Consider the following 68,535-nt stretch of genomic DNA (forward strand, 5'->3'; position numbering starts at 1 on the left):
TCTGAGGGGGTCCCTCCAGGAGAGGCTGCTGCAGGCACCTGCTGGGCCACCCCTGTCCTCTGTGCACTGGCCCCCCGGGCCAGAGGGCCATCAGGGCAGCTCCATTCTCCCCTCCTACCAATACGTCTTTTCTCTTATCATCAGTCTGAGAGCCACACCCATCACCTCATTCATCATTTATAGAGCCCCTACTGCACGCCAGGCCCCGTGTGAGTTCTGAGAATACAGAGAATCTGGTGGTGGAGACAGACGTGCACCACCATGTAGTGAGTACTGTGATGGAGGCGTGAACAAGAGGTGCCAGAGCACAGAAGACTTCCTGGAAGAGGCAATGCTGGAACCAGGTCTTCAGTGATAAGGAGAAGATTGCTAGGCACACGGGGGGAAAGGCCACACTAGACAGAGGGAACGGGACGTGCGAAGACAGAGGCAAGGAGGAGCAGGATGAGTTTGGTGAAGGGCTAGTGGTTTGTGTCACTGACGCCCAGATGTGCAGGGGTGGTGGCAGAGAGGGGCGGGGAGGTGGGGAGGGGGGTTGAGGGGCCTCTCAAGGTGTCGGGACTTGACCCTGGCAATGATATGGAAGTAGGGAAGGTTCTAGAAGGAGAGCTGCACTTTATAAAAGTCACTCGGACCCAGAGGCGGGTGGAGTGGAGCAAAACACGGGAGGCAAGGAGAAGAGGTAGCAGGCAGGTGGGAGGCTCTTGCAATAGACCAGGCATGCATCGAAGACAGTATGATCAAGGCAGCGGCAGCAGTAGGGGAAGAGAAAGAAAAGACACATTTGAGAGATTTTAAGGGGTAAAAATGAGAAGGTTTAGTCATCATTTGGACATGAGGTGAAGGGAGAGGGAGAAATCCAGACTGGCTCCCAGGTTTCTGCTTAGGTAACTGGGAGGAAGGTGAAAGGGACAGGTTACAGAAGAGAGCGGAATCCAGGACAAGGCTGCGTTTAGGCACAGGATGTCCTAAGGGAACTCCAGTAGTAGTTGGGGGGGAGGTCTGGGTGGGAGATTAAGTATGGACATCAATACATGGCTGGTGGCTGAAGCCAGGGGCAAGAATGGGCGCCTGGCAGAAGTAAGACCAGGCACAGGTGGTACACGCAGCGGGCCAGTAAGCTCCACTTCCACCCCACTGTGTCCGTGAGAACCACAGAGAAGCAGAGGAAACATTACTGATACTCAAACCCCCTCATTGCACAGAAAGGAATTAAGACCTGATCCCTAGTCTTTCCTGGGGCCGGGACAGCAGAGGAAGGATGCTTCCCCCACAGCGCACTTTCTGAAATAACCCCATCTGGTTCCCGCCCCTTACAGCCTGGGGGACGTGTCTCAGAGCCCGTTCTCTCTTATTACAAACAGCAGGGTTGGGCTTCCCTGGTGGCGCAGTGGTTAAGAAACCACCTGCCAATGCAGGGGACACAGGTTCAAGCCCTAGTCCGGGAAAATCCCACATGCCGTGGAGCAACGAAGCCCGTGGGCCACAACTACTGAGCCCACGCACCACAACTACTGAGCCGGCGTGCCACAACTACTGAAGCCCACGCGCCTAGAGCCCGTGCTCTGCAACAAAAGAAGCCACCGCAGTGAGAAGCCTGCGCACCGCAACGAAGAGTAGCCCGCGCTCGCCGCAACTAGAGAAAGCCCACGTGCAGCAACGAAGACCCAACGCAGCCAAAAATAAATAAATAAATTTATATATTAAAAAAAAACAAATAGCAGGGCTGCCTGCACTCTCTCCCTAGACTCCCCGGGTAGGGTGCCCTGGTACCCCAGGCGGAAACCTCCAAGAGATGGGGAGGGGCTGCCAATGTCCCCCACAAAGCCCCAGCGTCTGCGGCATTCCCTCAGTTGTCTGTACTCTTCCCACAGGTGCTGAGGGAAGGAGACAGTGGGAAACAACCAGCCCTGCCCCTTACTTCAGCGCAGAGACCCAAGGGGCCCGAGACCCCGGAGCTGCCACCCACACAGCGCCCACCGGGGATCAGCCAGGCCAGAGGCAGCTCACCGAGCTTTTTTCTGGTTGTTTTATTTGAAAACCCTAGGGTGTGTCCCCTTCCTCAGCACACCCATCCCTACCCTAACCCCAAGACGTGACGATGCCACACGCACACGAGGCTGTGAGCTGCACACGGAACACAGGGGCTGCGCTCACGACGACATGAAAAAATATACATTATATATAATACACCCGGGGCCCCTACAACCCAGCCACAGCCGGGTCCTGTAGGAAGGGCAGGGGCTGGAGGACCTCAGGCAAGGAGAGGAGGGAAGGGGGCAGGGAGGAGAAGCAGTGATCCCCAGAAGGAAATGGAGAGAGGCGGGCTCATAAGAGAAGCAGGGAAGGCCCAGCTGGGGGTCTGGTGGGGGGCTCCGTGGACAGGGTACAGGGTTTCCTTCAGTCCCCCCTACAACCCATACAGCGCGTGGCCGGCATGGGGAGAGACGGACAGGGGTGAGCGAAGGGGCCGGCCGCCAGCCAAAGTCTCCCACCCCGGGGGAGGAGGAGCCCAGAGGCTCGGAGCGGGGTGGGCTGGGGGACAGGGGGAGGGGGCGGGCTCGTAGGGCCACGGGGTTCTGAGATTAAAGGATGACTCTTCCAAGAGCTGCTCCCTCTGGGTGTCTCTTCTCTCAGCATGTCCTCCTCTCTCTTTGGGGGGGTGTCAGTCTCACCAGGGAGGAATCCTCTCTCTGCCTGGGGAGGGGTGGAGGCCTTAGTAGCGGTGAGGGGGGGTCTCGATGATGCGTCTCTCGTCGCTGCTGGGCGAGTCGGCTGCCTCGGAGTCGCTGCTGTCCTCGTCCTCCTGCTGGCTGCCCGCAGCGCCCGCCATGGAGGCCTGCCGGCTCTGGTAGGACTGGGGAAGGCAGGGAGAGGCGGAGCTCAGCGGGAGTCCGCATGCTGGGAGTGCGCCCCAGCTGCGCCCCGACTCTGCCGACACCCCCCCCCCGCCTGCTCACCTCCATGGGGTTCACGATAATGGTGAGAGCTGAGTCATCCCAGAAGAGGTCGGGATCCTTGGGGTCACTGGAGGCCCCCGGGGGCCCGCCGGCCCCCGAGACGCGGCGGTGCAGCGAGTGGATGCGCACGAGGCCCAGGACGACCATGAGCACCAGGAAGCCCACGCACACCACGATGATGAGGGTCGCCGCGCTCGGGACCACTGCGGGGAGAGCCAGGCGCACCTGAGCCGACTCCGCTCGGGGGGAGAGTCGGGGGCCTGGGCAGAGGGGGTCCCCGAGCAGAAGGCAGGGTCCGTGATGGCCCAGAAGAGGGGTCTGCCCCGCAGAAGCCGGAGGAAAAGTAGAGCTCCGCCCGGGGAAGGGCAGAGACGGGAGGGACAGAGAGCCCGAGGGAGGGAGATCTGCAAAGGAGACAAGGGCGGCGGAGGAGAAGGGCTCCCAGCCCAACGCTGCCCCAGGCAGCCCTGTTCTCAGCGCACAGAGGGCAAGGCCTGGACCCTGCCGGGTCCTTCTGCCTGTGCCTTCCCCAGGGACCACGCAGTCCAGGAAGGAGGTGCCCAGAGCCCAGCGGGGAAAGGAGAGAGGCGGCCACACAGGCTTGACAGTGCAAGAGGAGAGAATGGTCTCCTGCATCGTAAGAGGAGGAGCGGGCACCCAAGCTGCGGACAGGTCCAGGGCACAGCGAGCAGCCCCTTCACGCACCCACCTGGACAGAGCTCACCCCGCTCAGTGACGCCTCCCATCTCCCTGTGGGCTCGAGCCTCCTGGACCCCTGGGGCCTCTGCTCCCCTCGGGGTACACCCACCTCCCCCTCGGCCCTGTCAAGCCTCTGGGCCCGCAGCCTCACTTGGAAGCCCGGGCTCAGGGGGGCGTGGACTCTGAAGGGCAGTGAGACGCAGAAGGGCGCGTGGACCCTCACTCGGACCTTAGAGCTGATGGCAGCAAAGCAGACGTGCAGGCGCAGGTAGGCGCCCGGGAAGAGCGTGTGGGTGCCCAGCTGGACCGGGCTCCCCGTGCCCCGCACCTGCGCCGGGCCTCTGCCGGCCTGCACAACTGCCCACACCAGCCATCTGGAGACCTGCTCGCACGGCAGCATCGAAGGGACGCGCCTGAGGGTCTCCACCAAGGCACAGGAGAGCCACACGTGCAGGGCCACCCAGCTCCCCGCCAGCTGGGCAGACCAGGAGACCCCCTGCAGGAAGGTGTAAACGCCACAGACCTGGGCCCTGAGGGCCACAGAGCCAACAGCCTTGAGCACTGCCTTGCCCACCTCCTGTACACACACACACACACGCACGGCCGCCAGGGGCAGCTGGGCCACTGCACGGCACGTGGGTGCGCACCCCTGCCTGCCGTGTAGGCACAGCAGCTCACTGACCGCAGAGGCTGCGTGAGGCCCACAGCCTCACGGGACCCTGGGCAGTCTTGTTACTGAGGGACTATTAATGCATGCGTCTCACACACACACACATGCACACACGCACACGAATTTACCCCCAGCCTCTGAGACTCACATGTTGCAAGACAGAGCAGAGCGCAGGGAAGCACACAGCACAGGAGCTGCCCACCCCGGTGGCACACCCATCCTCCGGCAGCACACACACGCTGCCACGCGCTCCAGAGCTGCCAGGTGTGGGAGCAGCCCCTGAGCAGCCATACTAGCCTCACACCTCCCTGAGGCCGCCCTGACGGCGCTCTGCCAAGCCGGGCCCCAGCCTGACCCGACCCATAGCCCACCTGGGCCCAACGAGAGCTGACTCTGCTGAGCAGGCCAGGTGGGCTCCCGGGCACCGGCTCTGGGCAGAGACAGGCCTGGCTGGGTGAGGATTTCTCAACTGCCTGGGGATGGGGGAGGAGACGGGGGAGGCAGAGTTGCCCTTTCTGCTCCTCTGCAGGCAACAGCCCCTCCCGGGTCTCCGTGTCGGTGGGCAAGATCCGAGGGCAGTGACCCCACCAGCAGAATGCCCCTGTGGCTAAGCCCAGGCTCTAGAAGGAGTAGAAACCCCTCCCCAGAGTGGAGGCCATAGCAGGTGAACTTGCTCTAGGGGCACGATGAAGACAAGCCAAAGCTTCTGTTTTGTGCCTTAATCAAAAGCATTTGTTCCTCTGAGCCCCTGGCCTGGTGAAGGAAGTGACAAGTTGACTGCCAGGAATAAGAAATGACCACAAGAAAGACAAAATGCAGACCCTCTATCTGCAGGCAGACAAGTATGGTTAATTAGTTTCTAATCAGCCAGGAGGCCAGGGAGATGGGAGAATCTTTAAATTAGCTACAGACAAAAATCAAGAGTTTAGGAAGTACCATCAACCTTTCTTTCTACATTAGACCCAAGCAGTTGATTCTGGCCTTGAATGACCTCCAAGGACAACACGAAGGGGTGTTTTAGTTTTAGCCAGTGGCCCGTGTGAAACTCCTGGTTCCGTGTGATTGTGAGACCGGGTCGAAGCCCTGTCCACACCCCCACATCGAGCCCCCTTTCTGAAGAGCCTAGAGAGAAACGTCCATCTGCTCTGGGTCCCCGGGCTTCTCCTGAAGCACTGGTTGCTCCCATCATAGGACTTTCCTAACCGCTCAGCTTTCCTTCTGCTTCAGCTACAAGGAAGCTCAGAGTCCAAATTCTGGCCATTCTAGCAACGTCGCAGCATCTCACGGCAGGTATTTTATGAACTGACTTATTCCTTGGCTTCATCGTCTTCTTTCCTCATTGTCCTTTCCTCCTCACTTCCAATTTCATTTTCCATTTGTATCCTATTGCACTGCAGGTCTTTCCGCAAAGTCTCAGATACATGTAGGTAACAAACCAGGAAATGGTTCCAAACTTGGCTGCACGTTGGAATCACTTGCGGATCTTTAAAAACCCCTGATGCCTGGCTCCCGACCCCAGACCTTCTGATTGAACTGGTTTGGGTATGGCCTAGGCACCAAGCGTTTTTACTGCTCCCCAGGCGATTGTGACATGCATCAACGTTTGGGAAGACTGGATAAATGTTGTCTTCATCGCTCATCTTACCCTTGTCAGACAGCCTCATTCTCCCTAAACACAACTCCCCCATACCACCCACCCACCCTCAGTTCTCAAACTCTCATTCTCCCTCACGTCCATCTACACTTCTACCATTCAAGGTCCAAGCTCAAGGTCTGAATGCGCCACCAGACCTTCCCTGGCTGACTGTCCTGGTTCACACTGATCTCTCTTTCCTCGTGCACTTAGGAGCTTCAGAGAAATGAAGCCCCTGTCTCGTTGGAGGGAATTCTATCTCTTACTCTTTTGCATGGTCAGAGTAATTTGAAATTGCAAAACCACAATCCTGTAACTCCACTCTTGGGGCTGGGAGGGAGGGGAAAGGGAGAGAACACCTTGAAGAGTCAGGAAGGGCACAAAGAACAGGTTTGATGAAATGGCTCTCCTGATAAGCTCAGGAGATGTCAATCACCAAGGCCCTCAGGTGAACTATGAACTCCGTATCCTACTCAGGCCAAAATCAGGGAAAAAGGCAAAAGCAGGCTGCCCCTCTCAGCTGGGATCTCAGAGCAAGCAGAGAAAACAAGGATGAGAGTCTTACCGAGCCCAGCAGCAATGCCAACCTGGATGCGCCTTGAGCCTAATCTGAGTGGCAGAACCTAGTATCCAACCCCGAAGAGGCTGAGTGGGATGATTCCCAAGGAAAGAACTGGAGGAAGAGTTAGGGAGTTATGGCCCCCAAAGTTTATTTAACAAAAACAGGTTTAGTTCACTCACACATCTCTAAAGATTGTGTGAAACTTCCTAGAACCTTCGCAACTTGGTTACGCCTTATACTCCCTCCTCACACCGATTTCCATCTGCTTTGCTGTAGGAATCACAGGAAGAACACTTAAAAAGGCATCTGCAGTTGTTTTCAGAGAGAGCAAGAATGAAGGGAGCCAGTCCCAGGGAAAAGGAAACAAAAGAGACAGTGCAGTGGTGGCCACTGACCAAGGAGAGGAAAACAGACTGAATTCCGGGGGTACCAGGGAGCTAGCCTCGGTCAAAGACATACTGGGAAGCCCTAAGGAGCTCCCCCAAATTAGGTGCAACTATAAAGTAACGAGACTTTTTTTTTAAAGCATCAAACATAAATGGACAGGGTATAGAGAGTGATGGTTAGAGCACGGGCTCTGGAATCCTGCTGCCTGGATTCGAATCCTGGCTCCACGATATTTTAGCTGTGTGACCTTGGATAAGGTACTTAACCTCTCTGGGCCTCCATTTCCTTGCCTTTAGAGGGGATAATTCTAGTACCTATTCCATCTGTTGTCTGTAATGATTCACTGGGTTAATAGGTATAAAGCCCACAGGCAGGGTGCCTGGAACACCGATGTGTTCATTATTCTTCCAATTACATGGTTGATGTGCGAGCTGTCCTTTCAGGGTAGGGTTCAGTGACCATGACCTTCCAAGAAAGCATTTTTGGAACTCTTTAGGGAACTGCCTTCGGAACCTGCGATACGTCTTTTGACTTTTTTAAAAAGTGACAAATCTCTGCCCTTTGAGAGTTGGTTTTATGTTTACAAACACAGAATGCTATTCAGAGCCAACTCTGACAAAAGTGGATGCTGAAGTTGGGTAATACTGAACTGGGCCAAAAACAAGGTGTGTCCCAAAAGGAACAAAAATAAATGCATCTCATAAATTGACTTTGAAAGCAATTCTAAAAAGGGATTCCAAAAATCACTTCCAGCAACATCAGAATCATTGCAGTTTTTAACAATGTGGGAGAAGACTCATTTTATAATATTAGGTGTAAATATTAGGTTACAAAATAGTTTGATCCCAAGTTTGTTAAAAGAAGAAAAAAAACAGGCACAGACAAAAGCTGGCACATAATAACACCATATTAACAATGGTCAATTGTGGTGGAATTATGGCTGACTTTTCTTCTTTATACTTATAGTTTCTACTTTTTCTATAATTAAGTAACTCTTAAATTGTGAATTAAAAATTGCATCACTAGTAAACAATCATGGCCAGGGAATGAGATTGCTTTGAAGGGCAGCACTCCAGCTGGATGTAATACGTGGAGTGTTTGCATATTTTGTTTTAGAAACAGTCTTATGACTTTATAGATAGCACATAATTACACATGCAATAGCACCAACTTTCTCCTTGAGGATAGGAACAGTATCTATCCTATAAATTTTGTATTCTTAATTGTATTGTGAACAGTGCTAGTACACAGTGGGTGCTTAATACATACTTGATAGCTTCACTATTGAGGATCCCTAGGTCCAGGGCTAACTTGATATTGTTGGGGGAGGGCAGCAGGAACAACAAAGGCTAAACCCACACTGACCATGATCCCAGGCATGAGTACCCCTGTGATGACCCAAGGCTCGTACTCTCCACTAGGCAAAGTGAATGATCTGGGGGATAAAGGGATTGGATCACAGCTGTCAACTAAGTCAAATTCCACAGGGAACAGAATCCATGGCTCCACCCCCTTCCTCCCCCCACCCCGCCCCCAAGGCCCAGTGGTGGAGGGAAGGATGCTCGTGCCCACCCACTCCCTCCACCCACCGGCCGGCTGGACCCACGCAGCCTTACGTACTGGAGTTCCGGTGGGAGCTGGCCAGACTGTGTCCAGCCATCTCAGGCGGGGGCTGGTGACCTCGGTGCAGGAACTGCTGAGAGCTGAGCATGTGGCTGGGGTGAGTGACCCGGTTCACGCTGTGCAGGACGCTGACCTGGGGCGAGGGCGGGCTCAGTGGGCACGCTCGCTTCTCCCCGCCCCTCCTCCACCCCACCCCCCGAGGTCCCAGCTCTTCCCCCCCTGCCCCCCAGCTTCCCGTTCTTCTCCACCCACCGCCGGGGCCAGGCGTCCCCCGGGCTGCAATTTCCATCCCCACGCACCAGCGGGTTCAGTCCACCCCACCCCTGTTCCTTGCCAGCGGGGTTGGCTGTGGAAGGAAGGGGACTCTGGGTACCTCCACGACGAATTCATTGCTGGAGTAACGCCCATTCATTTCTGAGCAGGAAAGCCGGAACTTCCTGGCATAGAGGGCAGCCCCGCGTCGCAGCCGGTAACGAGCCAGCCTCAGGATCTCTTCATACACAGTGATGCCCTCCACCCCTGGCGACCAGGAGGCAGCTCAGGGCAGGAGCCAGCGAAGAGGGCTGGAGTCTCTCTCCCAGACTCCCACCAGCTGCCACCCCTCAGCAGGGGTGCGACCCGAGTTCTCAGACGGAGAGACGCTCCCCTGCCTCCCCACCAGCTCCGACTGACTGGGATAGAGTAACCGAGGCTCCATCTCTGCCTCCGCCCTCCTCTGAGAGCCGGGAGGAGGGATGGAGAGAAGGAAATAGGAACACCCTGCAGGACAGGGGGAGGTGGCAGCAGGGGGGAAACGCAGAGAGGATAACACAGAAGTTCTCAGTGAGGCTCTGGAAGGGAACGGAAACAGGAAGGAACTGACCGCCTCATCTTCTCCTATTCTCCCTGATGGAGGGTGCTTCAGAGAGGAGGACGCTTCCCTGGGAAGCTACCCAAAAATCATTACCACCAGACGTTAAGAGATGAACACTTGACTTAAAGCTATGCTGTGTCCATGAGATTAGTGAGACGCAAGACAGAGAAGAGGGCGAGTACCAAATGGCTAGAGGATTAGAAAGCTACTCAGAGGACTTCCCTGGTGGCATAGTGGTTAAGAATCCGCCTGCCAATGCAAGGGACACGGGTTCGAGCCCTGGTCCGGGAAGATCCCATGTGCCGCGGAGCAACTAAGCCAGTGAGCCACAACTACTGAGCCTGTGTGCCACAACTACTGAAGCCCGCGCGCCTAGAGCCCGTGCTCCACAACAAGAGAAGCCACCACAATGAGAAGCCCGTGCACCGCAACGAAGAGTAGCCCCCGCTCACCACAACTAGAGAAAGCCTGCACACAGCAACAACGAAGACCCAATGCAGCCAAAAATAATTAAATAAATTAAAAAAAAAAAGAAAGCTACGCAGAGACTGAGCCAAAGAAGAGTGGAGACCAAAGTGGAGGTGAGCTGGGCTGGAGAGAGAAGCTGGGAAAGAACCACCAGGAGCCTAAACCCCAGCCACCTCTAGGGACAATCTGGAAGCCAGAGGACATTCCAGGCAGGGAAGGTGCAAGGGGGCACTTGGCCACATCCCTGAGCCTGGAAGGAGGACCCTCTGAGTTTCCCAGAGACTTGACCATGGGGAGGGGCGCACCCAAGGAAAGAGGACAGGTTCTCGGGCCCCACTGACCGGCAATGGTGAGGTAGGCAGACGTGTTGGTGAGCTCCAAGCCTCGCTGCTGCAAGGACGCCATGTCCAAGAGCAGGCTTTCCCGCTCGGGGTCCAGGTCATCCCCCACCAGAGAAATCTCACAGCCATCCAGGTTGTGCACGATCTCATCCGACATGCGTGTGTCTGTCACTGGACAGGAGGCAGTCAGGATCTGGGTCAGAGCTGAAGGGCCCACCTCATGGCCACGCTTCCTCCCCTTCCGGGGTCACCCCCTGAGAGCTGCCAGCATCATCATCAAAAACGCCACTACCGGGCTTCCCTGGTGGCGCAGTGGTTGAGAATCTGCCTGCCAATGCAGGGGACACGGGTTCGAGCCCTGGTCTGGGAAGATCCCACATGCCGCGGAGCAACTAGGCCCGTGAGCCACAATTGCTGAGCCTGCGCGTCTGGAGCCTGTGCTCCGCAACAAGAGAGGCCGCGACAGTGAGAGGCCCGCGCACCGCGATGAAGAGTGGCCTCCGCTCGCCGCAACTAGAGAAAGCCCTCGCACAGAAACGAAGACCCAACACAGTCAAAAATAAATAAAATAAAATTTAAAAAAAAAAAAAAACGCCACTACCCACCAACCTTCTGCCACCCGGGGGTCTCCCGCTGGCTCTCGTTCCTAACAGTCAGGGGTTCTAGAAAAGTGAATGAGGGATGACGTCGCTCTCATGTCCAGCCCCAGATTTTTTCCTTCACTCTGGTTCCAGACACGGACCCCTTCTCTGGACACTATCACTCCTTGAGGTCATCCTTACCTGTGCCCTGCCAACTCTCATCCTTTTTGGCCTCCACCTGGTGAGAAATGGAGCAAGTGATTTGAAGATCAGGGAACAAAGGGACCCCCTCGGGTCCCTCGAAGTCCACAGCTGGGAGGGCAAAATGAGCAGTGCCACTCAGCAGGATCTGAGGGGCGTCAGGCTGGAGCACCACCACGTAGCCCTCCACTTCGGGGATGGAGACACAGGATTCTTCGCTGAAGCACCTATATGAGAAGAGGGAGAGAGGCAGCCTGTGACCCCATCACCCCCTCCCTTATAATCTATATTCTGACCACCACTCTGGGCCTTCACCTCTACAGAGAGCACCCCGTGTCAGGGAGGGAAAGGGGAGGAAAGGGGGATAGTGTCTCTGCACGACCATCACCCCCATAGCAAAGCTGCAGGGGGAGATACCCTTTCCAAGGAGGATACCACTGCAGGGAAGGGCCAGGGGCAGAAGGTCAGGCAACCCTGACCTATGGGGATGATGACATCACCAATGCCCTACCCCAAGACCATGGGACATCTATCAAACAGTATTTTACAAACTGAACTTACAGAAATATATATACATACATAGTTCTTCACCCAAGATGTTAAAAAAAAAAAAGTGTGTTCAGTACAATATCTGGTAGATACGTGTCAAAAAATATTCAACAACAAAAGTGGGGTGGGCATGGGGAGCATATCAAAGGATGCCCTCAAAACTATAATTCAAATATAATTCTCAGCCAAGAACGAAATAATGCCATTTGCAGCAACATGGATGCAACCAGAGATTATCCTACTAAGTGAAATAAGTCAGAAAGAGAAAGACAAATACCATATGCTATCACTTATATGTGGAATCTAAAATACGACACGAACCTATCTATGAAACAGAATCATGGACGTAGAGCACAGACTGGTGGTTGCCAAGGGGGAGGGGGTTGGGGGAGGGATGGAGTGGGAGGCTGGGGTTAGCAGATGTAAGCTTTTATACATTGAATGGATAAACAACAAGGTCCTACTGTATAGCACAGGGAACTATATTCAATGTCCTATGATAAATCATAATGGAAAAGAATATTAAAAAAGAACATATATATATGTATAACTGAATCATGCTGTACAGCAGAAATTACAACAACACTGTAAACCAACTATACATGAATTAAAAAAAAAAAAAAAGGTGTCCTCCTGCTTGGAGTGTCTTCAATTCATCCCGCCCAGTATCAGAGAAACACATTTCAGTAGGTGAGCTAATCTGACCATCTTGGACCTGCACCCACCATCCCATGAAGCCTCACTGATCCTGGTACCAGACAAACCCTCCCTAGAGGATTGAGCCAGCCCAGACCAACAATAGGACGGCCGCTCGGGAACACGCTCCCAGGATTGCCTCCAGCCAATCAATAATTCTCAGAGTGCTTGCTGCTTTGTGAAGCATTTTGTCCACATTCTTTCATTTAACCTTCTTTGGCTGCTGTTGCAATAGGGATAAGAAACCAAAGCTCTCGGGTCAAGCATCTTGGCCACATAAGAAATATGTGTCCCAGGCCAGGCTTGAACCCATTCTTCTCATTCCAAGTCCACGATTCTTCCACTAAACCACAGCCACCATGTGGGTTTGCATTAGTCAAATTTATTTGTAAACAAGTGCCCCCTTGGAAGTCCCTGGTGGTCCAGTGGTTAGGACGTGGCGCTTTCACTGCCCTGGACCCAGGTTCAATCCCTGGTCAAGGAACTAAGATCCTGCAAGGTGCACAGCAGGGCCAAAAAAAAAAGGAAGTCCCCCTTGAACAAGCAGTCTTCACAGGGGAGGTGGTAATTCCAGAGCAGGGCCTGTGGTCCATACACCTGGGCTAGCAGAAATGATTTTGTTGAGAGGACTATCACACGTATTACCGAGCAGGCCCAGCTTGACTACTGTAGCCAGAGGGAGAAGGTTTGTAACCTCAGCGGATACCATGAACGCAGAGCCCCTGAAGGTACCAAACCCACAGTTTGCTGAGCTCCTGTGCCACAAGGAGCAGGGCCTGAGACCGTCTGCACAGTCGTCCAGCGAGACCCGGATCAAAGCCTCTTGGAAAACAACCCCAGCTAACTCTGGAAGCACAGACTCCAACAGACACTCCCACTGTGATGGGCGATCCAAAGGGGACCCAAAAGGTACTAGGGGGCTGGTCCAGACCCGAAGGACACTAATGAACTGGTCAAGAGATTAGAATTGGCACGCAAACCTTAAAACAAGAGCCAACATGGTCACCAGCACATGAATGGAACAAACACAAACCCACGAGAGTTCAGAGTGGGAGAGGTTGTTTCTGGCTAGGACGGGAGTGGGGCATTTGGCAAGGGAGGGTAGGAATAATGACGAGAAGTAGTAAGTGAGCTAGCCTTTGGAGGAGGGCAGAAAGTTGACCCTAGAGCGGATGGTGAGGAACACACGAAGGGGAGTAGAGAACATGAGGCAGGAAACGCTGGGCCAGACGGTCATGGGCTTTGAGTGCAATTTTTGTGCAGTGGGCAGGAGGGAACCATGGATGTCTTCTTCAGCAGGGAAGTGTGAGGATGGACATTCTCATTTCAGATCACTAACCTAGCCTCTGGGTAGAAACCGAACTGAAGTTAGAATACTAGAGATAGTCCACTAGTTAGAAGGCTAGAGCAATAGGCCAGATGAGAGGTAATGAGAGCTGCTGGAGTCATAACAGCAGACGTGGAAGAAGAGGAGACAGATGCCAGACATGGGCGCAGAGCAGGATCTAGGTGACCTGGTAACCGATGGGGTGTGGAGGATAAAGACGGAGGAATCAAAGGCGATTCAGAAGCTGCAAGCCGGGGTAACTGCAAGGACAGAGACGCCATTACAGAAGCAGAGAATTCAGGGGGAGGGGCTAGTTCAGGCATTGAAGTTCATTATTAAGCTTTAGCTCGTTTATCTGAGGTGCTGGCACAACTTCTAGATAGAGGTTACAACAAGCAGGAAGAAATTCAAGAGCTAGGGAAAGAGAACAAAGCTAGAGAAAAAGATGTGGTAGCCAGACGAGCTTTCCAAGAATCCAAGAGATTAAAAAAAATTTAAAAAAATTAAAAACTCAGGGGAAACCTGCATTGACTGAATGGCTGCATAAATCTGGCTTTAAATGGACAGAGGTCCAAGCACTGAACACTGGAACCTAGGGAAGCCACATGGACCAGGGCAAGGATATGCATCACAGGAAGGAAGGTGCTGCTGGGTATCTGTCTCTCCCTGTTCCTCACACACACACACACACACACACACACACACACCCCTCTATATTTTCTCCTTCAACCTCAAGGAAGTGTTAGGGTAGCACTAACCACATGGTAGCCCTAAAATGGAGAAATGAGACTTCTCTCCTTCTTAACCTCATAAAGGAAAACGGCCCCTTCCCTCTACTGAAGGACCAACGTCAGGTTCCCAGTCCTTGGATAAGCCTCTTCCCTGGGCAGGAAAGAGGTTGGAGGAATTCAGATAAGCCAGTCAACAAAGAGGGTGTCAACTCCCCGCTTGGGGGGTTGCCCCATGCAGAGCGCCACCCTAAGCCAGAAGACAGAGCCCTCCCTCTGACGTGCCTCCTGAGCCTACGAAGGGGATGAGGCCATTCCTTGGCCCCTGAGGGATGAAGCCCTTCGTACCTTCGTAGCTGGGTGAGAGCCCTCTAACAGCTGGAGTTCTGACGAGAACACGGTGGGGCGCATCCTCCGCGCAGATCTGCACCCACGTGACCTCATCTGCCGTGGCCTTCAGCTCCCCACCAGGACCACACCATGGACCAGCAGCCCAATTCCCCAAAGCCCTGCCCCTGCCTTCCGAAGCTCTGGGAGGCCTGACGATCATGCCCGGTCACCGTCCAGGGCTCAGAGCCCTCTCCTCTCCAAACCCACCCATGCCAGGATAGGGACAAGTCAGAGATGTTTCTCTTCAGATGGCTTTTGGAGAAACTGAGGCAGAGCAGGGGAGAAGGGAACACAGGAATCCTGACCCCTACATTATGTGATCCACCCACTGGATGGCAGTAGCTCCTAAAAACTGCCCCATACACATAATACGGGGTGAAAATGCCTTTGTATAACAATAGCCAGTGTTGACAGAACAGGCACTTTGCTGGGCATTTGATCTGGATTCTATCATTTACCCTCACAACATTTCCATGAGTTAGATTCTATTGTTATCCCTGCTCTATGGCATTTTCTCAGTGCTAAAAAGCTAGTAAGGGGTTTCCCTGGTGGCGGAGTGGTTAAGAATCCGCCTGCCAATGCAGGGGACACCGGTTCGAGCCCTGGTCTGGGAAGATCCCACATGCCGCGGAACTAAGCCCGTGTGCCACAACTACTGAGCCTGTGCTCTCTAGAGCCCGCGAGCTACATCTACTGAGCCCGCGTGCCACAACTACTGAAGCCCACGTGCCACAACTACTGAAGCCCGCACGCCTAGAGCCCGTGCTCCGCAACAAGAGAAGCTACTGCAATGAGAAGCCCGCGCACCGCAACGAAGAGTAGCCTCCGCTCGCCACAACTAGAGAAAGCCCACGCACAGCAACGAAGACCCAATGCAGCCAAAAATAAATAAATTAAATAAATAAATTTATTTTTAAAAAGCTAGTAAGTAAAAGACTTTGTGTCCATAAATCTTATGCTTTCATGACCTCTCAATCAATCTGTACTTTTAAATACCTAATATACTTAAACCTTGAAGTAATGCACAATTTTTCATTTAATGAGTTCAGAATCCTTCACTTAGAACTCAGAAGTCAGCAAACTTTTTCCATGAAGGGCCAGACAGTAAATATTTTCGACTTTTTGTACCAGTCTCTGTCCCAACTACTCAGCCCTGCCATCATAGGGTGAAAGCAGCTCATTTCCATAAACAATATGCAAATGAGCAGCAGGCCAGATTTGATCCTGGGGCCATAGGCTGCCAATCACCAGACTTAGATCACCCTGTTTGATCTTGCAAGAGCTTGATGAATCAAGCAACTAGAGGTCTTTGCCCAAGGTCATCCAGAGAATTAGTACTGAGTCAGAATTAGTGTCAGGTCTCCTGGCTCCCAATCCAGTACCCTCTTCTGTGCCACTTTACATATCAGCACAGAGACACAGAGATTAAAGCCCCCAAATCCTGGAGGTGTGCTTCAGTGGGAAGAGTCATGAACCCTTTACTGGAAAATCTGAGTCTGGTCCAGGCTCTTCTTCCAGCATTGCTGTGTCAATTGGGCAGGTCAGTTTTTCATCCCTAAAACGAGGGAGGTGCGCCTAGCCTTCGGCGGTGCTTAAGGCCAAGGAGTTCTGACACTGGCTCTGTTCTGTGACTTGCCCGCCCACCCAGCACTCACTTGACGGCAGTGGTGAGGCGCAGGGGCCTGACGCCGGGCGTGGCAAAGCGCAGAGTGTTCATGTAAGCCACATGCTGCAGGGCATGGTTGAAGGTCTCCACATCATCCCCCTCCAGGGTGAGCAGGGACTGCGAGGGGTTCACGTGGACCTGGGCCCCAGACACAGACAGGGCTGAGAGCACAACCAGAGGCTCGAGAGGAAGGGAGCAGAGGTGGGGGTGGGGAAGGGCGGGGTCAGGGGGCATGCCTGGAGGGAGGGGGCCAGAGGAAGGGGCGATACCTTCATGCCTTTGCCCAGGCTCTCGAAATCCCTATAGTCCAGCCCCTCCCGACATGCATAGAGACACTCGATGACCTCACGGCTCTCCAGGCGACCTGAGCGCACGCTGAAACCAGCCAGGTAGCCGTGGAAGTAGTGGTGGATCGGCAAGGGGTCTCCTAGGGCAGGAACACAGGGGCGGACCAGAGGTGAGAGGAGGCGAGGGGGAGTACGGGGGGAGGCACAAGGAGAGGGGGCTGAGAGAAAGCGCAGCAGGCTGGAGAAAGAAGACGGGAAGGAGCCAGGTGGAAGCTAAAAGAAGAAAAGATTGATGAGCGGCAAGGGAGGCTAAGGGAAGATGGGACAAGGCAGAGCGAGAAGACAGAATAAAACTGGGGGTGGGCGGAGACGGAGGGCGAAAAATAGAAGCCACAGAAGTGAGAAAAGCTCCCGGCAGAGGCAAAAAGAGAAGGAAAGCAGGACCAAAGGGAGGAAAGAGGAGACTCAAGGCAGAAAACGAGGAGAGTGCGCGAGGGGGTCTTCACGGTGCATGCGGGGAGCACCGGGAAGGATGCGCGTGAGCTTCAGGGATGCCCAGCTCTCCCGGCCGCGTGGCTGCCTCCTGCCCCCTGCGCTCTGCGCTCTGCCACGCGGAAAGCCAGCACGAGGACCCTCGACTTCACTCCGTGGGCAGGAAAGGACACCGGCGCCCAGCCCGGCTCCATCTGGCCGCCCTCTCCCGGGAGCCCGCCTGGCTGCGGTGCTTGGAGGCTCTGCCCCCTGGTGGTGGGCGAGGCCGTGAACGGTGAGGCCGGGTAGGACCGCGCGGACGCGGGAGCCGGAGCGCTAAGCTGAGATGCTAGCTCTCCGGCCTCCAGATCTCACACCCAAGTACCTGCTGTTGCGTCCGTACTGTTGTCGCCTCCCTTTTCCTTCTCTTTGTTCTTCTCCTCTGGGGGAGAAAAAGTGCCAGTGAGCTCAGGGATGTGTGGCCAGATTGACAGAGAGGACGGGGAGGTCTTCCAGGCGTTGCCCCTGCCCGTGTAGGACTTGAACCTCTCTGCTGAATCCCAACCCTTCTTTTGTCATGTCTGAGATTAGCTCAGGCCTCTGTTATAGACAAACGCCAAATATGCTGCTGAGGAAACACAAGGGCTCTGGTACAACACACACACACACACATACATAGATACTCTATACACACAAACCACATACACCACATATATACACACACCACATATGCAAATACACCACACACCACACACACACAAACACACCACACACACACACACACACACACACACACACACACACACCCTCCCAGAAGGAAAAGATGAAAGAAACAGCTTAAAAGTTAGAAGGTTGCTGACCCTCTGCAGGGTTACCGTCCTCCAGCAGGGGAACGGGCTGTGGAATCATCATCACTGGGATGGAACGAAGCGGGAAGTGACTGAAGTTACAGAAAGAAAGGTGCTGGTGGTGCCTGAGCGGGAAATTCCTCCGAGTCAGAGGTGATGACCAGTCCAACAGGAAGGAGACCTGAGGGGCTGTGGTCTCCTTCCCAGCCTCCCTGCCCAACTGCAGGGCTAAGAGCTCACGAGGTCAGGCTGCCCTTCCTCCTCCATCAGCCACGGGAGGCCCCAACCATTAGCGCCTCCGTGGAGAAGCTCAGCGGGCCTTACCAGTCCAGCAGGCCCCAATCATGAGCGCAGTCTCCCTTCGGGGCGGGTGGATGAGACCATTGTCGTGGATGAGGGCAGGGTCGAAAGAGATGCCATCGGCATAGAGTGTGACCGTGGGGAACTCAAGGTTCAAAGCATAGTGGTGCCACTCATCGTCGCAGACCTAGGGGGTGGGGAAGGGCAGGAACCTATCAGTCACATCATCCCCAAGGAACGAACGCAAGGCACTGCCCCACCTCCTGGGAGGCAGGGGACAGTCCCTCATAGACCGTGTCCTATCAACAGGTCCTACTAGTGAATTGCTGCCCACCCAGCTCAAGGAATAATATCCTTGCCCGGAATCTATCAGGCTCCAACCTCGTACCTAAAATTCCACTTCTGCTTTAAAAGCATCAACATTCCTAAGAGGAGTACGACACGGTCCATCAGCAGGTGCTGTCCATACAGAGTCCAAACAGAACCAAAAGCTGTGGGTTTCTGTGCCGTTTTCTCCATCTCCGTTGCCACCCAATCATGTAAGTCCCCAGTCTCTCTCTGTTGCAACAGTCTCGTCTGAGTACTTACACTCTTAGGTGTCTCCGGTACCTTCCTCCCATAGTTGCCAAAGGGATCTTCTTCTTTTTTTTTAATCTTTAAATCTCGACTGAATTTAATGTTGTCAAACTTAGTATTTATTAACAACTCATTACATTTGAAAAGATTGGATTCTCCTCACTTCACAAATGTTCCCAAATATAAATGACAACTGTTGGAAAATCATAGCTAATTGCAAATTAAATAAATTACTTGTAACCAAATCTTTTCTGAAGCAAAATTAGAAAAATCCTTCCTATTTTTGCAACAAAAAATAAATTTTTTTTTTTTTGGCTGCGTTGGGTCTTTGTTGCTGCGTGCGGGCTTTCTCTAGTTGTGGCGAGCGGGGGCTACTCTTTGTTGCAGTGCGCGGGCTTATTGCGGTGGCTTCTCTTGTTGAGGAGCACCGGCTCTAGGCGCGTGGGCTTCAATAGTTGCAGCTCGCGGACTCAGTAGGTGTGGCTCGCGGGCCAACTAGAGCACAGGCTCAGTAGTTGTGGCACACTGGCTTAATTGCTCTGCGGCATGTGGGATCTTCCTGGACCGGGGATCGAACCCATGTCCCCTGCATTGGCAGGCGGATTCTTTAACCACCACGCCACCAGGGAAGTCCCAAAAATTTATAGTTAATTTGAGAAATACATCCCAAATTTGGTGGAGCAGCACCTTCAAAATTTAAGATTTTTTTCTTAATTGGACTGTAGTTGATTTACAATGTTGTGTTAGTTTCAGGTGTACAGCAAAGTGAATCAGTTATATGTATACATATACAAAGGGATCTTCTTACAATGTAAATCTGATCAGGTCACGTCCCTGCTGTAAACCCTTCAAAAGACTTCTCATAGGACAAAATCCAAATGACCCCAACCAACAAAGTCCACCATACATCTGATCACTATCCAGCTCTCCAACCTCAAACCCAGTCTCTGCCCTCGTCCACTGTGCTCTAACTCCCTGGTCCTCTCTCCATGCTTGCAACCTGCTGATCCCTTTCCTGCCTCAGGGCCTTTGCATCTGCTCTTCCCTCTGCCTGGAACTCTCTCTCCTCACAGCTCTGTCTCATCCTTAGGATGAGCTTACATTTCACTTCCATCAGGCCTTCCCTGAACATCCAATCTAAAATGAGTTCCCTTCTCCTTGCCTCCTATTCTCTACCTCAGTCCCTTGCTTCTTCTTTCACAGCATTTATCACAATTTATCACGTGTCTATGTCTGCTTACTTTTTAAAAATCTATCTCCCCAACTAAAGTGTAGGCTCCATGAAGGCAGAGATTTTGTTCCATCTTAGACCCCATTGTATACCCAGAACCTAGCAGAATGGCAGGGAGTTGGTATTTACTAAATCTTTGTTGAATAAATAAGGGTAAATTAAAGAAAAATAGAAAGAGGAATGTTACCAGTATTAGCAACGTGGGGGAAAGATCCAGAAGAAGCAAATGGCAGAATATCTCTTTAAAAGAGTGCCACAACAGGATAGGAATAAAGATGCAGCCATAGAGAAGAGACTTGAGGACACGGGGAAGGGGAAGGGGAAGCTGGGACAAAGTGAGAGAGTGGCATGGACATATATACACTACCAGATGTAAAATAGATAGTGGGAAGCAGTCACATAGCACAGGGAGATCAGCTCGGTGCTCTGTGACCACCTAGAGGGGTGGGATAGGGAGGGTGGGAGGGAGACGCAAGAGGGAGGAGCTATGGGAATATATGTATAGGTATAGCTGATTCACTTTGTTATAAAGCAGAAACTAACACACCATTGTAAAGCAATTATACTCCAATAAAGATGTTAAAAAAGATAAAAAATAAATTAAAAAATAAAAAATGAGTGCCACAGAAAGCAGAAGCTTTTGTAGACAGCCCTCAATTATCCAGTTTGTGGGCTTTTGTTCCCCTTTCTCTCTCTTCCACTTCCTGCCTTTTTTCAGCCACTTGCTTACTCAGCCACTCCACCGGGGCTTACGAGAAAAACAGAAGGAGATGGAAACCCAATTCATCCCCACAGTCCTTGTGGTCAGCTTGGAGAATGAATAAAGAAGAGGCTGCAACTGTTGGCTCAAGAGATTTTTCTTTTCTGCCCATTTTTATTTATCCCTCATAACCATGAAAATACTGAGAATTTATAAACATATATATGTGTGTATATATATATGTGCATGGATATATAAATATACAAACACACACACACATATATATACTGCTTTTTAGTCTATAAAGGTCTATTACATCATTTAATCCTACAACAACCCTGGGATATAGAATTCTTATTATCCTCAACTCATAGATTAAAAAAAAACTGAGTTGTAAACGTATTTACCAATATTCATGGCTAGGAAGTTCCCCTAGCGGGACTCAAACCTAATCTATGTACCTCAGATTACTTATTTCCTCAATTACAACATGCTAACTGCTTGAGAGTCAGGGATCTGCACTGGTAAGGTTCTAGATAAGAAACAGATGAAAGAAAACAAGAGGGGAAAGATGGTTGGTCGAGTTTGGTGTTCGTAGTAATTTGTTCCCTACTTCCTTTTAATCCAGGAGTGCTTTCTGCAAGAGACAAGCCTTGGAAACAGAGAACAAGAAAACGGAGCCAGGGCGGGGGGCAGGGGGGTGTAAAAATAGTCAGGAACTGAAAGTGGAGATTGAAAGAAGGGACACAGGGCAACCCGGAAAATGCCCACCCCTGCCCTAGGACCTCCTCCCCTGAAAGCAAGTTACACCCACCCAGCTTTCCCAGGAGCCTGGCTCTGGCCTCACCTGCTCCAGCTTCCAGAGGAACTTGACTGGCCGGGCACTCTCCAGCAGAGGCCAGTAGAGGAAGGCAATTCTGCAGCCGTGGACGGTCAGCGAGTAGTGAGAGAAGCCGTCCTCTGAGGGCAGAGGATGGGGACAGAGGTCAAGCACAAAGCGTGGGCAAGAACAGCTTCAAAGCACCGGGAGGGAGGGGATGCCCGATTCTCTTCATCCCTTCAGGTTCTCTCTCTCTCTCTCTCTCTCTCACACACACACACACAGAGTCCAGCATCGGGCTTCTCTTGGTCACTCTGACTGGCTGAGGGGGGACACTGGCCAGCCTGCCCCCACCCAGATCTTTACTGGTCTTTTGGTTAATACAAACTTCATGGGCAACACTCCTTTTCAGGTCAAGAGAGATGAGCTCCGAGAAGAGGCAGAAATGTAAGAGCAGGTCAAGGCTGAGCCCCCCAAGAGGGCTGTGCTACTGCCATAGAGGGAAGAGGGGTCCTGGGGGCTGGAGTCCACTAGCCCTTAAAGGAGGAGGATGGGGTGGTGGAAGAGGAAGAATGGGGCACAGCATTACTCAGGCTCTTCCACGGCGACGGGGGCTTTAAGGGGAGCAGGTTTGGGGGGCAGTCTACTACACGGTGGATGCAGGCAGCTGCAAATGAGAAGGGCGGGGAGCGGTTCCATCACTCTGAGAGCAGTGGGGTCTCAGCCTGTCATGTTGGTAGTAAATCACAGGAATACGAAACCTAGCACTGCTATCTTACAGATGAAGAGAGAGGAGTGACCCGTCCACAGTCACAGGCTGGACAGCGACAGAGGCAGGACAAGAAGCCAGTCTCTCCACACTCAGACGGGTGCCCTAAGGAACGCTCACCATTTGGGACAGTGTTACACACGATGGTTTCCTCTTCCTTCTTGCCCTTGTTGGGAGTTATACCGTGCTTCATCCAGAAGGACAGGGTAAAATGGTCACTGAGGCTGTCCTGGGGCCCAGAGCCCAGCCCAGCGGTGCCACCCAGTGGCACCTGCACAGCTTGGGTGCCGTTGAACCAGTAGATAAGGCTGCTGTCCTGGCTGTAGTGCACCGAGAGGCCCGCCGTCCAGTTGGCATTGGGGCCGGGCATGGGCAGCAGATCCACCTCCCCAGGGGCCGCGCCTGCCGGAGCCCCAGAAGGCACAGGTGTCAGAGCAGAGAGGCAGCAGATGGGGAACAGGATGCAGGCAGGGAGAGAGGGACAAGAAAAGATTTCCTACAGCTACTTTCACCGCCTCTTCTGGCCTTTCAGAGATGAGAAAGGAATGGCTAGGAATAGCTCTCTAGTGACCTCAACTCCAACTCTTCATCTCTCCCTGCCATTGTCCCATAATGTATCTGGTGCCTTTCTTGGGCCACAATTATGCATCTCTGCCAACCACATATTTATGTGCTCTTTGGACCACAAGAGATAACCACATGCCGGCGGATATATACATCTATGGATGGGCAAAGGAAGATGTAAGACAGATTCATTATTTCTGTTTTTGGCCATAACGCGCGGCTTGCAGGATCTTAGCTCCCCGATCAGGGATTGAACCTGCTCCCTCTGCAATGCGAGCGCAGAGTCCTATCCACTGGCCCGCCAGGGAATTCCCAAGACAGATGATTAAGAAAGAGGCAGAGGAGGCTCAAGCAGAGGCTGGGAGTAGGGGGCACAGGGGACAGGCCCGGGAAGCCAAGGGGGGCACACCCACCACAGAGTTTCCGCAGTGCCCTCTCTGAGTAGTTGTCACGGTCACAGCCCTTGGCCACATGGTTGGTCTGCAGCTCTATGGTGGCCTGAATGTTCCAGAGAGGTTCATCGCAGGTCTCCAGGCGGATACCAGGGAACAAAGCCAAGCTCCCAGCGCCTGGTGCATATTCAATCCTTTTGTTCCAGCCTGCAGGGGTGAGAGGGAGCTGGCAGTGGAGAGGGAGATGGGTGAGGCAGCCCCTCCTATCCATTCTGCTCTGGCCACATCCACGGACAGTCTCGGGCTCCTACGAAAATAGCCAGCCAGGGTAGGCAGCTACAAGCCTGCCCCACATATCCCTCCCCTGACTCCTAGCCTAGCCCCTGTGGTTGTCAGAAGGGATGCAAAGGGAGACCAAGGTGAAAGATGGGTTACAAGACAGGTCCCAAGCGGAGCTCCTCACCTTGCCAGCTGGGTTTACAGGTGGGCTTCACCTGGATCTCCACCTCTGCGTCATCCACCGCCCGCTTCTTCCCGCAGTCATAAGCCGTCACCGTAAACTTGTAGAGCTTCTCGCCACTGTACTGCAGCTTCTCCGTGTTCTCAATGTTCCCTGGGGTGGGGGTGGGGGATGGAGGGGGTCAGGAGCACTAGAGAAAGTCTGGGGAGGCCAGGGAGGACTTGTGAGCTAACAGGGCAGCAGGTGAATTAGACAGCGGGAAGCTGGGAGGAAGGAATCTAGGGAAGGAGGCTCCACATCCGGGAAGGAGGGTGAGGAATGAGGATGTGAGGGGCAGAAGTGGAGGGCACAGCCCCGAGATGTCCTGAGGGACGCGGGCGCCCAGGGCTGAGCAGCTCGGGTGGCGGGGGCTCACCGTCGTTGTCGATGAGGAAGGGGGTGTTGGGCGTGAGGATCTCGTAGTAGCAGATCTGGCTGTACTGGGGGGAGCAGTCGCCATCGATGGCCTCCACCCGCAGGATGCGGTCGTACAGCTTCCCCTCGGTCACGGCCGCGCGGTACAGCCGCTCCACAAACACTGGGGCAAACTCATTCACGTCATTGACCCGCACGTGCACGGTGGCCCTGCAGGTGCCAGAGCGGGAGGAGGACGAGGAAGAGTCAGCCACAAGTAGGAGTCCAGGCAGGGAAGCAGAGCAGGCGGGACCAGCAGGTCCTGGAGCCTGGGGCAGTGGGCACGCTCATCCCCCCAACCAGGGCACCAGGCACAGCAAGGGACAGGAACCACCGGGGAAAGGGTGACTGATGTACGGGGTGAGGAACGACCCCAGGGGATACCAGCGGCCGATTTTGATGACTTCTGTACAGTATGCTATAGGTTGGGGACAGCCACGTGAGGCAGAGGATTCTGTGTCCAGCAGATTGTTCCTTCCTGAGAGTCAAATACAGTGGGATAATCAAGGAAGATGCAGGGACTTCCTTGGTGGTGCAGTGGTTAAGAATCCGCCTGCCAATGCAGGGGACACAGGTTCAAGCCCTGGTCCGGGAAGATCCCACATGCCGCGGAGCAACTAAGCCCATGTGCCACAACTATTGAGCCTGCGCTCTAGAGCCCGCGAGCCACAACTACTGAAGCCCACGCGCCTAGATCCCATGTTCCGCAAGAAGAGAAGCCACCGCGATGAGAAGCCATCGCACCACAACCAAGAGTAGCCCCTGCTCGCTGCAGTTAGAGAAAGCCCGCGCAGCAACGAAGACCCAACGCAGCCAAAGATAAAAAAATAAATAAATAAACCTTCTTAAAGAAAAAAAGGAAGATGCAGAATAAAAACCAAATTAAAAGCAACCATATTCAGGGAACTGGCATTTGTACCAGAGTCACAAGTCATCTGACATGTGCAGTGAGCAAGCCAGCCGTGCCCCCTCCCCCGCCCAGGCCCCGCCGGGCAAGCAGAGGTTGGGGAGGGGGCTAAGCCCTTCATGCTGAGCCCTGCCCCCAGCCCAGATCCTGGCACCCAGGGCCCAGAGGCAAGGGTCCTGTCTCCAAATGGGAACTGAGTCATCACAAGGAATGATTTATCTCTAGCGCCTCGTAGTGGCCCAGGAGTCCTGACTGCCCATCTTCCTCCCATTCTCAAAGGAGAAGTGAGCTGGGAACAGACGTCGGAGCCCTGGGCCCCAGCCTTCTTCCTGCCGTAGCCATCTCCTGCCCACCCTCACCCACTGCTGTGCGTGTGCATGTTGTGTGTGTGTGAGTGTGGCACACACTGCAGACGGCTGGACAGTTGGAAGGAATCTGGGTGTGTGCTAAATGTACCATCCTCTTCCTCGTTCTCTCAGCATCCTGACTCCGTGTACTGAGCCCTTTCAGTGTCAGGCACTGCAGTGCCTGCTTTTTATACAAACCATCTCCTTTCATCTTCACAGTAACCTGAAGAAGTAGGCATCATCATCACCGCATTTTACAGACAAGGAAAAGCAAATCCGAAAAGGCTAAGAAGTTGCCCAAGGTCATAAGAGGCAGAGCCAAGATTAGATCCCACTGAGTTCTACCACAGGCTTCTGTCCCCTTGGCTGAAGGCTCCTGGAGGACAAGGACCCGTCCCTAAACCCCAGGAACAGAGCGGGGAGGGGGTCGATAGTCAGTGACGGCGAGGACAGAGGATGGTGGGGGGCCCGGGAGGAGGGGGGGGCCTGCAGCAGAGGGCAGAGGGCAGGAGCGTCCTCACTTGTGGGACTTCTTGGTGTTGGCCCCGTCGGGGCCCTCGCCGCAGTCGTAGGCCTGGATGGTGAAGGTGTGCTCCTTCTGGGCCTCGCAGTCTACGGGTTCCTTAGCCCGGATCAGCCCTTCTCCTGTCGCCTTGTCCAGGATCACGGCCTCAAAGGGCACCCCAGACCCATGGAGCCGGAAGCCACAGATCTCACCTGGCCAGTGGGGAAGGGAAGGACGCAGCTCCCGCACCACCTCCAGGGTCTCCTTCCCACACTCGCCAACCCCCCTCAGCCTCCCACTTCACCTCTCCTTCCAAACCCCTGTCCCTTCTCCTGCACATGGAAAAGCATTAATTATCAGACATTCAGCTCCAACCCCAGCTTCCCCGAGCGGCAACCTCTCAGAGCCCCCAGGTCTGAAATCTGGCAAAATCTGACTGTGTTGACCCCCACCTGCCCACGTCCTCCTCTCTGGCCCCCTTTATTTTACCACTGTTCTTCACCATGGCCCGTTTCCTCCTGGAGTCTACTTCTCCCTCTTCCCCCACGTCCTCACTGCTCTCCCTCCCAGGACCTCCCCTCTCCTCCCTTGCCCCTGCCCTCCCGCCCACTTCTCTCTATCCCACCCGCCCTCCTCTGCCCCAACCCCACTGACCTGCATAGCGCAGGGGGGCATCCTTGTCCAAAGCAAAGAGTGGTGGGTTCAGCAGAACCGTGTTGTCGTTCTCCATGACGATGCCCTGGTATTCCGCCTCGATCCACGGCTTGTGCTTGTTGGCTGCCCCCCCAGGGAGAGGAGAGGAAGCTCCTGTGAGCCGGCCCTCCGCCTCCAGACAACACACTCCAGCATCACCACCCTATCCAGCCCCTGCAGAAGCACCTGCAGGAGAAAGGACTGAGGACAAGAGGTCAGCCATGAAAGGAGGCAGAGGGTCTGCGGGAGGTCACGGGAGAGACAGTTTCCATGGCCACAGCCTGCCCTGGGGGGAGGCGGACTGCCATGTCCCCTGGGAAACCTGGTCAGAAGGTGGAGACTTTCTTTAGGGATTTCAAGAGCTAGAGTGTGGACCCTGGGCCTTCAGGGAGCAGTGGTGGGCCATCAGAAGGCCCTGGAAAAGGGAAGAGAGAGATTAAGGGCAGAGTTGAGATTAGGAAAAGCAGACTAGAAGCTTCCTGAGATCCTGATTGTTTATAATCTCCACCACCACCACCCCATTTCAATCCTGATCCCTTCTTCTCCCGGCCAAGCCCCATCCTAAGGCCATTCTCCCAGAGGAGAGGGAAGAGGAGAAAAGAGAGAAGGGAAAATATATAGGACAGAGGGAGGAGGACAGAGAGGGGCAGGGATGGAGCAGAGGAATCAATGCCGAACGACTGGGCCCAGCAGAGCCGACATCCTCAGGGATTATCGAACTGGCCTAGAAACACGACAAATCCTCTCCTTGCTTCCCACCCTCACACCCAGAGAACACAGTCATAACCAACACGGTCCTACGTCCCCCAGAAGGCCACCAAGCCCCACACTCCCTGAACCCCGCTCTTATACAGACTCATGGCTGAGTCCTAATTCTCGCCTACCCCACCCCTCTTCCCTTCAGCCACCAGCCAACCCACGATGGATGTGGGACTCACTCAGCCTCCAGATCGCCCCATCTGCTACCAGACTCAACTCAATCACGTCTCCTCCCCAGGACCAATCTCCCACCAGCCTGGTGAGGGGCTCCCTTCCCCTCACCAACGCCAACCTCCACTGCCTGCTCTATTGAATCCCATCAAGCCGACACCTAAGCTCCCAAAGCACATCCACGATGGCCCATCAGCGAGACCTGGGCAGAGGAAGACACGTCATCAGAGGGAAACTGAGTCTCCAAAAGGAAATTCATCCCCAGTATGTCATGGTGAGCAAGAAATCCTGATTTCCATTCTTTCTTCCAGTGACACCCCCCAAAGCCTTCTGGTATCTGAATGCCGGCCCCTTCCTCGCCGAGGACCCGCCATAAACCCCTTCTCTAGTGGCGGAGGAGACAGCCACAAGATGGTGTCCAGAAGGCAGTACAGGAAGTGGCAGGAGGCTCAGAGCCGGCTGAGGTCAGAGATTGAGCCGAGGATGGAGGGGCTGCGCACAGCTCACGCCCCACCCTGCCCTTCTGCTGCCTTCCTCTTGGCCCCCGACTCTCTCCTTGTGTCCATCTCCTCTCACTGACTCCTGGGCTCCCTGTCTCTTCCCTCCTGGACTCGCCCCCTCCCCCTCTCCTCACCTGTTCTTCCTGATTTCCCTTTCATTCCTCTCTCTCTCTTTTTTTTTTTTGTTGGCCTCCACCTTGACCCTGGTCCACCCCCTTCTCATCTCCTCCCACACCTCATCTCCCTTCTCCTTCTCCCTTCCCCTCTCACCACTCATTTAGCACTCCCACACCTCTGCCCTTCCCTGCCCATCTCCACCTACCTGAGCCCTCGGCCCCCACCCCCTCCCTCCCCCCTGGTCCCTCAGACGGCCTCACCCAGCTGAATTTATCTGCTGTCTGCAGAGAGGGCAGCTCTGGTAACCCTCAGCCCAGCTGTATGCAGACGGAAGGTTATGGATGCAGAGGAACACGCCAAAACATACGTGCTCCGAATTGCTGAGCTGCAGGGAACAGTTTCTCCCCAGGATGGGATGGAGAGGAACCAGATGGATGTACCACACACCCTCAGCCCCGGCACACCCCGGTGGAAACGGAGACCCGCCCAGAGACGTGTATCGCCCCTCAGGGGCAAGTCCTTCCGAGACCTGAGATAGCTCCAGGAGGGAGAGATTGGGGGAGGGGGAGAGAGAGATCCCAGGATGGGAATGGGGACCAAATGGGAGCAAGAGAAGCACATGGGTAGAGATGGACCAGAGAGGAGGACGTGGGAAGGCGGATGCGAGGGGGAAGAGAAGAGGGCAGGTCTGAGAAAACAGATGGGAAGGGGGATGGTCTGAAGAACCACCTGTCATGTGCCAGGGAGCCTTAAGGGCTCCTGCCCACCCCGACACCCCCCCCCCCGCCCTGCCTGAGACCCCTCCTTCAGTGCCCCCGCCCCCCGCCTCACTCACCTTTGTTGCAGGAGCTGGAGGGGAGCAGGGAGCCGAGCGAGAGGAGCAAGAGCAGGAGGGGCATGGTGTGGCGCGGGCAGGGCAGGGCCCCGATCGCTCTCCCCGGGAGCCTCAAGCCCGCTTATTCCCCCTTGGGGGAGGGATGCAGGGGCTCTCCAAGGAGGGGAGGGACAAGAGCAGGCAGCAGGCAGAGACTGAAAGGAGCCTGCCGCCCACCCTAGTCCATACAGCAGACCTGAGCAGCCCCCCAACCTGGGCGGCTGAGGTGGGGGACTGGCAGCGGCTTCTTCTCCTTCGCTCTGGAGCCCGGCGTCCTGGCTCTCTCTCTCATGCCCACCCCATCCCCGCTACTGCAGGATGACGTCAGCACGGCCAGGCGAGGATTGATGGGGCCGCTGGCCAATCGGGTGACTGGGGTGGGGGGCCAGGTGCTGCAGGGAGGGGGGAGGGAACCAATGGGACCGGAGAGCAGGGGTGGGAGAACGTGTTAGGGCTTTTTCCCCTGACTGCAATCTGGGGGAGCAAGGGAACTGCGGGGGCCGGGGAGGAAGCTGGAAAGCCGTAGAGGGGGTGGGAAAAAAGAGGGCCATGGGGAGAATGAAGACGCGAGAAGCCCGGGGGTGGGGAGAGCAGACGTCAACGGAGACCTGAGGGAGGCGAGGAGGGACAGTATCCGCGTCACCCCACCACCACCATCACCAACTCTGCATTAACCTCTTTTCACAGCCCATTCCATCAGCGAGTCCCTGCTGGGTGCCTCCTGGGAACCGCGCAGTCAAACCTACAACCTGACCCCGACCTACGCTAGCATTTCATTTCCCAGCCCCAGGTCTCTGAGAAAGCTACGGGGTGGGCAGTCGGGCCCCGTGGACCCGGTTCTGGGACCGGAGGAAGAGCTCACCCTCCCTCACCCTCCCTCACCCGCTCGCCCCAAATTTCCCACCTTAACCCCTGATGAACCAGCCCAGTTGGTTCTGAAGCCAGGGCGGCTGGTAGGTTCGAGAGGCAAAGAAGAGTCCGCGTCGCGGGGAGGGAGTGCGGGGCGGGGCACACGGTCACTGAGGCGCACCGCCCCCCGCAATGGGAGTACATCTGGTAAGCGTGGGCCGGCCAAGGGCTGCGGACGGGGGTGGCTGACGGGACCATCAGTGACTCCAAAAGGAGAGGGGAACCTCTGGGTCCCAAGCCGAAGCGCGTAGAATTCTCCCGAACAGCCAGCCGACTCCTCCCTCCCCTGCTCCAGCCAGACTTTGTCAGGCTGCTGACGGCCCCCTCTGCAGTTTCTCTGCTCCCCTCCTAATGGTCCTATAGGACAGAGTCTGGAAAGCCAGTGTCGGGCCCCCAGCTCAGCGAAGCTGTCCGAGGGATCTGTAGGGGCCAGCGCTGGAGGATTTTCTTCACTGGGGCTCCCGGCCAGCTGGCTGTCCCCCCTTCTTTCCCCACCTCCTCCCCCTCATACCTTTCGGGATCCCCTACTCAACCCCAAGGTCTCAGGATATTGTTAGAACTCACCCTTGGGTGAGTCTGAAAGGATGCCCCCCTCCACCCAGCAAGACCAGCTCCCTCCCAGGAGAGGCTGCCCCCGGAGTCTCAGGACGGTTCCCAAACCTGCCAGAAATGGGCTGGAAGCCAAAATTGACCTTCGGGATGGCTCAAGTGTTGCCTGACTGACAGCCCCAGATCCTGGTCCAGGTTCCTTCCTCAGGAGAAGCCGAGGTCAGGCAAAAACTTGCCAAGTCCCTGCGCCTCTCTGGAGCTGCAGACACCAGCCTCACACTCATCACGGTGGGGGGGAGGGAGGGAAGGAGGAAGTCTGGCAGGAGCTCTTACTGCAACAGGGCCCCAGCTCTATAAAAACCCTGGTAGCACAGACCTTACACAAGCTGCCTCTGTGTGTGTGCAGAGGCTGGCCAGGAGTCTCCCAGCCCCACCTGTCAGATGACACCCTCTCCCTCCTTGCCCTGTCCCCTCTATTCTCCTGAAATCTTGACCTCCACCTTGGCCAGCCCGGACCATGCCTCCCAGCCTCACCAGCTACTACTGCTTTATCTCGCAGAAGAACATGGAGGACTACCTGCAAGCTCTAAGTAATGGCCTCACCCCTCCCGAACCCTTTCACTCTCATTCTCCCCTCTCCCTTCCTGCCTCCAGTCCCATTGAGGAGGGGGGATGCGAGGGTCTGACATCGTGGAAAGGCTGGGGGTCGGGGGGCTGGGCTCCTTTTCTAGCCAGGGGCATTGCTAGGAAGGAGTAAATCCACAGTCCCAGACCCAGCCGAGGGGATGCTCCCAGCTCCAGGCTGCTGCTGGGGGTGGAGGAGCCCCTGGCCAGCTGGCTGAGAGGACCCTCGTCCTAAGAGGACAGCCCCCGTGGACATCAACATGGCTCTGCGGAAGATCGCGCTGCTGCTCAAGCCAGGCAAGGAGACTGACCATCGGGGCAACCACGTGACAGTGAAGACCCTCAGCACCTTCCGAAACAAAGTGCTGGAATTCGAGGTGGGAGTGCAGTTTGAGGAGGACTTGAGGATCACGGATGGACGGAAGTGCCAGGTACCTTTTCTCAGGCTGGCGGGGAGGGGGTGTGGATGAGCAGGGGGCACTTAACAGAGTGGGGCAAAATAAAGTGACCTTTCCCATCCAGAGCCGGGGAAGTGATGACCACAGCAGGCTATGGAGTCCCTAGGATAACAGGCTCCTGTTGTCACCCACCCAGCCCCCACTCCCTCCAACTTCTCCCCTGCCCCCTCTTAGCGCCAGCCAAAAGGGCAATAGGGGCAGGTCACCCTCAGGCCAATGAGCAAACATGCGCTCACCCTCTAGCCTGTGACCCTACAGACACCACAGTCTCTTTTCCCTCAGCCTCTTTAACCCCACTCTCTTGCAGTCCTTTCTGCTTCTTACGTGTTCCTTTTGGCCTCCTTTGCAGACCCTAGTTCCCCTATTAATCCCTTAAACTGGGATTTCCCCCCAGTATTTTGTTCTTGACCTTCTCTCTCTTGTCTGTATACTATCCATGGGCTAAATCATCTACACCCATGTGTTCGGTTACCATCTATAAACTGCCTTGGACACAGATTCTCCCGCCAGAGGCACCACCTGAGCTCCACGGAGAAGTTTCAACTGCCTGCAAAATGTTTCCATCTGCATGCCCCAAGGTCAAACCCAAAGTCAGGATCTTCCTACACAAACCTATTCCTGCTTTTATATTTACTGTCTCCATCAATGTCAACAACCAGCAGGACCAAAGCCTGGGAGTCACAGTCATTACCTTGTGTTCCCTTACCGCCATGCTCCCAACACGTGCGCGTGTGTGCACGCACACGCATGCACACGTGCACCACATGTAATTGGTCAAGAAGCCTGTATAACTTTTCTGTGCTGTCCAGTATGGTAGCTACTAGCCATATACAGATACTGAACATTTGAAATGTAACCGGTCCAAATTGAGCTGTGCTATCAGTGTGAAATACACACTGAATTTTAAAGACAATACCTAAAAAGAGTGTAAAACAGCTCAGAAATTTTATATCGATTACATGCTGAAATTATAATATTTTGAATATTTTAGGTTGAATAAAATATATTATTAAAATTAATTTCACCTGTTTCTTTTTGCTTTTCTAATGTGGTTACTAGAAATTTTTAAAATGATATATATGGCTTGCATTTAAGACCTACTGTATTTCTACTGAACATCACTTGTTTACATGGTTGTTATCTGTTCCTTCCTAATCTTTCTCTTTGTCACCACCTTATTTCAGGCCCTCATTTCTCATCTGGTGCCCAGTCTTGACCCTCCTCTAATCCACTCTGCCTACTGCAGCCACAAGGATCTATCTAAAATGTAAAAGTGACCACGACACTCCCTGACTTAAACCCTTTCAGTGACATTTTGTTACTTTCCAGGTAAGGTCCATACGCTCCACATTGCATCCAAGGGCCTCCACACAAACATACTGGGTTAGAGCCCCTCACAACTACCTACTCTTCTTTCTTACCTCTACACTGTTTCTATCCTTGCTGGAAAGTTCCCATCATCTCCAATCTAATTCACTGCCTTGAAGACGCAGCTCTTCCCTCCCCACTCCCACCATCAACAGTCTTGCCTGGTATCACAGATACCTACCAACTGTTCCTCTATCTGATCAGGATTCTGAGCTCCCTGGGAATTCCCTGGTGGTCCAGTGGTTAGGACTCCGCACTTTCACTGCCAGGGGCCTGGGTTGGATCCCTGGCGGGGGAACTAAGATCCCATAAGCCGCATGGCACGGCCAAAAAAAAAATCCATAAGATTCTGAGCTCCTTGTTTAGGGGGGGCCTGTCCTATTGGGGGGCCTAACAATGATGATTGGAAGGCCCAGGCCCACCCAGCTGTGATCTGGGGGGTTGATCCTTCATGCTCAGGGACACTGCAGCTGCCCTTGAGACTGAGAAAAAGGAGAAAGGAGATTCCCTGGTTGGCTCCCAAACAATCTCCCTTCTTTCCCAAAATCTCCTCCAGGTCAACCAGAAGTGGCAGAGGACAAATTCTCCGTTCTTCATCCCCTAACCCCCAATTTCACCGCCCCCCATGATCCTGCTTCATCCCTGCTCTGCCCAAATGGTCACTGTCACAAACAGTGGCCTTTAGGAGTGGGGGACTGGAGTCCTGCCGAATCACTCAGAAGGAAGGGACTGGAGCAAGACAGTGTCTGCTGGATGCAAAGCAGGCGGCCCAGCCAGAGTGAGCTGGAGGCATTTGGGTGTCCTGCCCCCTCAAGTCTCCCTTTATTCCCGCTCTCCCCCATAGACCATTGTCACCTGGGAAGAGGAGCAGCTGGTATGTGTAGAGAAAGGGGAGGTCCCTAACCGGGGCTGGAGACACTGGCTGGAGGGAGAGACGTTGTATCTGGTGAGCAGGGTGAGGGCTGGGAGAGGAGACGCAAATGGGTGTGTGTAAGAGGGGGGCCTCCAGCTAGGATGCGTTCCCTTACCCAAATCGAGTCAGTCTGCTACTCCAGCCTCGCCTCCCTTCAAGGAAGGCAACTAAGGAGGGAAAACAGAAGCCCTGGAAAGAGTGGAGAGAGGAAGAAGTGGAGTGGCCAAGGTGGGCCCTGGTTGTAAGTCAGACGCATGTGCGTAAATCATGACCGGAGACATGGAGACTTAGCCACTTCAGTTCCCTGACCCAGCTACCTTCCTTCCTCTGGGGTGGAAAGCTGAGGGTTTGCAACAACGATACAATTCCCCATACATCGAGTGCTCTAGCTGATGTATCCTGAAGGATTCAATGGAGGTCAAGGACCTTGAGAAAGGGGCTTGGCTGGCAAGAACCTTCTCTGTCCTCATCATTCCTACTCTATCCCCAGGAAATAACTGCAAGGGATGCAGTGCACAAGCAGGTCTTCAGGAAGGTCAAGTAGCCAGAGAGGAGCTGAGGGCCCCCCCGGACCACGGCAGTCCCCAGTCTCCTCTTGCCTGTGTCCCCTTCAAGCCCAGATGGTCCCAGGTCAGCAGTCCCTTTCTCAGGTCACTTACCCTCCCTCTGCATCCCCCCTCCCTCCACCCCATGTTAATCTATAACTTGCAGCCCCCAGGCCAAAGCCCTTTCTTTCTCACACTGCACTGCCCGATAGCGACCTCATATCCAGTTCAAGATCTGGCCTCCCAGATGAGAGAAACAGGCAAAGGGGAAAGGAGCCCAGAGAATAGCAGATCCCCAATCTCTTTCATTCATCTGGCCTCTTCTTTTTTCCATCTAAGAACTCAGCTTTGAGCATTTGAGCATTAGTGGAAACCATACTGGTGGACCTTTTGGAAAAGTGTGACTGGATTCAAGAATTTAAACGGGAGCTACTGGGAGAGGATTTGTGTCCATTTCCTTGTCCTTCTTCTTGAGAAAACTCATGCGGTCAACAGAACCAGGCCCAAGGCATGGCCCCAGCCACACAGAGTTCAACAGACCACGTTGACCAACACCTAATGAGCCCTGGCCATTGTATGCTTGCAGCCTACATGTTGGGGAAGAGGGATGGGTCAGGGCGAGACCTCTGTCCGGTGCTGGGGGAGGCTGGAAGCTTCTAAATAGTGACCTGGCCTCCATGTCTGCTTTGGGAAGGACAGGTGGCAAGAGCTCCAGAATAGACTGAAAAGGGAAGCAGATGAAGGATACAAGGCTGAGGGCTAGAAAGATGAGGGCCATGAGGGCATGAAGGTGAGAGTAGGTGTGAAGGCAACAGGCCTCTAGGACCCTCTGCCTACAGTCCAGCAAGGCTGGGGACAGAAGGTAAGGGGGACAACTGAAGACAGCACAGCCCCTCCCTTAGGGTCCCAGAATCGCTGCCCTGGAAAACAGCCCAGATGGGTAGGGCCTGTTCAGAGTCAGGGCCAGCTCCAGCCTCTGGTCACCTCCCTACCTCCAGGGGCCTTGGCTCTTTCAGAATAAAAGTCCTTCCTGTAGGGCAAGAGCAGAGAGAAGAGGACTCAAGGTGGGGTGGGGACAGAGCCTGGCTGGGGGAAAGGAGGGGAATGCTGGAAAGTCCCTGGCCTGTGCTCACTAGATGAACACCACTGCCCCCTCTTCCTGCAATGGCCAGGCCCCTGCACATCCGAGATGGTCTCTGGGGCTCCAAACAAGAGCCAGGATTGCAGCACTCATCCCACCACAAGCCTGTAATGAATTAGGAAAGGAATTTGGACAAGAATGCAGAGTGGGGCTTCCCTGGTGGCACAGTGGTTAAGAATCCCCCTGCAAATGTAGGGGACACAGGTTCGAGCCCTGGTCCGGGAATATCCCACATGCCGCAGAGCGACTAAGCCCATGCGCCACAACTACACTGAGACTGCGCTCTAGAGACTGCGAGCCACAACTACTGAGCTCGTGAGCCACAACTACTGAAGCTCGTGCGCCTAGAGCCCATGCTCTGCAACAAGAGAAGCCACCGCAATGAAAAGCCTGCGCACTGCAACTAGAGAAAGCCCGCTTGCAGCAACGAAGACCCAATGCAACCCAAAATAAGTAAATAAAAATTAAAAAAAAAAAGAAAGAAAGAATGCAGAGTGGACTTGAGCAACTTCTTCCCTGCCCAGCCTCTCCGCAGGGTCCCCAGTAGAGTGGGGAGGGCAGAGCGGCAGAAGCTCAGAGGACTGGGGGAATCCTACCTTTTCCATTCCCAGGTGCGGCGAAGGCACAGGAAGATGTTCCGTGTGTATTCACCAGGTCCCAGCCACTCCGAGTTCACAGTGCATATCCAGGCCTCTCCCCATAGGACTGCCGTCTGTGCTCTGCATGTCGGTCCCTCGCTGGGATCTTGCCGGGAGCACATAGGCCTCCATGGTGACTGTTGGACCCAAGCGGAAGCAGCCTCAGTCCCCCAAGACTCCTGTGACATGAGCACCCACACCCTACCTCCTGCGGGTCCACATCCTCCACTGGACCACTCCCCTCCAGGAGCCAAAATCCAACAAGAGGCCTGGAGACCCCAAAGGAACACAAGCAACCAGAGGAGGACTGAGCTGCTTCTGGGCATCTCCAAGCGGGTGGGAGCGGGATCCACCCCGATGCAGGAAGCCAGGGCTGCCATTTGCCCTGTGGGCAGCAGTGGGCAATGCTCACTGCCATGGGAGCCAGAGACCCACCAAGTTCAGTCCTCCCTCCTCCAAAACCCTGTTGGATATTTCGTCCCTGCCCCCACTAGACAGACAGACAGACAGACAGACAGACAGACACACACACACACACACACACACACCAATCCCAGCCCACATGCTCACCCTGCGAAGACCCTACCCCTCATTCAAATCTAGCTGCACCACTCACTGTCAGATGGAAGAGATGGTCACCAAGGGCACCGACGTGTGGGTGATGAAAAGGCGGGGGGGGGGGGTAGGGGGGAGCTATGGCCACGGATGGGTGGTCCCACCCCAGCCCTTCTAGGGACACACAAAGCTGTGCATCCCAGGACCATCTTTGACCTCATTGACCAGAGTCTTAGACCCCAGGGAGATGATCAAGAATCAAATATGTTTATTTCCACGTGAGATAGAGTGACTACACCCTTCTAACACAGCTCCACGCCAGGCCCCTGCCCCCTCCCCGTCCGCCAGGCCCAGAGAGCACCGAATGGTCACAAACAACCTTCCAGCCTGAACTCCAAATGATCCTTCAGCCTTGATTCTTTAGGTCGGTCCAGAGCCCTCTACTCAGAAGAAACTGACCAACATGGACCGGAGGTCAGGGTCGGCGTGTGCCCTGAGGCAGAGGACCCCATGCTGCCCGAGGACTCAGGCCCCACGTCCTGGTAGGGGCCCCAGAGGAGGCAGGAGTGACAGTCTAGCTGTGTATCCCCCTGCAACTGCCCCCTCACCTCAGCCACCATCTCCCGCATGCCCCCACCCTATGTGCCCAGACCTGCAGGCTGAAAGGGGAGCAGGAAATTCCTCAGCTGCAGAGCACAAAGGCATCCCAGGCAGGAGTGATCCTGTAACACAGTGGGACCCCTATTTTTTTTTTTTTTTTTTTTTTTTTTTAAAGGATTTTCTTATTTTTTTTTTTTATTTATTTATTTATTTTTGGCTGTGTTGGGTCTTCGGTTCGTGCGAGGGCTTTCTCCAGTTGCGGCAAGCGGGGGCCACTCTTCATCGCGGTGCGGGGACCGCTCTTCATCGCGGTGCGCGGGCCTTTCTCTATCGCGGCCCCTCCCGTCGCGGGGCACAGGCTCCAGACGCGCAGGCTCAGCAATTGTGGCTCACGGGCCCAGCTGCTCCGTGGCATGTGGGATCTTCCCAGACCAGGGCTCGAACCCGTGTCCCCTGCATTAGCAGGCAGATTCTCAACCACTGCGCCACCAGGGAAGCCCCAGTGGGACCCCTATTGCAGCAGGGGACCCTTAGAGGCCACTGCAAATCCTAGGACCCCAAGAGAGAGCAGAGTCCTGGCCCCCTCCCCACACCCAAATCTTATCCCCTAAGGAGCAAGAGCCACATCTGGGCTAGGCTGAATTACCCAAAAATCAGTGAGAGGCCTGCAGTCCCCGATGTGGCTGAGGATGAAGACCTGGGTGAAGGCCCCTAACCGTGTCTGCCGCTCCCTTCCCACCTCTCCCTGCCCTTCCTCAGGCGCTTCTTCCTCCTCTGGAGACGGATGCTCCTGCCCGGCCTGGGGACCACCTCCAGTAACCCCAGCCAGCTCTCTGGGATGTCTCCCCCAGCCTCCCCCACCATAACAGCACCTGTGCCATCAGGGTCCCCAGGGACTGACCTGGAGCTGTCCCAGAGCTGCGACCATGATCGTGGACAGGCCAGGATGGGGGAGACCTTGCAGGTCCAGCAGGAGGTGAAAGGGTAGTGGGTGAGGAGACTTGATGGGAAAATCAAAGGATTATGTGAAGGACTCTGACATAGCCAACCTGGGTTTGCAAGGAGGGCAGAAAGTAAGAAACAAAGATGGTAGCCCAGGCCTCTGAGGTCAGGGGCGTGAGCAGTGGCCTGACTTGACCAGGGGCCAGACCAGCACCCATCAGGCCCTCCTCATCCTCCCCGAGATCTCAGCCAACAGGACGGCTCTGGGTCAGCTCTGCAGACACCTGGGCTCCATGCTGAACACCCACCCTCGCCAGAGGCCATTTAGGTTCCAGGGGCCTGAGGTGGAGCTGAGCTGTCACACTCACCCTTCCAGCAGCAACAGGGGGCCTCTGTCTTCTCGAGCACTTGCCAGCCCACCATCTGTCTGTGGGTTAGCCTCCTGCCTCCCCCGACCCAGTCAGGCCCGAGTCTCACTGCCCTCTGCCGTCACTCTTGTTCTGGCCACCAGGAGAGGGTGCAACCCTTAGGAGCCCCTGCTCTGTCCCCCGTGGGCAGTGCCCAAGCAGAGGGTTGCCGGCATAGCTAGGCCACTGGGTTCACGCATAAACCACTTGCCTCAGAGGCTCTAGATGAGCCTAAAATGGCATCCAAAATTGGGAGGGAATAACACACAGTGGGTAGGTGAGCCGGCTCAGTGTCAAACAGCTACCTCTCATTCACCGTGTGGACATATACAAGCCACCTTTGCTGGTCACCCAAGGCAATACCAAGAGTACTCGCTTCCTGCTAGGAATTTTGTGAAGTTTCTACATAAAATCACTCAGCAGAGTACCTGGAATAGAGGAAGCACTAATGAACGTTAGCTGTCATTACTTTTATTATCCCTACCTCTTCGCTTGATTGAAATTCTCTTAACTGGACACAAAGCCTTGTTTTCTACAGTTAAGGATAAGGCCTCACGAGGCTCCAGCCATCCCTCCATTCGTGCCCCAGTTTGGGCCTCCCCAGCTCTCCCTGCCCTGCAGATGAGCCAGGAGGCCGAAGGGCTGCTTCACCGTCACCTGCCCAGTTTTCCTTCCGCATGAATATGTGTATCCCTCATGAGTCTGTCTTGCACATCTCTTCTACATCCTGCATTGTCCATGTGGCCTTTCATCCACGTTCTAGACTGTTGCTGAGAGCCGGCCCTTCTCCCTTTCCTCCCTGCATGGAACAGGAGCTGTTGTAATGCATTGGTTGTCCCAGGCACGCAGGCAAGACAGAGCTAAAGGCACTGCTATCAAAGCCACTGTCGCTGCCTCGCTGTGTGATCTTGGGCAAATTATTTCACTTCTGTACCTTTGTCTCTTCACAGGACCGGTCTGTTCGGCCTCAATGCTCTATAACTGATCTACTATCCTGCCTTCGACACCCACCTTTCCCCTTGGCTTCCTCTCTCCTTCCCAACTGTTTGCAGAAAAACCTTGCTCACGGTCCTTGACCCAGATGTAAGGAAACTGTTGTCATTCTTGAAGGGGGAGGTACCCCAGCTCGGGAAGGGGCGGCTAGGTCACAAAGCACTTCCTCTCCTCAGTGTGGCTCTCCTGTCCTCTGCTGCCACTCACCTCCCCTCCTTTCTTTGTGAGCAGCACAGATGGGGCAAGGGGACACTGTTCAAATAAGGGTTTGTTAAAGTCTTGGAGGAAACAAAGGGAGCTAGAAGAGAGTATTATAGAGGTCGATCAGCTGAGGTCCAAGTGCAGCCTCACCCGTAAACTCCTTACTGTGGTAGGAAGGAATGGTGCTGGCCACCGCAGAACTGCCTCACCATTAGCAAGCCAGGCACATACACAGTATGTTTAAAGGGTCCTTTACTAAAAGACTTTATTTCAGGCATGAGAGTCCACACAAAGGCCCTGGGGTGTGGGAGCTTTGGAACTGAGATCTCCAGCCTCTGAACTTGTCCCTTTGGACAATCTGCTGGTGGGGGACCACAGTCCTAGATTCTCGGGACTCACGCTATGGCTACCCTCCCAAGGTTGGAAAGGGCATCCCACCTGGGGCTTCTCCTTCCTGCCCATCCTTCTCCTTTTCAACAGCTTCTTGGTCCTTTTTAACCCTTTGCTGTCCTCCTGAATCCCCACCTTCTCTTGTGTTTGGTCCCCTGTAGGTCATACTTTGATCTGTGCAGTCTTGCTACTTGACAGGGTGGGTGAAGGAGTATTTCAGATGTTAGGGAGGAGGAGGAGAGGATCAGAGCCTGGCTTCAGGTTACTGCATCTGAATTACAACCATACTTGGCAAAAATAACGTCCTGCTAGCTGATCTTCTGCATTTATTGTACTAACATAATCTATCTACTACTTCTGTGATAGCCAGCCTTCAAGACAGCCCCCAAGGATCCCTGCTTCCTGGAATTCCCATCCTTGTGTCGTCTCTTCCCACATTGAATCAGGGTTGGTCTGTGTGATCAATAGAATATGGCAGTGGGGATGCTACGTTACCTCCAAGGCTAGATTATAAAAGACATTTGAGATTTTCAGTACGACATTGTGCCTGTAGTTAACACTTGTACACTTAAAATTTTGTTAAGAGGGTAGATCTCATGTCAAGGGCTCTTACCACAATAAAAAAATTTTTTTTAATTTTAAGACATTTTGGCCTCCACTTTACTCTTTCTATCTTAGATCACTCTGGGGAAAGCCAGCTACCATGTCATGGGGACACTCAAGTGTCTTAGGAAGAGGGCCATGCAGCAAGGAACTGAGGCCCCCAGCCCTCAGCCGTGTGAGGGGACCATCTTGGAAGTGGGACCACCAGCCCCATAAAACCTTCAGGTAACTGCAGTCCTGGCCAAGACCTTGACCGTGAGAGACCCTGAGCCAAAACCACACATCTAAGCTGCTTCTGGATTCCTGACCCTCAGAAACTATGTGAAATAATACATGTTTGTTGTTTTAAACTGCTAAGCATACAAGTGATCTATTATACAACAGATAACACATATTCTCAAATATGAGTTTCACCATAAATGACCCTCATCCTATCACCATAGCCTCAATAACTGGCAAGTGACTTAGGGTGATAAAAACCTGTCCATCCACAAAAAGATATGGCTCTACACCCAGTGTCATAGGCCCTTCCATCCTAGCTCTAAGCTCAGACACCTTCTGAGCACCCAGCACTGGGGCCCACATCTCAGCGTCGGCCCCTCTAGAAGTCTAAAGAGAATGGACTTCAGAGACAGACAGGTGTCGCCTGTCCCTCCTCTTTGAGGCCCACCTGCTGGACTACTGTCTGAGAACCCACCTCTTCCCAAGGTAATTGTTAAAAGGAACATCCAGCATCTTCGGGTGATACCCCACCCCTTTCACCAGTGTGTGACCTTACTTTGTGGCTTCAATAGGACAAGTGCAGCAGAGTCCGACTCAATAAGCCTCATGTCGTTAGAGACAGTGTACATCCAGAAGCAGGGAGGATATCTCAGCTAGGGTCAGATCCTTGCTGGTGGGAAGCTGATTGACAAATTCTGCAGAGGACAGAGCAGCAGGGTCCTGAAGACCAGCAGCAATGAGGGGAAGGTGGTGTCCTGACGTACAAGGTAGGGGAGAGCCACACCCGGACGTGGCTTTACCTCGCAGAGTAAGGAATCTCTGGGGTCCTCCCCTACTCTCCAGGGCCAGCACAGTAATACCGGAGCCAGAGGTTTCTTTGCTGAAAAGAGTGGGGTGAGATGGAGAAACATTGGTGGAAGAAGACTTGGTGTAGATGCCAGAAGGTGTAGCCAAATCTGATGACTGGAAAGAGGAGGCCACCAAAGAAGTGTTTTAATGACTCTCTGTTCCGCTGTGCTCTCCCCAACAGAGACTATGGGCATCCCCCCATCCTGCCACACTGTAACTTCTGCTGTCACCCAAGAGAAGCAGACTGCTCACCAGGCCAGATCCACTACCACTGCCAGAAGTCCTATCACCAAATGAAGACCAGAGGGGGTAGTAGCCAGGCCCCCAGGTGAGGACCAGCCAAGCTATCTCAAGGACACCATCCATTCATAAGGCAGCTCTCTCCGAAAAAAGGCAAGGTACCCAGCAGTGAGCGGCAGGGTCACATGACAATGGCCAGGACTCTCACTGGGGAACAGTAAAAGGGGCAGGGCTATGGTGGGAGTGAACTTCACTCCCTCCCCTCACTGGCTCAGGAGAACAGGAAGGAGGCTCAGGCACCCTCTCCTGGACCATATGGCTCCACGGCCAACCCCAGCTCCTGGACGCACCTGTCTACTATGGGCTCTCTTCCTCCCCGGGCACCTGCCTTGGAAACTCCAGTACCTGCCTGGTGCACACTCTCCCTCTCTGCCCCATAGCGTGAGCTCATGCACAGATGCAGGTGGGTGGGTACCTCCCTGTGCCCCAGTAACGAATGAGGAATGTGCCCTGACAGTCAAGGAGCTTGGGCTTCATCCTGAGGATGAGAGGACAAAGTCATTGAAGGGCTTTAAGCTGGGGAGGGGCATGATTGGCGGATACTGTAGACAGAGAGCTGACAGAGTAGGGAAGGTGGACAAGAGAGGCAAAGCTAGTGGCTGACCCGCCTTTGGGGTTGACTCAACCCCTCCCAACTCTCCTTAACCTATGGAAGACAACCCAAAACCAGAGATGACTTGGGAATAGGGGAGTGAGCAGGACAGACCTAACTCCAGCGGAGTCACTCTTACCCTTAAATCCCTGGTCTGCCCACATCTCTACTGGCCATTAAGGACAGAAGCCCCAGCTGACTCAGGCCTCCTCTGCCCCCTCTGCTCTCCCCCTGGCTCCCGTATCTCTCCTTACCTGGTCCAGACGGGAAACTGCTCTGCCCCCTCAGCCCAGGGTCTTCTGAGGTTGTTTGGATTCCAGGAGAGAGCAAACTCCTCTCTAAATGCTGGGGTCTAATGAAGGCTGCCGAAAAACCTCCCTGATCTGGAAAACCCAGCACCGCCCCTCCCCCACACCTCCACACACACACACCCCTCCCCCGCCATCCCTGCCCGGTTGGGTCCTTCCCCATGCAGGACAGCAGGTGGCAGCACCAAGGGGAATTTCAGGGGCTTCCCTGGTGGCGCAGTGGTTCAGAGTCTGCCTGCCAATTCAGGGAACACGGGTTCGAGCCCTGGTCTGGGAAGATCTCACATGCCGCGGAGCAACTGGGCCCGTGAGCCACAATTACTGAGCCTGCGCGTCTGGAGCCTGTGCTCCGCAACAAGAGAGGCCGCGATAGTGAGAGGCCCGTGCACCGCGATGAAGAGTGGCCCCCGCTTGCCACAACTAGAAGAAAGCCCTCGCACAGAAACGAAGACCCAACACAGCCATAAATAAATAAATTAAAAAAACAAAAAAAACAAGGGGAATTTCAAAAATAGAAGCAAAAATAAAAATCCAAACTCTGAAAATGAGTCTGTGTGCTAGGTGCGCTCACGGCCATGTTCTCCCCCTGCTTTGTCTCCCTTCCCCCATCACAGCTTTGAAGACTGTCCCCCTCCCTGCCTCTGCCCTTTGCCCTCTTCAGTTAATGAGAAACACAACTCAATGAACCCAGAAGCAAGCTCAGAAGGTGTAAGTGAGAATTGGAGATGAGGGGCAGAGTAAAGACAGAGGGATACAGATTTGTCTTGAGACATGAGCTCCCAGGGTTGAAAGGATCTGTGTGTGGCCTGAGCTCATATCCAAGGACCAAGAGTTCTTCTCCATGAATCACATGGATTAAAGATGCCCCCAGGGGGCTTCCCTGGTGGCGCAATGGTTGAGGGTCTGCCTGCCAATGCAGGGGACACGGGTTCGAGCCCTGGTCTGGGAGGATCCCACGTGCCGCGGAGCAGCTGGGCCTGTGAGCCACAACTACCGAGCCTGCGCGTCTGGAGCCTGTGCTCTGCAACAAGAGAGGCCGCGATAGTGAGAGGCCCGCGCATCGCGATGAAGAGTGGCCCCAGCTTGCCGCGACTAGAGAAAGCCCTCGCACAGAAATGAAGACCCAACACAGCCATAAATAAATAAATAAACAAATACTTTAAAAAAAAAAAGTAAAAAGTCTATTAATTAAAAAAAAAAAAAAAAAAGATGCCCCCAGAACCAAGGTCTAGCACCATCATCGGGATCCATGGCCTCATCCTTCTAATCTCGTCTAGCTTAGAAAGGGCTGTCTGGTCACAATGATCATTTTAAATACATTTATTTTGCAATTATCAAAAGGATTTAATAACATTACAAAAATTTCACTGAACAGAGAAACATTTTTTAAACCATCCGTAGTGATATACTCTAATAGACAGTTATCTTAGACTGGTCCTGTGCTTTCTATTTTTGTGGACGTAGTGTACTTAGAATCTTGCTTCCTTTATTTTTCTTATTCAGTCCTCTTACCTATCTTGGGGGCCTGCACACAGATCAGATGTGCTTTTGTTCTTTAGGGGCTCACATTCAGCTAAGGAAAGGGGGACAAAATAGATGATTGAAAGGCTAGAAATTACCAACTGACCCAGTTTGCCTGGGACTGAACCAGTTTTAAGATTGAAAGCTCCCTGTCCCAGACAAACCAGGACGATTTCTAATAGGTCACCCTACTAGAAGCAAGTCCCCCCAAATTAAACCGGGTTAGAGTTCAGAATTCCATTTTCACGCATATAGTGGCCTTTTAGCTCTACCTCTTTGCCTTTCTTTTCTTATTATGTTAATTTATTTTTAGTGGTTGCTCTAGGCAACTGTTCTCAAACTTTATACCCTTAGAAAGTATTGAGATCACTTATTCTTTCTTCTGCGTTATTCCTTCTGCTATTCAGTGCCTTTAGCTCAGCTTTCGTCTCTGCAAATGAATTTTCTAATTTTTCTTGACTCCTCCTTATAGTTTCTTGTTCATTTTTACAGTAATCTGCTCTTCTGTCCATAGCCTTTCTTAACGCCTCAGAGAGTGGCACAACATTGTAAATCAACTATACTTCAATAAAATAAATTGGGCTTCCCTGGTGGCGCAGTGGTTCAGAATCTGCCTGCCAGTGCAGGGGACATGGGTTCGAGCCCTGGTCTGGGAAGGTCCCACATGCCGCGGAGCAACTAGGCCCGTGAGCCACAACTACTGAGCCTGCGCGTCTGGAGCCTATGCTCCGCAACAAGAGAGGCCGCGATAGTGAGAGGCCCGCGCACCGCGATGAAGAGTGGCCCCTGCTCGCCGCAACTAGAGAAAGCCCTCGCACAGAAACGAAGAACCAACACACCCAAAACTAAATAAATAAATAAATAAATTTATTTTTAAAAATAAATAAATAAATAAAATAAAATAAAATAAATTTTTCTAAAGTATTGTGGACCCCACAGAGTTTTTGTGTATGTAGGTTATATCTATTCATATTCACTGTATTAGAAATTAAAACCAAGAAGAATTTAAAACACCAGGATACACAGCACACGTCCCGTTAGTTGTCTGGGGTGATGTCGTCACAGCTCATGCAGCCTCTGGTGACCAAGCCCACGGTGCCCTCATGAGAGGAAGAGAGAGAAAAAAGATGTTAAGGACACCCCCGGGGCTTCCCAGACCACAGGCAGAAAACCACAGCTCTAGAGAGAACAGCATCTTGCAATTGGAGTTAATACTGTATGAAGAAACCAGCCCCCAGGGTTTATGCTATAGTTTTCATGTATGTCACGTCCACATATGTTATCAACCTCATGATACAACGTTATGTCTTGCTTTAAACAGGTATATGTATTTTAAAGACATTAAAAAGAAAAATATGCCTTATATTTACCTGCAAATGTACCATTTCCCTTGATCCATTCTCCAGCTCTGCTCATTCACCTGGATTCCTGCCCCTCAGCCTAAGAACTGAAGCATTTTTCCCAGAGCAGGTCTGCTCACGACAAAGTCTTGACGTTTTCTTTTACCTGAAAATGCTTTCACTTCATCTCCAGTCTTGAAGAATATTTCCATCAGAAAAGTAATTCTGAGTTGACAACTTTTTTTTTTCTCTCCGTGTTCTAAAGATGTAGTGCCACTGCCTCCTGGTCTATATGGTTTTTGATGGGAAAGCAGTGACATTGAGAGTGTTGTTCTCTGCTTGCGGTGTGTCCTTTATCTCTGACCTCTTTCAAGATTTCCTTTTTATCTTTGGTTTTTAGCAGTTTGACTCAGATGTGCCTGGATGTGCTTTTCGGTTTACTTTCAATTCTGCTTGGAGTGTATGGAGTTTCTTGAACCTAAAGCTATATGCCTTTCACACAAGCTGGAAAGTTCCAGCCATTATTTCTTTGAACGTTTTTTCTGCCTCACTCTCTCTCTACAGCCCTCTTCCTGCTCTGAGGCTTCCTCCCTACCCTTCCTTCCAGCCACCCTGGCAGGGAAGAGGCAGGAGGGTTCTTTTGGGGGAGGTTCCCCAGCCTCTTTCTCACACCAAGTTCTTAGTGGCTGGTGGACAGACCTCAGAGCCTTGGGAAAAACTCATCCTCCTCCATGAGTACATTGAGATGACATTTTTTTCGTGCTGAAGAAGAAGGGAGTCTCTGATTTCAGTGGAGAGAAGGGGGTGAATTTCAGTGGCGATTCTAGGGGAGTATCTCTGTGTAGCTCATGGGAGCTTGGTGACTGAGGCACTGAGCACAGAGCTGCTGGAAAGTGTTCCAGGTAACCAGGGCTCAGACTGGGTCACGGTCACAGAGGCTGGGAGAGCGAGTGGGGCTAATGAGGAGGAAGGCCTCTTGCAGCACAGCCGCCATATTGAAGTAGCTACCAAGCACCATTCGCTAAAATGACCGTATAACATTGTCCAAAGGGGAAACTATTAATAATTACACTGGAACAACCGGTGTAAACTAGGACTGTTCCAACCAAACTGAGACATATGCTCTCCCAAAAGATGATCGTAAAGAGTGTTCTGGAAGATTGGGTAAAGTTAGTCCACCAAAGCTACAAAGAGGAGAGAGTCTACACCCTGGTGGATGAGGCACTAACAATCTTGCTAGACCTATCAGAGTCCCTCAGGGAGATGAGACAGTGATGGAGAGGAGAAGCCCTCCTGCCGCTAGGAATTTCTTCAAATAAAGTGAATCAGGGTGGGTAAAAATAAATGCAGAAGTCACCAGTATTGTGAGCACGGATAGCGGTTAGATAGGTATAGGATGGAATAGCTATAGTGAAGCTATAGTCAGAGAGACAAAGAACACAACACGTGGCCCCCTGAGCCTTATGATCCCCTCCTCTCAGGGCCGACTCCTGGGGGCTCACGCCATGGCCCCTCTTGCTCATTGGCAGGTCCTGGCTTTTTACCTGCAGGTGTCAGTAGGAGGCTTCCCTTTCTGGGGCTCCATTTGCCTCGTCCTTCTGCTGCAATTGCCCCGACCTAGACTTGTAAGGCCATGAGGCCTCCCTCCCATGGGCCAAGCCATCCTTACGTCAGCCACCTTACGTATTCTGACACCCAGTGAGAAGGCAGGACCTCAGACACGACTGTATCTCCAGATTTCCAACTCAAGGCGAGGTGGAGCAGCGAAGACCAGGAACTGCGGAGGAGTCCACAGAGGTGAATTCCACTCACCGTCACGGGACTGTTTCTCCCTCCACCACCTCATTTCGATGGGGTCGGGCCCTGGTGCCCCTCCCACGGCCATCGCTCCTCTCCCCAGAGCACCCAGCCTGGAAAGGAAGGGCAGAGACAGAGAAAACCATGGGCTAGGGGACAACTGATAGAGAACCAGGACCATAAAGAAATGGAAATTGAGCCTCTAAAATGCAGAACTTTAAAAAAAATGGGCAGCTGGCATGGCTCCCACAGCTTGTCCTTCGAGTTAAGCCTGGGTGTCGGTGGGTGAGAGGTCTTCCCGGTCTCAGAGACATCAAGCTTCAGTTGGAGTAAAACTGTCTCCAGTATTTCAGCTAGCCCTGAGCCAGACAGCAAGTGGTATCTACTCCAGAGAGTTTTGAAAGGCCGTGCTGATGACCACTATGCTTCCAGGGTCTTTCTGCTCGTCCTGCTTCTTGGATTCGTCCCCAGCCGCAGCTCCATTGCCTTGCTTGGGCCAAGCCCTCACCCTTGCCTTGAAGTGAAGGGACCTCTCTCCCAAGTGAAGATTAAAAACATAATGTGTTCCATATCCATTTAACTTTCTCTTTTCTTTACATTTTAAGCTTCTTAGGCCTGCCTTTTTTTTCCCCTCTAAATACTCTGTAATGAAATGCTGGTACTTGGTTTTAAGAAGCAAGACCCAATTGTAAAGCAATTATACTCCAATAAAGATGTTAAAAAAAACAGGAAAAAAATAATAATAAAATAAAATTAAGGAGGAGTTCCACAAAAAAATAAAATAAAATAAAATAAAATAAATAAAAAGCAAGACCCACAAATGCTCATGAAATAAATCTCAGGAAGACGAGAGTATAATCCCTCTTATCCTGGAGCTGCAGAAAATCAGACATGATTCTGCTTCACAGAGTCAATTCTGATAAAGTGGTGAATCAAGAACATTCAATCTCAATGGTGTGAAAATAGATAATCCTGTTCTCTGTTATGCTTCTGTCATCTTTGCGAGTGTAACTTGTACAAAGGGATCTTTTAAGATATTCAGACATCAGAGAGGATTTATAGGAGCACTGCAATATCATCTATAAACCTTAAAAGGCTGCAATTCGGGAATTCCCTGGCAGTCCAGTGGTTACGACTCCATCCTTCCACTGCAGGGGGCACGAGTTCGATCCCTGGTCAGGGAACTAAGATCCTGCATGCAGTGAGGTGCTGTCACAAAAAAAAAAAAAGTTGCAACTCTGGTTGGCCATTGATAACTTATTACTCTGAAAACAGTATTTAAATTAACCGCTTCAATTTCCAAAAAGCTTCAATTTCCAAAAAGCATAAGTACTTGTGAAACTATTGTTTGTTTGTTAGACCAGAAGTATACCTTTGGGACTCTCTTCTCCTCCTTTCTAGCATAAAGGTAAAATCCCATTACTCTGCTTGATTTTTTTTTAAAGAGTTTTCAACAGCTTAAGAGCCTGCAATTATTTGAATTAACAGGAGAAATCCCTGCCCTGTGCCTTACCAGGAGAGGCAGGAATCAGCCTCGTGGGAGGGGCTGGAAAAAGAAAGAAGGGGGACTTTCCTGGTGGTGCAGTGGATAAGAATCCGCCTGCCAATGCAGGGCACACGAGTTCGAGCCCTGGTTCAGGAAGATCCCACATGCCGCGGAGCAACTAAGCCCGTGCGCCACAACTACCGAGCCTGTGCTCTAGAGCCTGCAAGCCACAGCTAGTGAGCCCACATGCCACAACTACTGAAGCCCGCGCACCGCAACAAAGAGTAGCCCCCGCTCGCTGCAACTAGAAAAAGCCCGTGCGGAGCAACAAAGACCCAATGCAGCCAAAAATTAATTAATTAATTAAATAAATTTAAAAGAAAAAAAAAATAAAGATAAGAAGGAGAAGCAGCAGAACCCTGAGTTCAGTTAACCTGAAGGGATTTGGAATTGGTCTGTGACCTATAGCACCACTTCCCTGGGGTAATCATAAAAGAGACAAATGCATATGTGGGGTCCTCATCTCCGTGATGACCCTGTTACTAGGTGACAATAAAAACTCCCAAGCCTGACAGCAAGCTACCTCCTCAAGTCAGAGGCTCCCAGGAGGATGGAGCTACATGACGCTTAGCAGAGTGGAAGCTCCAAGAGATTAAGCTTGGATGGAGGAGGATGAGAACAAGAACACAGAGACCTGGAGAAAGGGAAGAAAGCGATGGAGGAGAGGGATAAATAAAGGAAGAGTAACGAAAAGCAGGGAGCATCCCTGGGTACCTGAGCCGTGCATGGGGCCCCAGAGTAGAGGTCACTTCATGAAATGGGGTGCGGGCAGTTGCCTCCCAAGCTCCCCCTGGGACTAAGGATGGAGGAAAGATGCTCTAGAAGGAGAGGAACCCAGAGGAATGGTGCTGGAGAAGGACCCTTGTCATTTGGGACCATCCAGAGTGAGCCTGGAAGGAGATGCCTGTTGCTATTATAGGACAATAAAATATTACAGACGTGAATCATGTTCAGCATCTTTAGATTGTTCTCACTTATTGGATAGCTGTGTTTTGTTGACTCGTGTAGGGTAGGGGAAGCATCCTACAGGAGAAGGGGAAGAGGGGAAAGTCAGGTCCCAAAAAGTGGCAGCAAAAAGTGCTTAGCAAAGTGATGGTGGGGCTGGAAGAAGGGGGGTTGGAGGGTTAGCGCAGGGGAGGAAGGGAGGAAGCTGGCTAAGAGGCTTTCTACCCAGGTATTCAAGATTCAGCTACATGCACGTCACCATCTCGTATCCAGGCAAGGCAGCATACCAGCCATCAGTGATGGAGAACCCATCAGCCACAGTCCTGCCTTTGTGGATCCTGCTAGCTGGCCTGGGGGATGGTTTGGAAGGGCCCCTAGGGGTTCCCAGAGAGACTCTTTTTTTTTCACTCTATACCTTAATTTATTCTTTTTCATTTTCATTGGAGTATAGTTGATTTACAATGTTGTGTTAGTTTCTGCTGTACAGCAAACTGACTCTGTTATGCATATACATTTATCCACTCTTTTTTAGATTCTTTTCCCATATAGGCCATTACGAGGTATCGAGTAGTGTTCCCTGTGCTGTACAGTAGGTCCTTATTAGTTATCTATTTTATATATAGTAGTGTGTATGGGTCAATCCCAATCTTCCAATTTATCCCTCCTCCCCTTTACCCCCCCATAACCATAAGTTTATTTTCTACATCTGTAACTATTTCTGTTTTGTAGATAAGTTCATTTGTAGCCTTTTTTTAGATTCCACATATAAGCAATAGCATATGATATTGCTCTTTCTCTGTCTGGCTTACTTCACTCAGTATGGCAATCTCTAGGTCTGTCCATGTTGCTGCAAATGGCCTTATTTCATCCTTTTTTATGGCTGAGTAGTATTCCATTGTATATATGTACCACATCTTCTTTATCCACTCCTCTGTTAAAGGACTGAGAGCACTGCCGTGGGTGAGGAGCCTTGCTCAGCAAATGGCAGCCTTTGTGGGTGGAGAATAGGGAGGGAAAGGGTACACAGGACTCTGCGATGAAGCCACCACGAGCTAAGACCCTGAGCCCCAGAGGTGCGCAGAACTTCTAGACCAGGCTGGAGTCCACCACAGGACATGACCCTGTGACCTCCAGGGGTGCAGAGGCCGCCCACACCTGCCTGCACCCCGTCCCCTCCCCTCTCCGATCACAGTGGGTGTGGAGACTGTTGTGAGCCAGCTCTGTGGGCAGCAGGGCTCCCCAGTGGGCACTCCCCACCCCCTCGCTCACTGGTCAGAGGGAGTCTGCGTCCACGGGGAACAGTTTGCGGGTGACCTCTGAGAACAGGACTCCCAGCCTCCACAAGGGCTTCCTGGTCCCCTACCAAGCTGTGGGTGAGAGTCCCCCCTGGGGGTTCAGGGAGGGCAGCCCCTGCCCCCAGACACGGCCCCGGGTATCTGCCTAAAGAAGCTTCGGCCTGGGCCTGACCCCGGCCCTGCGCCAGCCTGACCCTGCTGGACCAGCAGTGTCCAGGGGTTGTGGGCAGGATTCAAAGACTACCTAAGTGAGTGCCCCCAGCCATGCTTGGTGAGGAAGGAGGGGTAAGGAGGAGCTCCAGTTCAGGCTCACAAACTTCAGTTTCTACAAGAGGCGGGCTGCTCACAGAATGAGCGGAGAGGTCAGGGAGGGAGAGGTATGGCCCATTAAAGGGGACAGCCTAACTCACAAGGAGCCATCCTACCGTGTGTGATACACGCACATGGTAAAAATTAAATAGTTTTAAATAGTGCAAAAGAGTCAAGAGTCAGTGCCCTCCCACCCCTGGTCTCTCCTGAGGCCCAGCGTGGTTTTCGAGATGTTTTTCCTGAGTTGCGGTGGGTGAGCTATTCCTGAATCAGACAGCAGGTGGCGCTCAAGCCAGATAATTAGAAAAAGGGAACTGCCGAGAGTTACTCAACGCATTTCCAGTAACTGCTCCCTCCTCCCCCGCAGGGCCTTCTCCAGCCCCACTTCCTGTTCCCTGGCCCCGGCCAGGTCCCCTCAGGGCTCAGATGTCGGGTTCCAGATGCCCGGACTCAGAGTGGGGGAACTGTCTCTGGGGAAGCCCCATTCCACTCGCTGCCCAGGCAACACGTGAGTGTGCCTGGAGGGGCTGGAGAGGCTGGGGAGGAGGAGGGTGGGGACGCGGGAGGGGGCCCAGGGGCGGATGTATACACACACGGCCTCCAGCAGCCCTCCCCGGGGTGCTCAGGCTCAACGCTCCAGACAGGACCCTGTCACCTTTAAATGGCCCTGGGGCTTCCCTGGCGGTCCAGCGGTTAACACTCGGTGCTCCCACCGCAAGGGTGCCGTTTGATCCCTGGTCAGGGAACTAAGACCCCACACGCCATGTGGCCAGAAAAATAAAATAAAATAATAAATGGCCCTCACTTGTACTCCGGTCGCTCCCTCAGATCCCAGGTGAGGCTGGGATTGGCTGAAGCAGAAAGCAGCCCCTGCGGGGATGAGACTGTCCAGGGAGGTGGGCAATGGTGGAAAACTCACCTTCCTAGCGCGGGCTGACCAGGAGGCTGAAGGAATTGGGGTTGGGGGGGGGCAATAAGGGAGTGGCCAGAGGTGCCCAGGCGCCAAGGGCTGAGGCCGCCGCTGCTGAGCCTTTGCCAGGCCTCTCAGCCCTCAGCACTGCCTGCCCCGTTCATGTCTCCGCAGGCTCCAGGCCACAGCCATGTGGTCCCATCTGCCCCCGCCCACTCCCAGGTGGTGGCTGCTCCTCTGGGGAGTCCTCCAGGCTTGCCCCACGCACGGCTGCGTGCTCTTGGCCCAGCCGCTGCCCCAGAAGCTGACGTCCCCCGGGTACCCGGAGCCATATGTCAAAGGCCAAGAGAGCTCCACGGACATCGAGGCTCCAGAGGGCTTTGCCGTGAGGCTCGTCTTCCAGGACTTCGACCTGGAGCCGTCCCCAGACTGTGTTCGGGACTCCGTCACAGTGAGCTGGGGGAGGGGGGGGGGTCCTGGAGGGACTCTGCGGAGGGAGCCTCCCGGCCTGGAGCCCAGGGGCAGCGGGAGGCGGCCGGCCCCGAAGCACGAGGCTTACCTGGGAGGCCAGGTGTACCCAGCGCACAGCCTCCCACCGGAGGCCAGGTGCCGACCTGTGCCCCCTGCCGTCTGGGCCCCATAGACGAGGACAGGGCAGCAGGTCTGGCCCTGCCTTTAGAAGTCTCACAATGGGACACACAAATGCTGCAAATTCCTAGAGTCAAAAGCAAGAACTCACACATCAGTCTTTAAAAATCCATCGTCAAGTATGTTGAGTGCCTGCTCTGTCAGGCTAGAAAGGTGGATGTAAATATAATAAAAGATTAGGTGACTATGAGTTTCCTTTAGAGGCGCTATGGCAAACCTCACATATGACAAGGGCATTATTCAGAATAAGGACACTTTAAAAACAGTACTTTACGTTATCTTTTTTTTTAAAATAAATTTATTTATTTATTTATTTTTGGTGGTGTTGGGTCTTCGTTTCTGTGCGCGGGCTTTCTCTAGTTGCAGCGAGCAGGGGCTACTGTTCGTTGCGGTGCGCGGGCTTCTCACTGCGGTGGCTTCTCTTGTTGCGGAGCACGGGCTCTAGGCGCGCGGGCTTCAGTAGTTGTGGTGCACTGGCCTAGTTGCTCCGTGGCATGTGGGATCTTCCCGGACCAGGGCTCGAACCCATGTACCCTGCATTGACAGGCAGATTCTCAACCACTGTGCCACCAGGGAAGTCCCTACATTATCTTTTGGTTTAAATTTTATTTCTAACCAAATAATACATGTGCATAATTTTTTTTAAAAATCAGAGTACACCAAGGCTTATCATCTCCAGCCTCCTCCCCCTGCCCCCATTGCTGCTGCCCAGGGCAATCATTTATGATTCATGTAGCTGTTTCATCTGGTATTTATGTTCAGAAGTATAAATAATTTCTCTATTAACTTCCAGCTGTAAAAGATGAGGACTAGCTTTATCTTTCTTAGACCTTCACCACCCACGTTTCCCCTCCCCCATCCTCTCAGTTTACCTCTATTATCGTTTTAAGTTAAAACTATATTCATTTTTTACATCATTATGACTTCGAAATATTCACATCTGTGCACATGGTGTACAATTTCCTTTCTCCAGCTTTTGGATTTCCCAGCAGTCAATAACTACATAGTGTTTTTGGGGTTCTGGGGGTTTTTGTTTTGATTTTTAGCTTGCTGAGTTCTCTCTGTAGCAGATCTCCCCCAAACTCTCAGCCAGGAGAGTAAATCTCTCGACGTCTTCTAGTACAAATCTCAGTCTCTCGGTCCTCCTTTGCATTGGTGACATCCCACCCCATCCCACACGGGTGACGTCCCCATGACTTATTTCTTCAGTCTGAGTTCTTTGCTTTCTAAGCCTTCACTTGTCTGGGAGTTCCCTTTTCCCACGTTCTGGAGATTTCCTTTACTTGTCCTGTGTTGGAAGTGACTCTCATCTCCTTCTCTTTCTTGGTTTACTCTCTCTTTTTGGAGGAGCACATTCTCCCCCAGAAAGGGAATGAGGGAACACATTTTAGAGGAACTTATATAGCCCTCAATGTCTTAGTTCTCCCCTCACACTCGGTGGATAGTTTATCTGGATTACATTCTAGGTTAGATGTCATTTTCTCTCAGAACTTTAATGACATTGTCTTCTAGCCCTAGTGTTGTTATGACTCCTGATCCTTAGTGTTTTCTCTCTAGAACTTTCAGCATATTTTCCTTACTACCAGCATTCTGAACTTTCACCAGGATGTGCCTTGATGCAGGTCAGGTCATTTTGTACTCATTGTACAGGGTTCTTTTAATCCAGACTCTCTTAATCAAGACCCTTCAATTTGAGAATGTTCTTGTATTAATTTTTAAACCATTTCCAGACATCTACTTTATTTTCTCCTTCTGGAACTCCTATAATTTCACTGTTGTTAGGTTCTGGACAGATTGTCCAGTTTTGTTATCCATTCTGTTCTGTTTTCCATCTCTTTGTCTTTTTGTTCCACTTTCTGGGAGATCTCCTCATTGTACATACCAACTTTGTAATGATTTTTTTTTTCTGCTAACATTTTTTCATGTCTAAAGGTTCATTCTAATTTTCTAAACGTGCCTTTTTGTAGAATCTTGTTCTTGTTTCGTAGAGGCAATATCTACTCTTTTCCCTCTGTTGGGATTATTTTAAAACATTTCTCTGCTCCCTATATTCTCTCTTCTTCACCAAGTTCCTTTGTACTGTTCTTTTGTTCTGGCCTCTGCTTTTCATGTTGGAGCCTTTCCTGCAATGTGTGATAATCCTTGGCTGTCCATTCATATTTAAGAGTGACGTGCAGAACGCTCTTGGATGTTCTGTGTGGATAGTTGAAATCTGTCAAACGACAGCTTTGAAAATCGGGTTATCCACGAGGTGACCCAGGTTTACTGCTGGGGGCCTCCTGCACATCCACAGCAGAAGGGTGTTCTCTGGTGACAGCCGGTTTCCTCAGAGGAATCCTCCCGTCTCCTGCTTACCCCGGTTCTGACACTTCCCAGGGATCTGTGATCAGAACCTGCTGCTTTCTGTTGCCCCAGCCCAAGACTCAGGTTACATGTGTCCATCTCCACTCCACCTTCCAAACGTTGTGGCCATCTCTCAGCGGCTATCACCTCCCCTCACCTTTTTGTCCTTGATCACATATCCATTTTTATCCCTCTGCTGTCATATCAGTGGGATTTGAGGTGGGAGAGGAGGTAAATGCATGTATTTATTGCTTCACATTTAGCTGAAGTCGGGACTACACTTTATTCAACTCAGCCTATGTCTGTCGAGCACCTACAGTGCCCTGTTCTTCTTAGCCTTGAATAATTTTAATCGCAGCCTGACCCTTCCCTTGTCACTGACAGAGTTTGAGCTCAGGAATAGGATTGTTCCCTCCTTTCTGCTTCCAGAGTAAATCACACACACACACACACACACACACGCACACACACACACACACACACACACACACACACACACATGTCGAATGCAGAATTCAACACACTGTAACCTAGTTCATCTTTTGCCCGTCAGTATCCTCAGCCAGACTCTGGTCTCCTCGGTAGCAGAACTGTGTCTTAATTCACATGGTGCTGTATCCCCAGCACCTAGCACAGCATCTCCCACACAGAACATAATAAACAGCTGTTTGTCAAAGGAATAAAGGAAAGAATGAATGAAACCCAAGCTTGTCGTGCGTGTAGGACGCACAACACAGTGATTTCTGAATGAGCGGGTATTTGGTATCACTTTCCCCACTGCTCTTCTGCAGATACTGGAGAGCTGCCCTAGGACGCAGTGGTGTCCTGGCTGGAAGGGGCCTCAACAGACCATTTTATAGGAGAGGAAACTAAGATCTGGGGAGAATGAAGGAATGAAGATCCAGCAAGAACCCAGGATATTTGGATCAATATGAAAGTCAGCAATAAAATGAGTTGAGCAGGGAGCTGTATGCCCAGGAGAGAGATTAAACATGAAGCGGTGGCCAGGGGAACTCCTTCCAAGGTGCCCTTCCTTGGGTTGGGGAACCCATAGCAAGGCATTTGAGCAGGGTTTTGATTTAAGTTAGGCAACAATAGACAGTGTAACCACACCGTGTACATTTTGTGTCCTTAGATTCCATACCTTGCGGGGGCTTCATTTATAGTTTGTGGGCTAAGAGGAGAGACACTCCAAAAGAAGGACAACAGGGAAGGCCAGGAACCCCAGGGGCTCAGTCTGTGCAGAGGGTCTTCTCACTTCTCAGATGTTGGCCATAGGAAGTTACTCAGAGAAGTTAAATGTGCTGGGGGTGGAAGAAGCCGGACGGGAGGGACTTAGGTCTGCATATTCATTGATTCAAAGCTGTGATGCTGTAGGTACCATGCTGAGCATCAGGGACTCAGTGGGGAGCAAAATAGATGTAGTTCCTGCCTTCTTAGAACTTATAATCCAGTTATTGTAAGTTTTTATTTCAATTCTTGAAATATTGTGGGCTGTATAAGTATGGCAGGCTAAAGAAATCTGCTAGGTATCTGGTCATGGATGAAAGAAACTTGGGAGCCAGTAATGGAACAGGAAGCAACTTGAGGAAGGCTCTATGGGGTGGTGCGGTTTCTGAGCCCCAGCGGTATGCAGACCTTCAAGGCGGGGCTGGGGTCCAGGCTGCGGCATGACCCTATGACCACCTGTGGTGCAGATTCACCCCACGCCTGCCTGCCCCCCCTCCCCTTTCAGATCACAGCCAGTGGAATGGATCCCAGCCGCTTCTGTGGGCAGCAGGGCTCCCTGCTGGGCAGTCCCCCTGGTCAGAGGGAGTTTGTGTCCTCAGGGAACAGTTTGCGGCTGACCTTCCGTGCACCCGCCTCTGAGGACAGGACCCCGGGCCTCCACAAGGGCTTCCTGGCCCTCTACCAAGCCGTGGGTGAGTGAGCCCCTTGAGGTGCAGGGAAGGAAGCCCCTGCCCGTAGCCCTGGCCCCTGGTATCTTGAAGTGACAAGTGGAAGCTGAGGCTGGGGGCTCGGGGCACCTGGGCTCAGCCCCTTGCTGCCCGGCCCGCCCTGCTGGTGAGCAGCACAGTCACAGGGACACCCAGCTCAGCTCCAGCTCTTGTCTCCCTGCGTATCTACAGGCCCAGCACTTGCAGATCATCTCGTTTTTCAAGAGAAGCCAAAAATTCAGATTTTTAAGTGAAATTCTAGACTTTCAAATGGTAACCCCAGGTTTTTTGAAAGATAATACATGCCCACAGTAAAATTTTCAAAAAAATAATCTTCCTCTAATCTCTGGCCCTTAATCCCTGGCTATTCTGTCCAGAAACGACCCTGTTCTCTATTTCGTGGGTATTCTTCCAAAGACATTCCAGGCCACTCGAATATAAATATTGTGGGGGGGGTGTGTGGCTAATAGTCACAATGTTTTAAATTTGCCATTTTTCATTCAATGATATGTCTTTTTTTTTTTTTTTTTTTTTTTTTGGCCATGCTGTGCAGCTTCTGGGGTCTTAGTTCCCCGGTCAGGGATCAAACCAAGGCCCCGGTGGTGAAAGCGCTGAGTCCCAAGCACTGGACTGACAGGGAACTGCTTCAGTGACGTATCTTAAAGATCATCCCATATACATGTGGTTAGCATTGCCTAATTCTTTTTAATGACCATAATATTCTTTTGATTGATGCATCATAATATATTTAATCAGTCCTCCACTGATAGGTATTTTTCTCCCACCAACAGTACTGCTCTGAATATCTTCGTATATACATCTTTGAGCACATATATGAGGATAAATTCTTAGAAATAAAAAAGTGAAAAACATTTGCAATTTTAATTTTGATATTGCTAAATTTCCCTACAAAAGTTTTGCTAATTTACACTCCCACTAACCATATATGAAAATGCCTGTTTCCCATACCCTACTTTCACAGTTACTTTCAAACTTTTATAGCATTAACAATCTGCAGTGAAAAATAATTCAAATAATAATAATAAAAAAAAAAGAAGACTGTGCTGGGAATTCCCTGGTGGTCCAGTGGTTAGGACTCGGCTCATTCACTGCCGAGGGCCCGGGTTCAGTCCCTAGTTGGGGAACTAAGGTCCTACAAACCATGCGGCCAAAAAAAATATTTTTTTTATTTAAAAAATAAAATTAAAGAAAGACTGTGCAGGTCAAACTAAATATGGCCACGGACCAGAATCAGTCCCTGGGTTGCCAGTTTGCAGTTCTGTTCTCGGTCCTATTGACCTCTGTTTTCCTTTAGGTGTGAATCATAGTCAGCCCATCAGCCAGGCCAGTGGGGACCCTGAGGCCATCAACACACCTGGAGACAACTCCACTGAGATCCAGAGCCACTGCCAGCAGCCCTATTATCAGGCTGTGCCCGCAGGTGAGTCCCCACCTGCTGAGGGACCAGCTCCTACCTGCCTCACTCCCCCCCAGGAGGTCTGAAGCCTCTTTCAGCCCCTCCTCCCAATTCTGAGCCTGTTCTGTGCCTCCCTCATTTCACTCCCAGGGACACTCACCTGCACCGCCCAGGTGCCCTGGAAGCAGACACAGGAAAGGGAGGAGGTGCCTCGCTGTGTGCCTGGTGAGTGGGGACCTGTGGCACCATGACGACGGCCACTTCCCAGACAAGCCTCAGCTGTCGCCCAGGGCCTGTCTAAGGGCGCAGAATAGAAAGGGGGAGGTGAAGGCAGAAAGTGAGGAAGAAAAGGGGAACCAAGAAGGCCCAGAAAAGGAGAAGGAAGAAGCTCATCCCTTCTCCTTCGAGGATCAAGGGATAACTGGGAAACGAAAAGCCAGAAGGAAGTTAATCAGAGGGACAGATGAGTTGAAATAAGAGAAAACCCTCTTTTGACGTGATCTGCTTTAAGGATACACAGACAGGCTCTCTGTCCCCAAAATATTCCCCCCCCTTGATGCCACAGCGCCAGAAAGCCCAGCATTTTTTTAAAAAAAATTTTATGAGATAAAATTCATATAACATAAAAATCACTATTGCAAAGTGTACAATTCAGTGATTTTTAGTGTATTCACCATGTTGTGCAACCATTACTACTTATTCTAGAACATTTCCATCACCCCCAAAAAGAAACTCCAACTCTCCCTTCTCCCATCTCCTGGCAACCACTAACTACTTTCTATCTCTATGGATTTGCCTATTCTGGACATTTTATGTCAATGGAATCATATAATAGCCTTTTGTGTCTGGCTTCTTTCATTTAGCATAATGTTTTCAAGGTTCATCCACGTTGTAGCATGTATCAGTACTCCATTCCCTTTTCTTTTCTTTTCTTTTCTTTTTTTGGCCGAGCTGTCCAGCATGTTGCATCTTAGTTCCCCAAGCAGGAATCAAACCTGCGCCCCTTGCAGTGGAAGCAGGGAGTCTTAACCACTGGACCGCCAGGGAAGTCCCAGTACTCTATTCCTGTTCATGGCTGAATAGAATTCCACCTTACAGATAGACCACATTTTGTTTATCCATTCATAGATTGATAGACATTTGGGTTGTTTTCACTTTTTGCCTTTTATGAATATTGCCGTGGTGAGCATTCATGTACAAGTTTCTGTTTGAACACATGTCTTCAGGTCTCTTGGGTATAGACCTAGGAGTGGAATTGTTGGTTCACATCCTAACTCTGTGTTTAACTTTTTGAGGAACTGCCACACTGTTTTCCACAGTGACTGCACCATTTTACATTCCCACCAGCAATAGATGAGGGTTCAGGTCCACCATTTTTGGGTTCTTTGAGGGGGGGATGTATTTTGGGTTTTTTAATATTTTGGCCCAGCCTAGAGGCTTGTGGGATTGTAGTTCCCCCACCAGGGAGGGAACCGGCACGCTCAGCAGTGAAAGCACAGAGTCCTAACCACTGGACCGCCAGGGAATTCCCTCAGGTCCACCATTTTTGAAACCCAGTTTTTTGAGTCAAACATGCCTTTCTAACCCAATCTGAGTACATTTCTCAGGTTTTACTCCCGAGCCACAGAAAGCTCTAGGGGCAGAGCCTGACATAGTGCTTGGGGAGGGGGAGATGTTAAAAATGGGGAAATGGGACTTCCCTGGTGGTGCAGTGGTTGGGAGTCCGCCTGCCAATGCAGGGGACACGGGTTTTGAGCCCTGGTCCGGGAGGATCCCACGTGCCACAAAGCAGCTAGGCCCATGTGCCACAACTACTGAGCCCATGTGCCACAACTACTGAAGCCCGCGCGAGAGGCCACCACAATGAGAAGCCTGCGCACCGCAAGGGTAGCCCCGGCTCGCCAGAACTAGAGAAAAGCCTGCACGCAGCAACAAAGACCCAGTGCAGCCATAAATAAATAAATAAATAAATATTTAAATGGAGAAATGACCCAGAAACAAAGACAGGAGACACTGAAGACAAACTCTGCTTGCTGCATGATTTTGCTCAAGGAAGGTCCCACCAAGAGTCTAAAAAAGTGGCTTAGGACTTCTCTGGCAGTCCTGTGGTTAAGACTCCACATTTCCACTGTAGAGAGCACCGGTTCCACCCCTGGTCGGGGAACTAAGATCCTGCATGCCTCGCGGTGCGGCAAAAAAAATGAGTAAATAAAAATTAAAATTAAAAAGTGGCTTTAAAATGGCTGAGGAGGCAGGAGAAAGAGCACTTCCCAGAAGTAGGTTTTCAGAGGCAGCGGCTGGTTTTTCACTTTACCCCTCCTCTCTCCCAGTCTGCGGACGGCCGGTCATCCCCATCGCCCAGAACAGGGAGCCCGCTGGTGCCTCCAGAGCCGAGCTGGGCAACTTCCCCTGGCAGGCCTTGACCAGCATCTACGGCCGAGGCGGCGGGGCCCTGCTGGGCGACAGGTGGATCCTCACCGCCGCCCACACCATCTACCCCAAGGACGGCGTCTTCCTCGGGAAGAGCCGGCGCGCGCAGGTGTTCCTGGGCCACACGGACATCGACGAGCTGCTGGAGCTGGGCGGCCACCCGGTGCGCCGCGTGGTCGTGCACCCAGACTACCGCCCGGACCAGACCCACAACTTCCACGGGGACATCGCCCTCCTGGAGCTGCGGCACCGTGTCCCCCTGGGCCCCCACCTCCTCCCGGTCTGCCTGCCCGACCGCAAGGCCCTGTACCGCCCGGGCCTGGCGGGCTACGTCAGTGGCTTTGGCGTGGAGAACGGCTGGTTGACCACGGAGCTGAAATACTCCCGGCTGCCCGTGGCCCCGAGGGCGGCCTGCGAGGCCTGGCTCCGAGCAAAGCGGAGGACCGAGGTGTTCTCCGGCGGCATGTTCTGCGCCGGGGACAGCACGCGGCCGCAGAGGGTCTGCCAGGGGGACAGTGGTGGTGCCTACGTGGTGTGGGACGATCGTGCCCGTCGCTGGGTGGCCACGGGCATCGTATCCTGGGGCATTGGGTGTGGCGAGGGGTACGGCTTCTACACCAAAGTGCTCAACTATGTGGATTGGATCAGAGGAGTGATGGACGGGAAGGATGACCCCGGGGTGCTGAGCAGGGGCGCCCACCGTGGAGCCCAGATGGGAGAGGGTTGGGTTCAGGACTGAGTCCTGGGCGTGGGGAGGTGGGGACAGAGATTCCTATTCAGGTCACAGCTGCAGCAAACCACTGAGCCAGAGAAACCCGCCGCCTCCCTCAGCACCCGCCCCCCCCCACCCCCCCCACCCCCACCCCCCCCACCCCCGTCTCCTCACCCTTCACCTTCCTGCGCGCGCTACACCCACGCGTCTCCTCGAGTTTCCGCTTTGAACTCCATCCCCCGGGGACACGGCGTCTTCTGCCCTCTCCCGAGAGACAGTCACCTCACCCTCCTGTTCAAGTGCAGCGTGGGAAAGTGGTCTCAGTTCATTTCATTTCTGAAACACTTCAGAGCCCCTGTGGTCGACCTTCAAATAGGCAAATAGTCTTGGCTTCACCTAGCACAACTCCTTGGCTGCAATTATAGTCACAGCTCTTTACGTTGTTTTGTATCTTCTTCTATCAGGCGCTTCCCGTGTGTTACTTCACTGACTCCTCACACCAGCTTTGCAAAGGATGAGTTATTATCCACGTTTTAGCAAGGAGGAAACTGAAGCTCAGGGAGATGAAGGGACTTTTCCAAACCCCACAGCTGATACAGGATGGCGAAGGCGTGTCCTTTCCAGCACACCTCGACAGCTCTCAGGAGTCCTCAAGACCTACTGTATCGCCCACTCCCCGATCCCCGCATCCTTTTAGATTCTCCCTGCTGGGAATTCCTGCCTCAGTGAAGCTGACAACAGCTGGCTCTCACTTTCCTGCTGGCCGCACTCCTGCAGACACCTCGGTGAGCCCAGCCCTGGGCTGGACCAGTGCTGCTGGACCCCCAGTGCTGCTGGACACCCCGGGCCATATCCCCAACATCAAGCACACTGCTCCCCCTGAAAAGACCAACTCTTTAATTTTTAGAAAGGACTTGATGTCACTTACAGTAAAAGACACAAGTAAGATAACAATTGTTCAAATGGAAAACAAATAAAAAGACACAAATAAAAAACAATTGTTCAACTGGAAATAGAAGACAAATACATAAAACAGAAAAGAACAAATTTGCTAGACTTCAAGGTCAAGTTAGCTATATGGTTAAAGGTTACATTTATCTTTGAAAAAATAGCAGGATTCAAAGTTATACATACATGTGGTTACTTCGATTTTTTAAACCTATACATAGTACAGAATACTCAAAATATTAATCTGAGAGTTTTTTAGTGGTATAATTTTGGCTGTGTTGTTTTCCCCTATGTTCCACTAAATTTTATTTAGTGAGTATACAATAGTTTTATTTGTCTTATTTCTTTAATTTTTTAAAATTTATTTATTTATTTTTGGCAGTGTTGGGTCTTTGTTGCTGTGCGCGGGCTTTCTCTAGTTGTGACGAGTGGGGGCTACTCTTTATTGCAGTGCGCGGGCTTCTCATTGCGGTGGCTTCTCTTGTTGCGGAGCACAGGCTCTAGGCACGCAGGCTTCAGTAGTTGTGGCTCGCGGGCTCAGTAGTTGTGGCTCACGGACTCTAGAGCGCAGGTTCAGTGGTTGTGGCACACAGGCTCAATTGCTCCGTGGCATGTGGGATCTTCCCAGAGCAGGGCTCGAACCCATGTCTCCTGCATTGGCAGGCGGATTCTCAACCACTGCGCCACCAAGGAAGTCCCTGTCTTATTTATTTTTATTATTGAGAACATGATGAGTTTCTCCCTGCCAAGGCAAAAAATATATAGCTATACATATCTATATATCTAGATCTAGACATGTCTAGATATAGACAGATACAGGCAGATATAGTTATAGGTACAGGTATATAGATATATAGATGTAAATATATCCACAGTGGGAAACATACCATTATGTTAAGAGAGAAACTTTTTTTCTCCCCAGAATCAAACCTTAAAAGGAATGATCAATAGAACAATGTCTTCAATACTGGTTTCAAAACAAATGCCTGAGCAATCTTCACATGGCTGTTTCTTCTTGCTGTCCTTGGTATACATCAAGGGTATAACACAACATGTAAGTCCAGGTTATTTTGTGTGGTTGGGCAGAGTGGGAATCCCACTGGGACTGAGCTAATGAGGTCCAAGCTTGTCAGTTTCCAGTCACACTACATGGTACCAGGACAGAACTCAGAATTCCTAGGAGGAATGGGAGAGTTTCTGCCAAGACTTCCCTTCTTGGACCACCTCCTCTACCTGTATATCTGCCATCCTGCCCCGTGGTAAACACACAGCACACACATACTGCTGTCCAGATACTAATGTGCAATTTGCTAGACAAGATTCCCCTTCTTTCTTGCCTCCTGACCTGCTCCTTACCCTTCTTCCCTATCTTTTGTCCTTCCTCACCTGATAAGGCCACGGATCATGCCGTGGATCATGTCATGGGTCAGCCCTGCCGGCAGATTCATTCCTCAGCTCTGACATATAAACCTGCTGGAAATCCTCCAACCCTCCAACCTGGGCTGATCTTGCCTCTCCCACGTGCCTGCTCTCAAACTACATTCAGTGATGACTTGGTCACTGCCTAATAGGAAGCTGCCACATCTTCGTGAGCCCAGTGCCTGGGAAAGTGCCTGGCACTTTAAATAGGTAGCTTCCAAATGGATAAGTGAGCAGGTGGGTTGGTGGAGAGATGGAGGGATTAATCTAATAGGGGAAACAAGCAGGATGGACTACAGAGGCCTGAGAACTCAGAGGCCTGTTCTGGATCTGTGTCTCCCTGTGGAGCACACCGCCATAGGGTCTCTGAGCCCTGGAGAGTTGAAGAAAGTCTTCCCCAAAGAGCAAAGGTTTAAAACAGAACACGATGGCCTGGAGGACAAGAGAGACAAGAGCCCTTTCTTCCTCCCAGGGGCCTGGCCTTCTCTCAGAAAAGACCAAGTCACTAGTGGTCTACAGCCACACTGTGTGCCCAGCCCTAGGCAGCTGTGACACTCAGGGGCTCAAATTCTTGACCAGTTTCTGAGGATAAGAGGATGTGTCTATCCTGTCCTCAGCTGCCCTTGCTTCTCTAAGAGACAAGTTCATTGGCAGGCGTGAGTTCACTGAGGTGGGGGAGAAGGGTCTTGAAACAGAGCCTGGTGCGGCTTTGGGGTCACAGCAATCCCTGCTCTACGTGTCATTGATGAGTGAAGTAGGCCAGGGCCCCAGGGCAACCAAACTTCATTCTCCTCTGTGCCCTCCTGCACTACCCTTCTCCAGCCCTTGTTCCTGTCACATCATCCTGGGCACTGAAACCCTGGCTGTTCCCAGACCAGGGCTGCCAGGCAACTGAGGACAGGAAGGGTCCAGGAAAGAGAGTCACCCTCAACTGCAATCTCCACTGCCCTTTTGGTAGGAACCTGGTACAACAACATCAGACCCCAGGAAGGTCCCTGAAGAAAGAGGGAATTCCCATCAGATTTAGAAACGGAAGTCTGGGCCTCCAACCAAAGGCTTTTCTGTCCCTAAAAATGCAGACCCATCTCTAGACCTTCCCCATGTGGCCAGCAGGTGGCACCACCATCAGAGATTTCAAAACCAAAACTAAATTACACTGGAAACAGATTTTTTTTTTTTCGGTTTTGTTTATGCAAATAGTTCATTCCCTCCAACATTCCTCCCGTAATGGTCCCCCCCCTTTTCCCCCTCATTCCCTCCCCCTTCCCTCCTCTGCGTGACCCTGCTCTCCCTGGACGCAGAGTGGATGAAGACGCTGTCTGGAGAGTCAGGGACCCAAAAACAGGCCTTGAGAAATGTGAGTAAGACTGATGGGGACCAAGGAGGGAGGGAGAAGCCAGAGCAGAGAATACCAGGCACGGGAGGCAAACCTGCCCCCAATTTACTCAGGGAGGTGAGAACACACTTCCCCTCCATATATACCTTACCCTTTCCAACGTGCACATGCGTGCACACATGCAAACTCATACCCCCCGTCCCTCCTCCTGAGGACAAAAGGAGACCTCAGACCCAAGAGGTGTGCCACCTTGTCTTCCTCCTCCAGCTCCTAGGGAGCGGCGAGATGGGGGACCCACTCGGCCCTGGAGAGGCGTCCTTTTGTGCCTGAAACCATCTTCCATAGGTGGTTTCTCCCAGAGGCCTTTGCTGAGCCTTTGGGAGCCCTTTCAGAGAGCCATGACTGGAAACCCTCACCCTCAATTAACTGGTCCCAAGCCAGCCCTATTCCGGGAAGGGGAGGGGAGTGATGGGACAGGGCAGAGGAGGAGGTTGGGGACAGAGGTGGAGGGAGTGTGATGACCTCTGGACTGGACACTGCCCTGGGGAGGAACACCCAGTGCCGCAGCTGCAGAGACCAGCCTCCCCACTCCACCCGCCCCCGCCCCCCAGAACATCTCTGTGAGGTCTAGAATGGGCAGAGAGGAAAACGCCCGGCGGTATGATCATCCCCACCCCCTCCGCAGCCCCTGCCCAAAACACAAGGCTGCTGCACCCCTCCAGCCCTACAGATACCTTTTCTCTTTTTGGCAGGTGGCTCTTATATGCCCTGGTGCCGGTCCTGTTCTGCAGGGTGGGAGGCTCCGTCTTCACCCCTCGGAAGCTCTATGGGGAAGTGACTTCGCCTCTGTACCCCAAGCCTTACCCTGACAACTTTGAGACCACCACTGTGATCACGGTCCCCACGGGATACAGGGTGAAGCTCGTCTTCTGGCAGTTTGACCTGGAGCCTTCGGAAGGCTGTTTCTATGACTATGTCAAGGTAGGGGGTCAGGTTGGGTGGGCAGAGGGAGAACTGGGTGTCTCTGGAACTTGGGAACTTGTGTTCTGACCACCCTGGATAAGACCCCCACCTGTGGACAAAGCCCCAAGCCTGTAAAAGCTGATGGCCAAGTGGGGTTCTGAAAGTCAAGTGATGCCGTGGATGGGTGTCCACTGCTTTGAGAGCCCCTAGGGGAGCGCTGAGGGGAGAGGCACAGAGGGAAGGTACGGGCCCCACTCTCAGGAAATGTACTGCCTACCGGAATCAGAAAAACCTTCCCCATCTTCTTACTTGCTAGGAGTCTTTGGGAAATCACTGTGCCTCAGTTTCCCTGTTTCCATGGAGAGTATCACCTTGGCTGCCACCTCACCAGGAACGCAGGGACGTGGGGAAGGGAGACGTTCATGGTCGTGGCTCAAGCATAGGCTTCAGCAAGGACAGGGAGCTCAGTCTCCTCACCTCTGTCATGACCAAGGGCACCATCCCAGTCCCATCTTTCTACATCCAATAACAATGAGATTCTTGACTCAGGATTCAGGTAGAGCATGCACACAGCCCATAAATACTATTCCAAGGAGACCTGCTGGAGGTTATAAGAGAATAACATATAAGAGAATAACATGAAAATGAAACATCTTCCTAGCCCAGAGGACTTGAGACGGCAGTGTTGGAGGCGAGGGGTCTTGGTGGCAGGGATGGTGAAGAATGAGGTGGGGGGAGGGATGTCTTCTGCTTTGGAGGTGTTAAGGAATCTGTGAAGAAAGAGGTAAGGGAAGTTCAGCCACGTTTGCTAAGGCTACCAGGCCCCGGAGGCTCACGTTGAGCTGAGTCCATCACGAGGCATGGCTGGACGTGAGTGGTCTGACTAAGGCGAGGTGGAAGGACAGGACAGAAGGTAAAGCAGACCATCCAGGCTCTAGGGATGAAGGAAAGATAGAGGCCACCAGGATTCCAGTGGGAGGCGGGCACAGGAGGAGATGGGAGTGAAGAAAGGTCTGAAACATGCTGGGGGTCATAAAAGGGGAGGGACGATGTTTGGGGGACAGGATAATGTGCAGAGTTAACAGATGGAGATGCAGGGGACAGAGCAAAGGCACCTGGGGAAGCTTGCAACAGCCAGAGCCCAGCAGGCAGAGAGCAGCTGGAGGCCGTCCAGCAAGGAGGCATGATCCGCTCGTTGGGACCAGAGAAGGAAGACCTTCAGTGACCCTCCACGTGGGACATGTCCCATCAACAACTGTCTTCCTACCCCACTGTCCTTCTTCCACCAGATCTCTGCTGATAAGAAAACCCTGGGGAGGTTCTGTGGGCAGCTGGGCTCTCCACTGGGCAACCCTCCAGGAAGGAAGGAATTTATGTCCCAAGGGAACAAGATGCTGCTGACCTTCCACACGGACTTCTCCAACGAGGAGAACGACACCATCATGTTCTACAAGGGCTTCCTGGCCTACTACCAAGCTGTGGGTGAGTGGTCCCTGTGCCCGGGTTCCAGGCCTCGTATTGCACGGGGGCCGGA

At 52.5% G+C, this 68,535-nt stretch overlaps 5 protein-coding genes across 7 annotated transcripts in view; 3 read left to right on the forward strand and 2 right to left on the reverse strand.

The window, feature by feature from the left end:
* Positions 1 to 2,005: 2,005 nt before the first annotated feature.
* Positions 2,006 to 29,338, reverse strand: CLSTN3 (calsyntenin 3). The gene is made up of 18 exons (XM_057557331.1): positions 29,040 to 29,338; positions 26,619 to 26,741; positions 25,981 to 26,176; positions 24,168 to 24,376; positions 23,756 to 23,905; positions 23,314 to 23,499; positions 22,457 to 22,738; positions 21,595 to 21,707; positions 18,265 to 18,427; positions 17,478 to 17,534; positions 16,604 to 16,761; positions 16,324 to 16,472; positions 10,979 to 11,205; positions 10,197 to 10,367; positions 8,908 to 9,053; positions 8,532 to 8,667; positions 2,961 to 3,163; positions 2,006 to 2,857 (listed from the first exon to the last, which is right to left on the reverse strand). The coding sequence occupies exons 1-18, from the start codon at positions 29,101 to 29,103 to the stop codon at positions 2,717 to 2,719; spliced, it is 2,874 nt and encodes a 957-aa protein (XP_057413314.1). The 5' UTR covers positions 29,104 to 29,338; the 3' UTR covers positions 2,006 to 2,716.
* Positions 29,339 to 29,386: 48 nt separating this feature from the next.
* Positions 29,387 to 30,820, reverse strand: LOC130709294 (uncharacterized). The gene is made up of 3 exons (XM_057557566.1): positions 30,810 to 30,820; positions 29,983 to 30,472; positions 29,387 to 29,686 (listed from the first exon to the last, which is right to left on the reverse strand). Exons 1-3 carry the CDS (start codon positions 30,818 to 30,820, stop codon positions 29,387 to 29,389), a joined length of 801 nt encoding a protein of 266 aa, XP_057413549.1.
* RBP5 (retinol binding protein 5) lies at positions 30,044 to 34,528 on the forward strand. 3 transcript variants are annotated; one of them, XM_007170118.3, is made up of 5 exons: positions 30,044 to 30,134; positions 31,046 to 31,126; positions 31,404 to 31,591; positions 33,831 to 33,932; positions 34,390 to 34,528. In XM_007170118.3, exons 2-5 carry the CDS (start codon positions 31,054 to 31,056, stop codon positions 34,441 to 34,443), a joined length of 417 nt encoding a protein of 138 aa, XP_007170180.2. In that variant the 5' UTR covers positions 30,044 to 30,134; positions 31,046 to 31,053; the 3' UTR covers positions 34,444 to 34,528. The 3 variants fall into 3 exon arrangements, with proteins under 3 accessions (XP_007170180.2, XP_028019313.2, XP_057413315.1); XM_028163512.2 differs by lacking the exons at positions 33,831 to 33,932; positions 34,390 to 34,528 and adding an exon at positions 32,116 to 32,569 and having other exon boundaries at positions 31,399 to 31,591; XM_057557332.1 differs by lacking the exons at positions 30,044 to 30,134; positions 33,831 to 33,932; positions 34,390 to 34,528 and adding an exon at positions 32,116 to 32,569 and having other exon boundaries at positions 30,914 to 31,126; positions 31,399 to 31,591.
* Positions 34,529 to 52,325: 17,797 nt separating this feature from the next.
* On the forward strand, positions 52,326 to 62,457 carry C1RL (complement C1r subcomponent like). Its single transcript, XM_007170120.2, has 6 exons — positions 52,326 to 52,446; positions 53,023 to 53,299; positions 57,575 to 57,761; positions 59,092 to 59,217; positions 59,344 to 59,418; positions 61,524 to 62,457. The coding sequence occupies exons 1-6, from the start codon at positions 52,379 to 52,381 to the stop codon at positions 62,360 to 62,362; spliced, it is 1,572 nt and encodes a 523-aa protein (XP_007170182.1). The 5' UTR covers positions 52,326 to 52,378; the 3' UTR covers positions 62,363 to 62,457.
* A 3,476-nt stretch (positions 62,458 to 65,933) lies between these two features.
* The window catches only part of C1R (complement C1r), a 9,610-nt gene continuing 7,008 nt past the window's right edge, over positions 65,934 to 68,535 (forward strand). The window contains exons 1-3 of the mRNA XM_057557674.1: positions 65,934 to 66,059; positions 66,791 to 67,019; positions 68,291 to 68,483. Of these exons, the coding sequence (XP_057413657.1) occupies positions 66,058 to 66,059; positions 66,791 to 67,019; positions 68,291 to 68,483 (424 nt within the window). The 5' untranslated portion in view covers positions 65,934 to 66,057. The remainder of the gene's footprint in view (positions 66,060 to 66,790; positions 67,020 to 68,290; positions 68,484 to 68,535) is intronic.

Source organism: Balaenoptera acutorostrata, chromosome 11, assembly GCF_949987535.1.
Source record: "Balaenoptera acutorostrata chromosome 11, mBalAcu1.1, whole genome shotgun sequence".
In the NCBI taxonomy this organism is placed as follows: Eukaryota; Metazoa; Chordata; class Mammalia; order Artiodactyla; family Balaenopteridae; genus Balaenoptera; species Balaenoptera acutorostrata.

Excerpts from the sequence above, each read along its gene's own strand:
- CLSTN3 (XM_057557331.1), bottom strand. The coding sequence starts at position 29,103 with ATGCCCCTCCTGCTCTTGCTCCTCTCGCTCGGCTCCCTGCTCCCCTCC. Across the intron at positions 22,739-23,313 it reads GGCACTGCGGAAACTCTGTG|GCGCGGCCCCTGGGGAGGTG; the intron begins GTGGGTGTGCCC and ends GGGCTCCGGCAG. Across the intron at positions 21,708-22,456 it reads GTGTAACACTGTCCCAAATG|AGGACGGCTTCTCTCACTAC; the intron begins GTGAGCGTTCCT and ends CTCTGCCCTCAG.
- LOC130709294 (XM_057557566.1), bottom strand. Across the intron at positions 29,687-29,982 it reads CTGGTTCATCAGGGGTTAAG|GTCTCCGTTGACGTCTGCTC; the intron begins GTGGGAAATTTG and ends CGCCTCCCTCAG.
- RBP5 (XM_057557332.1), top strand. The coding sequence starts at position 30,978 with ATGACACCCTCTCCCTCCTTGCCCTGTCCCCTCTATTCTCCTGAAATC. Across the intron at positions 31,127-31,398 it reads GGACTACCTGCAAGCTCTAA|GACAGCCCCCGTGGACATCA; the intron begins GTAATGGCCTCA and ends TCGTCCTAAGAG. Across the intron at positions 31,592-32,115 it reads CGGATGGACGGAAGTGCCAG|ATTCTCCCGCCAGAGGCACC; the intron begins GTACCTTTTCTC and ends CCTTGGACACAG.
- C1RL (XM_007170120.2), top strand. The coding sequence starts at position 52,379 with ATGCCCGGACTCAGAGTGGGGGAACTGTCTCTGGGGAAGCCCCATTCC. Across the intron at positions 59,218-59,343 it reads TTATCAGGCTGTGCCCGCAG|GGACACTCACCTGCACCGCC; the intron begins GTGAGTCCCCAC and ends TTTCACTCCCAG. Across the intron at positions 59,419-61,523 it reads GGTGCCTCGCTGTGTGCCTG|TCTGCGGACGGCCGGTCATC; the intron begins GTGAGTGGGGAC and ends CCTCTCTCCCAG.